Source organism: Salvelinus fontinalis, chromosome 3 (genome assembly GCF_029448725.1).
Source record: "Salvelinus fontinalis isolate EN_2023a chromosome 3, ASM2944872v1, whole genome shotgun sequence".
Classification (NCBI taxonomy): Eukaryota; Metazoa; Chordata; class Actinopteri; order Salmoniformes; family Salmonidae; genus Salvelinus; species Salvelinus fontinalis.
Window position 1 is genome coordinate 40,938,788 of NC_074667.1, and position 72,089 is coordinate 41,010,876.

Sequence of the window (72,089 nt, forward strand, 5' to 3'; positions counted from 1 at the left end):
TCGAGCGTCAGAGCCGGCATAGTAGGATTCTATCTTAATCCTGTATAGGTGCTTTGCCTGCTTGATGGCTCGTCGTAGCGGGATTTCTTATAAGCATCTGGATTAGTGCCCCGCTTCTTGAAAGCAGCAGCTCAGTGCGGATGTTGCCTGTAATCCATGGCTTCTGGTTTGGGTATGTACGGTCACTGTGGGGACGATGTCGTTAATGCACTTATTAATGAAGCCGGTGACTGATGTGGTAAACTTCTCAATGTTATTGGATGAATCCCGGAACATATTCCAATCTGTGCTAGCAAAACAGTCCTGTAGCGTAGCATCTGGTACAGTACATCGGACCACCTCCATATTGGTCACGTCACTGGTACTTCCTGTTTGAGTTTAAGGGAGGGCGAGGGAGGGTCTTATATGCGTTTCTGTGTGTGGATTAAAGTAATGTAGAGTTTTGTCGCCTCAAGTTGTACAGGTAACATGCTGGTAAAAATGAGGTAAAATGGATTTCAGTTTCCCTCCATTAAAATCACAGGCCACGAGAAAAGACGTCTCTGGATGTACATTTATTGTTTGCTTATAGCCCTTTACTTCTCTTTGAGTGTGTTCTTAGTCCCAGAATTGGTTTGTGGTGGTAAATAGACAGCTATGATATTTTTGTGATAAAAACTCTCTTGGTAAATAGTGTGGTCTGCAGCTTATGACGAGGTATTCTAACTCAGGCGAGCATAGCCTCTAGACTTCCTTAACATTAGACATTGCGCACCAGCTGATGTTAACAAAGAGACACACCCCTCCTCCAATCGTCTGACCCGAGTCTGCCATCTGGTCTTGATGATACATAGAAAACCAGCAAGACATATATTATCCATGTCCTCGTTCAGCCGCGAAACATAGAATATTGCAGTTTTTCAGGTCCTGTTGACAGGATGCATAAATGAACAGAAAATATATAAAAGATCAATAAAATATACTAGAAACATAAATTTCACGGTGTGCCAAAGATAGACACACAGCTGTTTGGTGAACCGGGCCTTGCCAAAGACTGTCATCTCTCTGACCTTTCTGCTCCTATTCTCCATCTCTGTCAGTCAAAGGCATACCCCTCATTAGCACTGGGATAGGTGTATGAGATGAGTGTGTGCGTGCTTGCATGCGTGTTCAGTGTGTGGGTGCTTGTGTGTGGGGGCAATCATTACTGTTGTGTGTATGCTCCATACAATATAGTGTTTATATGTGGCAGCGTGAGTAATTGAAAGTTGACATTTCTGTCTGTCTTGAGTGTATAGGTGTGTGCATGTGACCAGACAGAATGTATTTATTCCTGTTTGTGTTGCTGGTTTGTTTGTGGGCCTTCCCTAGACTGTGTGTGTGTGTGTGTGTGTGTGTGTGTGTGTGTGTGTGTGTGTGTGTGGGGGGGGGGGGGGGGGGAGAAAAGAGAGTGAAACCTATTGATTATTTTAATCCTCCTATTTGTGAGTCTGTGATCCTCTCGGCTCAAGCTTCCACGGGGGGATTGCTAATGGGCACGAACGCTTCCCTCCTCAGCCCTTTCTCCCTGTCCAATTAACTTTACACTGGAATCTGCCAGGAGAGAGTGTGAGGAGGAGGGGAGACTTCCAAGGTACACCCCACCCCTTCTTTTCTACACCACTATCCATCCCCCCAGTCTCCCATAGCCACCAAATTCAGCTAAAACATTTAAATCCAGAATACCATTACCGCTCACCTTTAATTAAAGATCTGTCTGCTTGTTTTCACTCTGACAAGATGAGACCTCCATTCAGCCAATCCTTCAAGACCTCAGACTGGTTCACTGAGGGTGGGAGCAGAACAATGGTCTATTCTGTAATTGTAGAGTTTTGCTTGTGGTTTCAGTGGTTAAGTGACAGGATGCTGTCATTTTATATGAGTAAGGAATCACCTAACTCTGGTAATAGTGAGATTAAAAAATAAATAAATAAAGCCAACATTTCGGTTATTAGGTTTTTCCATTAAATTGTTGGGAGCATATATAGAGTGAGCGACAGTCTTTACCTATTTTTATACAGTTTACTCTTGGTTAGCCAGCCCCTCTACAAACATTTTTAGGTGAGCATCAGCTCATGATAATTTACTAAAATAATAGTGAAATGTGAGATAACAGTAGCTATTTCAGTGGCAGCTGAGAGTTTAAGTTGTGAATGCAATGTACATCCATAAATGCAATATTCGTCCTTAAGTCTGTAACATTCATTGGTTTTCAACTCACCACATAAACAAAGGAAAATAAATTACTGCAGTAACAAATTGACAACGTTTTTGGATTGTAAATAATGACAGCATTAGTGTAAGTCAGAGAGTGACTCAGAGGCGTCTTCACATTGGTTTATTGTAGGTCTTATATATAGTCTTAGGAATGAGTTTTTAGTATTATACATAAAATATACACACACAGCTCAGCTTGCAAGGTACAGTGACAACAATCAATTGATACTGTTCAAAAACAAAAATCAGGTCTCTTTTTCAACAGTAAGTTATTTAACATTGTTTACTGCCAGGGAACACAGCAGAATGCAGCCTGACACAGAGAGAGGTCATGTACACTCACACACAAACTAATCTGTACATTACGTTGGTGTAAATGAGATGGTAGATCATTGTTGCAATACTGTCCGTTAAGGTATAATACAGGAATAATGTTTTCATCTGACTGATGCAGTTTGATAATAACCAGTGTTCTGTCTCTAGATCAAGCCCAAAGCTCTGTCCTGTAGTTGGACCTGAGACTCGACACACACCGGTATACTGTGTTGTAACATTAATGCACACACATGGAGTAGCAGTATCATCCCTGCTGCAGCAGTGGTTTATTCTGTGGTTTTCCTAATACAACTACTTGTTACAATAGAGCCCTCCTCTGAAGTCCTGTAACATATACAACTACTTACATTAGGTACATGTATGATGCTATAACTACAGATGCGTGTCACGAGGATCTGTTTTTCATGGTATTGTCTAGGCAGGGCATTTACATTGATGTAAAGATAGTTGTATTTTGTTATGGTATGACAAGATAATAATGTCGCCACACTGAAAATGCCATGAAATCCATTCTGATCGATAACACAAGTGAAACATTATAGATTCTCGTTGCCACTTTGTCAAGTGTTTGCATAACATCTTTGACCGACAGCATCAACCTGAACCTGCATATTTGGATTGCATTTACAATTAGTAATGTATGGTACATTCAATAAAACACACAAAGATGCACATTTCCATTGAAGACACTCTACGGTAGCATATATTTGAAAATGTGAAACTAGTTCTGTACAGAGTACAAGATGAATCCTCAATGTCCATATCCACCCTGTAAACAAACCGTCTGCTTTACCTTTGAAGAAAAGAAGACTCATCTATATACAAATAACCAGTATGATCTTAAGCTCCATCTCTGTGTATGCATTTGACACCCATTTTAAATTGCTATGTTATCAATTGAATGTAAAGTGAATATAGGAATAGTAATCCTATAGTAGTCCCGCCAACAGTTGAGGGTTTATACACAGGATGTCTGGGATCATTAGTGGAACATGATGATGCTCTATCATCCGCCATAAGGTCTGGAAAAATACTGTTTCTGTCTGCCATAAGCCTCATCATTGATATCCTATGTGTTAGGGACCCCCCCATAGCTGTAGCCAGGGGCCATGTGGGTAAAACTAACAACAACATGATCCTTATCTTTACACACACACACACACACCATACTGGATGATGTTCGTGATGTTGCGTGTATTATCAGCTCCGATCAATATATTCATGACTTTTCTCGTTTTGTGTCTTCAGCCGTATTGGAAATCCATCTCGGAGCGAAGAAGGGAGGCGGGAGGCCTCGCAGCCAAGCTCGAAGTGTTCGATTTACAGTCTGCATTCTGAGACTATTTTACTCAATTCCACACTGGTGGTCGAAATGGTCAGCTCCTGTCAATGCAACACTAGATAGGGGAAGTCAATTAATCACTGTGTGTGTGTGCATTTCTGTGTGTGTGTGTGTGTGTGCATGTAACGCATGCGAGTCATATATGCTTCCACATACCTGATCATATACACAGATGTGTGTGCATCAGAAGTGAATATACACACTCCACTCCATACGTATGTATTTGGACAGTGAAGCTGCATTTTTTTGATTTGTCTCTATTTTTCTATTATTTGTCTCAGCATTTTGGATTTGAGAACACATGTTTCATATGAGGCAACAGTACAGAATGTCATCTTTTATTTGAGGGTATTTTCAAGCATAGGCTATCTCTTTTACTGTTAATAAATTAAAGCACTTTTTGTATCTAGTCCCTATTGGGCAATTTTTTTCTCTCCAAAACACACACAAAAACGGCAAATGCATACAACAAGTTTTTAGAGTCACAAGCTTGATGTAGTCATTGTGTGCAAGGATTATGGGACCAAATACTTTTAACATTTGACTACTTTAATACACAATAAGTGAATTTGTACAAATACTTATGACTTATTCAAATGGATAAATAAAGTGCTTTGATACATAAAGTGCTTTGATTTCTAAACGGTAAAACGGATATGTATGAAAATAACCCTAAAATTAAAGGTGACATTCTGCACTGTCGCCTTACATGAAACATTCTATCTCAAATCTAAAATGCTGGATTTAAAAAAAAAATCCTTCACTGTCCACATACACATGGAGGGGAGTGTATGTAACTTTAAGAATATACACAATATCAAGATGATATATTTTTTTGTCTTGACATAATTCTTGTTTATCACCACATACTTACATGCTAGTTTAATTTAAATATCTGTGATTCAGGGATATCATGAGAATTACACAACACAGTAATATTAATTTAAAATAAATTAAATGTAAAATATATACTTTCTTTAGACCTGCAGGCGGACCGGACCCCCTGCAGTACCTCCGCGGACCCATAGCCGTGGGGAGTAAGGGTGCTGCAGCACGACAAACGAATGGACATGTGGGTGTGTATATTAAATTAACATTTCTATATACACACTTGCACATTAGATGCCTTCTAACTGCACTTGGTTTGGAATGTTATGGTTTGGCCACTATCCAAACTTTTAAAGACATAAAAAACACAGAGCAAATATACATTTTCCTTTTCCCACTGCATCTGTTCCTTTAAATAATGTGTGTTTTAGCAATAGAGAGAGAGAGAGAGAGAGAGAGAGAGAGAGAGAGAGAGAGAGAGAGAGAGAGAGAGAGAGAGAGAGAGAGAGAGAGAGAGAGAGAGAGAGAGAGAGAGAGAGAGAGAGAGAGAGAGAGAGAATCAGGTTGGATGAGAATCCTGAAGAAGGTGCTGTATATGTTTGCCTGGGAGATTGTTTGTTTGTGTGGTTGTATGTTTGTGTGTGTGGATGTGTAACGCGTGAATGCCATCAGTCAGGGTAGATGAGGAAGCCAGAGAAGGTGCTGTATTTGTTGGTGTTTCCTCCGTGGACTTTACCCCCATCGAGCTGCACACACACTTCGTCCCCCACGTCCAGGTGCAGGATGACACTGTTGGAGGCATAGTCATAGTTCAGATCAGCATCCTGGGCTATGGCACTGGCCCTCACCTGAGAGAGAGAGGAACAAAGAGAGAAAGAGAGATGGAGAGACAGAGAGGGACAAAGAGAGAGAAAGAGACAGAGAAGGGGGGGGGGAGGTAGGTTGGAGAAAGTGACTAAGTAGACAAGTGGATAAATAAGACAGACATGGAAAGCACATAATCTAATTGCATGTATTTAATCCAGAGACAAGACCTAATTAATTTGGCTGTGATGTGTTTATACATGTACAGTACTATATAATGTAGTATCTCAGCCTATGTCTGTTATGTTAGTTGTTGGAATGAGACCAAGGTGCAGCGTGGTAAGCGTACATCGTACTTTATTAGATGCACACCAAAAAAAAAAAAAATTGCCGGAGGAACCGGACCGTGGATCATCGCCGGGGACTCCGGACCGTAGATCGTCACCGGAGGAACCAGACCGTGGATCGTTGCCGGAGGAACCGGACCGTGGATCGTCGCCGGAGGAACCAGACCGTGGATCGTCGCGGACTCCGGACCGTAGATCGTTGTCGCGGACTCCGGACTGGGAACCGTCTCTGGAAGCTCCGGACTGGGGACCGTCGCTGGAGGCTCCGGACTGGGCACCGTCGCTGGAGGCTCCGGACTGGGGACCGTCGCTGGAGGCTCTGGACTGGGAACCCTCGCAGGCGGCTCTGGACTGGGAATCCCCGCTGGAGGCTCTAGACTGCAAACCGTCGCTGTAGACTCTGTACCGCAGACCGTCGCTGGTGGCTCTGGACCGCAGACCATCGCTGGAGGCTCTGGACCGCAGACCGCCACTGGAGGCTCCGGACCGCGGACCGTCGCTGGAGGTTCCGGACCGTGGACTGTCTCAGGCGGTTCCGGACTGTAGACCGTCTCAGGAGGTTCCGGACCGTGGACCGTCTCCGGAGGTTCCATCACTGGAGGCTTCGTACCATGGATCATCACTGGAGGCTTCGGGCCATGGATCATCACTGGAGGCTTCGTGCCATGGATCATCACTGGAGGCTTCGGGCCATGGATCATCACTGGAGGCTTCGGGCCATGGATCATCACTTAGTGCGTGGAGTAGGCACAGGACGTACCTGTGGGATCTTCTGTTACGTTCGTTGTTGGAATGAGACCAAGGTGCAGCGTGGTAAGTGTGCATTGTACTTTATTAGATGAACACCAAAAAAACAACAAAATATAAACTAACGTAAAGTTCTGCAGGTCTAGACAGCAACTATGCAAAAACAAGATCCAACAAACTAAGGTGGGGAAAAAGGCTGCCTAAGTATGATCCCCAATCAGAGACAACGATAGACAGCTGCCTCTGATTGGGAACCATACCCGGCCAACAAAGAAATAGACAAACTAGAATGCCCACCCAAATCACACCCTGACCTAACCAAATAGAGAATTAAAAAGGCTCTCTAAGGTCAGGGAATGACAATGTCGGCCTTCAGTCAATGGATTACCCCAGAGAACACTGCTTCTCCAGCTGCTCTCTCCTCATCTGACTATGTGTTCTCTCATAGTCCTAGAGCATCTGGTGTTGGCATAGGGCTACTCATTTTTCCTAAAAGGAGATTTGATCTTTTCCCCCTCTCTCACCTGTCCATTTCCTCACTTGAATTCCATGCTGTCACTGTCACTTGTCCACTCAAGCTTAACATTGTTGTCATCTATCGCCCACCAGGTGCCCTTGGAGAGTTCTTCAATGAGCTTGACACTTTGATAAGCTAATTTTCCGATGATGGCTCACCACTCATTGTACTGGGAAACTTCAAACTCCCGACTCCTGACTTCATCTAATTTCTTTCCACCTCTTTCTTTCCCCTCCTTGCCTCTTTTGACATCACACTTTCTCAGTCCCCTCCGACTCGCAAGGCAGGCAATACGCTTGACCTCATCTTTAGTAGAGGCTGTTTGCCTACTGATCTCACTGCAACCACCCCCCCCCCTTCAGATCTCTGATCACTACTTTGTTTCTTTTTCTCTCCTCCAACCTTACCCGCTCAGCTCCTACCCAGATGGTCATGTGCCATCACAATATTCTCTCTCTCTCTCCCACTATTCTCTTCTTTTCTATCCTATCATCTCTTCCTGCTAAATCCTTCTCCCTCCTTTCTCCTAACTTTGCCTCGACGAGCCTACTCTCCCTCCTTTGACTCTAACTGATCCCTTTTCTGCCGGCCGGCTCGACCCTCCCGTCCTGCTCTGTGGCTGAGTGACTCACTGCATGCCCACAGAACAAGGCTGCGGCTGCTGGACAAAAATGGAGGACAACTAAACACTGGCGGACCTATCATCCTTCCACTTCCTTCTCTCTACCTTATTTTCTTCTGTATCCACTGCTAAAGCCACTTTCTATCACTCTAAATTTCAAGCCTCTGCTTCCAACCCTGGGAAACTCTTTTCCACCTTCTCCTCCTTCCTTAATCCTCCACCTCCTCCCCCTCCCTACTCCCTCTCTGACGACTTTGTCAACCACTTTGAAAAAAGGTTGACGACATTCGCTCCTCATTCACTCAGCCTACTGAGTCCACTGGTCCTCCTCACACAGAACTACCATATGCCTTGACCTCTTTCTCCACTCATTCTCCAGTTGAAATCCTGTGACTATTGATGTCCAGTCACCCGACAACCTGCCCTCTCAACCCCATCCTCTCTTCCCTTCTTTAGACTATCTATGGAGACTTCCCATTCCTCACTTCCCTAATCAACTCATCCCTGACCACTGGTTCCGTCCCCTCTGACTTCAAGATGACCAGAGTTGCTCTCCTCCTCAAGAAACCAACATTCGACCACTCTGATGTCAAAACTACATACCGTCTCTGACCAACTCTCTCGTTATCTCTCTCAGAATGATCTTCTTGACCCTAACCAGTCAGGCTTCAAGACGGGTCACTCAACTGAGACTGCTCTCTTTTGTGTCACGAAGGCTCTCCGCTCTGCCAAAGTTGACTCGCTCTCCTCTCTTCTCATCCTCCTAGATCTATCCACTACCTTTGACATCGTGAACAATCAGATCCTCTTCTCCACCCTGTCAGGGCTGGGCATCTCAGGTTCTGCACACTCCTGGATGGCATCCTACCTGGCAGGATGCTCTGCTGGTGTCCCCCAGGGCTCGGTTCTAGGCCCTTTCTTCTTTTCCCTATGCACCGTCACTCAGGTCCGGCATATCCTCTGATGGTCTTTCCTATCATTCCTATGTAGATGACACTCAACTACTTTTCTCATTCTCCCTTCTGACACACCGGTGGCGACATGCATCTCTGTGTGTCTGGCAGATATCTTAGCTTGAATGTCAGCCCACCACTCCAAGCTCAACCTCGACAAGACAGAGCTGCTCTTCCTCTCGGGGAAGTCCTGCCCGCTCCAAGACCTCTCCATCACGGTCAACAACTCCATGGTGTCACCCTCCCAGAGTACAAAGAACCTTGGCATGACCTTGGACAACACCATGTCATTCTCTGCAAACTTCAAAGCAGTGACTCACTCCTGCAGGTTTATGCTCTGCAATATCCGTTGAGTACATTCCGCCCACAGGAAGTCGCGCAGGTCCTAATCCAGATATTTGTCATCTACCATCTGGACTATTGCAACTCTCTGTTGTCTGGGCTCCCCACTTGTGCCATCAAACCCCTGCAACTTATCCAGAATGTATCAGCCCGTCTGGTGTTCAACCATCCCAAGTTCTCTCATGTCACCCCGCTCCTCCGTACACTCCACTGGCTTCCAGTTGAAGCTCGTATCCACTACCAGACCATGGTGCTTGCCTACTGAGCAGCAAGGGGAACTGCCCATCCCCACCTTCAGGCTATGCTCAAACCCTACATCCCAACCCAAGCACCCCGTTGTGATATTTCTGGTCTCTTGGCTGTCCCATCCCTACAGGAGGTCAGCTCCTGCTCAGTCCAGTCAAAGCTCTTCTCTGTCCTGGCACCCCAATGGTGGAACCATAGAGATCCTATTAAATAACTAGAGGGGCTATGTCATCCCACATGAAAAAATATTATTGTGTATACTATGGTAGGAATACTGTAGTGTTTTTGCATACTTTACTGTAGTATTTACAGTTTACTATAGTATAAATACTGTAGTAAAAAAAGAGTAGTACATACTACAGTAACTACTGTAGTGTTTTTGCAGACTAGTATTTACTGAAGTGTTTTGCGGACTGTAGTATGGTATACTGTAGAATTTACTGTCGAATTTGTGCAAACTGTAGTATACTGTAGTATTTACTGTAGTGTTTTGGGGGGGACACTACTGTAGTATTTACTAAAGTGTTTGTGTATTATTATCTTTGACAATGAAGTGGGGGGCTTTCTCCTTGAGGAAACCTACTGGAGAAATACTAAAATATCACATTTTCTATAACCTGTAGGTAGGTAGGACAAAGAGTTCAGAGCTTCTACTCTTTTCTATAACCTGTAGGGAACAAAATATATTGTCTATACTTGGGTTTAGGTTTCTCACTTACGGGCGGCACCAATTGGGATATGCAGGAGGGGAACGCACAGTGGACATGCAAATTAAATAGTGTAGTATTTACTATAGTTTAAATGTTTTTGGGGTTTTGTGGACTGTAGTGTTCTTGTGTACATTTCTGTAGTATTTACTACAGTGTTTTTTTGTGTTGCTAATACTGTAGTGTTTAGTATAGTATACTACAAAATTCTATACAAAGTACTACACACGATTGAGGTTTACTACAGTGTGTAGTATAGTATTCTACAGTATACTACAGTTTACTAAATAATTATATAGTAAGTACTGTGGTATTCTATAGTAAACTCAAATCAAATTAAATCACATTTGTCACATGCGCCGAATACAGCAGATGTAGACCTTACAGTGAAATGCTTACTTACAAGCCCTTAACCAACAATGCCGTTTAAAGAAAATACTAGTGGTGCAACGGATCACAAAACGGTTTTGAGTCACGGATTGGATAATTTTTCGGATCAGCAAAAAAAAAGAAGGGAGACAAATTTAACTTTGCTTTCCATTTATTACTTAAAGAACACTTAAAGCAAGGAACTTTTCAATGTTTAAATAACATTTTTAAATAAAATATTCAATACTCAATTGTTAAATTAAAGTGCAATATGAGGCATGATACCTTCTTCCTTTGAACAATAGTGAATGTAAAAATAGCTTGTGTCTTCATCATCAATACAAAGTAAAAAAAGAAAGCAGCAAAGCAGACCTGAGCTTATAACTTCACATTGCTTTTTCAAAAAGATGATGTCTACATTGTCTGGGGAGAGGGAAGACCTTTTTACAGTCACTATGTCCCCTGCCGTGGAGAACACCCTCTCACTAGGAACTGAAGTGCCAGGCACAGCCAGGTAGCATCTTGCCATCATGGCAATGTGAGGGTATTTACACTCATTGCGTTCCACCATGCCACTGGATCACCATCCACTGGAATGCCGCTTGCTGCCTTGTAGGATGCCACCTCCTCTTTGATGGTGTTGACAAACATCTTGCCTGTGTCCTTGCTCACAAAAGTCTCCCCGAAAAGCTCCTTCATGGCCAAATTATTTTGTGGACGAGATGCCTCTGAGTCTGCTCCGGTCGGCTCTGTGGCTTGACCTTGCAGAAAAAATGACTTGATCTATGAAACAAACAAATTATTTATTTTCATATTTCATAGAACTACACTGCTCAAAAAAATAAAGGGAACACTTAAACAACACAATGTAGCTCCAAGTCAATCACACTTCTGTGAAATCAAACTGTCCACTTAGGAAGCAACACTGATTGACAATAAATTTCACATGCTGTTGTGCAAATGGAATAGACAAAAGGTGGAAATTATAGGCAATTAGTAAGACACCCCCAAACAGACTCCATGAGGGTGGTATGAGGGCCCAACGTCCACAGGTGGGGGTTGTGCTTACAGCCCAACACCGTGCAGGACGTTTGGCATTTGCCAGAGAACACCAAGATTGGCAAATTCGCCACTGGCGCCCTGTGCTCTTCACAGATGAAAGCAGGTTCACACTGAGCACATGAGCACATGTGACAGACGTGACAGAGTCTGGAGACGCCGTGGAGAACGTTCTGCTGCCTGCAACATGACACATGCACATTTGTGGCCTGCTGGAGGTCATTTTGCAGGGCTCTGGCAGTGCACCTCCTTGCACAAAGGCAGAGGTAGCGGTCCTGCTGCTGGGTTGTTGCCCTCTTTCGGCCTCCTCCACGTCTCCTGATGTACTGGCCTATCTCCTGGTAGCGCCTCCATGCTCTGGACACTACGCTGACAGACACAGCAAACCTTTTTACCACAGCTCGCATTGTGGTCACCACCTGCAGAACCATTCCTTTATTGGGGGTGTCTTACTAATTGCCTCTAATTTCCACCTTTTGTCTATTCCATTTGCACAACAGCATGTGAAATTTATTGTCAATCAGTGTTGCTTCCTAAGTGGACAGTTTGATTTCACAGAAGTGTGATTGACTTGGAGTTACATTGTGTTGTTTAAGTGTTCCCTTTATTTTTTTGAGCAGTGTATAATTGTGGCAATAACATTTTATAAAAGCCATTATTATCCAATCAAAAATTACGATTCTTATCGCAATAGCATAGACTTAGATTAGACTGCAGTATATTTATTATTTAAGTAATTCACTTTTATTTATTTGTTTACCTCGTCAGTGGCCTCAATGTCAGTGGTGAGGTCACTGTATGTCCTCCGGTGTAGGGCAGGGTCTAGGTGAGACAGGGACTTGAACCTTGGATCCAGTGCAGTAGATCTATGAAGGTAGTGCTGTACATTAGAGGGGTATCTGGGGTTCAGGTCCTGTCTAAAGGCAGCCTTGACATCTCTAGTGATGGTGCTGTCTTCCTCACTTGGGGTCATGGATTGTAGAATCCTTGTTTTCAGAGGTAGGATCACAGACCAGACGGTGCCGTTTTAGTGCTCAATAGGGTTGTAACCGTTTTGAGGGGTTTGAGCACCTGGAGGACCTCCTCTGCCACTTTCACGTCATCATCAGACAAGGTGACGATGTCTTTATTTTTTTCCAGGGTCTTCTCTGTCAGTGCAGAGTATACAGCTGCCTGCTGCTCAAGATCGCTCTCCAACATGTCATAAGTGAAGTTCCATCTTGTTGTGACATCATGTATGAGCTTGTGGGTTGGTAGCTGTAGCATTTCTTGCTTGGTCTTAAAACTTCTTTGGGATAGGGGGCAGTATTTTCACGTCCGGATGAAAAGCATGCCCAGAGTAAACTGCCTGCTACTCAGGCCCAGAAGCTAGGATATGCATATTATTAGTAGATTTGGATAGAAAACACTCTGAAGTTTCTAGAACTGTTTGAATGATGTCTGTGAACTCATATGGCAGGCGAAAACCTGAGAAGAATCCAACCAGGAAGGGGGAAATCTGAGGTTTGTAGTTTTTCAAGTCTTTGTCTATCCAATATCCAGTGTAAATGGGGTCAGATTGCACTTCCTAAGGCTTCCAGTATATTTCAACAGTCTTTAAAAAGTTGTTTCAAGCTTCTATTGTGAAAGGGGAGCGAATAAGAGCTGTTTCAACAAGTGGTCAGCCTGAAAGCCATTAGTTGTGTCTTGCACGTGGCCTTGAGCGCGATGGTCGTTCTCTTTCCTTTCTATTGACAACGGAATTTTCCGGTTGGAATATTATTGAAGATTTATGATAAAAACATCCTAAAGATTGATTATATACATCGTTTGACATGTTTCTACAAACTTTAATGGAACTTTTTGACTTTTCGACTTTTCGTCTGTCAAATGCGCTTTGTGCATTTGGATTAGTGAACTAAACGCTAGAACAAAAAGGAGGTATTTGGACATAAAGATGGATTTTATCGAAGAAAACAAACATTTATTGTGGAACTGGGATTCCTGGGAGTGCATTCCGATGAAGATCATCAAAGGTAAGTGAATATTTATAACGCTATTTCTGACTTTTGTTGACTCCACAACTTGGCGGGTATCTGTATGGCTTCTTTTGGTGGCTGAGCGCTGTACTCAGATTATCGCATGGTGTGCTTTTGCCGTAAAGCTTTTTTGAAATCTGACACAGCGGTTGCATTAAGGAGAAGTTTATCTTTAATCCAATGTATAACACTTGTATCTTTCATCAACGTTTATGATGAGTATTTCTGTAAATTGATGTGGCTCTCTGCAAATTCACAGGATGTTTTGGAGGCAAAACATTACTGAACATAACGCGCCAATGTAAACTGAGATTTTTGGATATAAATATGAACTTTATCGAACAAAACATACATGTATTGTGTAACATGAAGTCCTATGAGTGCCATCTGATGAAGATCATCAAAGGTTAGTGATTAATTTTATCACATGGTATGCTTTCGCCGTAAAGCCTTTTTGAAATCAGACACTGTGGCTGGATTAACAAGAAGATTATCTGTAAAATGGTGTATAATTCTTGTACGTTTGAGGAATTTTAATTATGAGATTTATGTTGTTTGAATTTGGCGCCCTGCAATTTCACTGGCTGTTGTGCTTCGGTGGAAAAAGGAAACCACCTTCCTAATCCTCCCAAGGAGGCGGTCCATCTGGTTCACTGAGATTCCCCTTTGGGATGCTAAATTGATCACATGTGCAAAGCAAGCTATCTGTGGCCCCAGTCCAGCTTCTAACACTGCATTTACCTGGCATTATCTGTGGTGATTGGGATATTGCTATTGGGCCTCTCTAGCTTCTACTCTGCTACTGCTCCGAGCAGTACCTGCGCCAGATTTGTGCCTGTGTGACTCTCATAGAGGGGGCGTGTCTGTAGCACCGGACTTCCTATCTCCCCCTCCTCTGTGGTGTAGTGAGCAGTCACAGTCACGTAGCTTTCCGTTGCCCTGGAGGTCCACCCGTATGTGGTGAGGGAAACAGAGGATGCCTTGGATAATTCGGTGACAATTTTGATATTTTCCTGTTCATTAAGATCTGGCATGATCTTCATACTGAAGTGGGTGCGTGAGGGGATTTCGTAGCGTGGCTCAAGTACTTTCACCATATTTTTAAACCCTTTGCTTTCCACGACAGAGTACGGCCTCATGTCTGCAGTGATAAACATCCCAATAGATTTGGTGATGGCTTTAGTCCGGTCTGATTCTGCAGCAAAGGGCTTAAATGCCGCAGTGAGAAGTTGTTGTCTCTTGGCTGAGTTGGCTCCCGTCACTGACACACCAGGGTGATGACTATAAATATGTGGCTATGCTCCATGTATTTCCATGATCATATGGCTTTCTTGTGGCACAATGCCTACACACCATAATGGTGTTGTCCACCACCCTTCTTCCATCATCATATTTGACAGGGAAACCAACATGCTCCCATACATGAGACTTGAATGAAGCGAGAGGCTTTTCCAGTTCTTCAGCTCCTCCGCTAGCCATGGCTGTCACTGCTCTTTTTTCTTCTTTGCTTTTTGCAACGCGAGCATCGCGAGCAGTGATTCGTTGGGATTCAACATGCCTGGTTCACGTGAACAGTACACACAACTGCTTAAAATATAATCAAATCAACCTTCAGGCTTCAGAGTAAAACACAGCATCTGTCTTGTCTTTATCTTTTCACTGTAACTCTGCAACGAGATTTAGGGAATTATTACTTTAAAAAGTAACAGCGACAGTAAAACTGTATTTCACACTATGATGGTTAAACTTTGCAAATGATCTGCGGGTTCACATGCGTGCCGAACCGTGGGGGGTGATCCTCACGGATCAACTAAGGTCCGTCACACCACTAGAAAATAGCTAAAAAAAGTAAGAAATAATGAAAGAGCAGCAGTAAAATAACAATAGCGAGGCTATATACAGAGGGTACCGGTACAGAGTCAGTGTGCAAGGGCACTGTGGTATTTGTTATGTGGGATGAACCTTCAAAGTTGCATTTTACTTATGCAATAAAATAAAAGTAAGGCACGCGATATATCAGAGACTGTGTAATGGAATTATTGTCAACTGAAAATATTGTCATATAATTATAAATACATTTTATATTGGTTCCATACCAAGTTTCTGTGTAAATAGCCTCTAAAATATATACAAACAGAATGTATAAATAGTTTTTCTTGGAAAATGTCAGTACTTGTTGCATTTACAACTTGTCTAAGTCCTATCATCAACTGAATTCAGTCAGTGTATTGCTGTGGATTCACTGCATTGTTTGATTGGAATGCTGGCATATTGGTGGTTAATTTGAAATATCCTCTTAAACTGTCTGGTTAGTTAGCTAACAAATACACAGTGCAGATAAATACTTCACATTCATTATTACAGTACTGGCAAACCATGTTTGACCAATTCACCTATCAAAAGGGCTGACCTTTATCCCATTATAAGAAGGTTCATGTCTATTCTAGTATTCTAAATCCTTATTCTATGGGTGGAACCAGCTTCCCCGTGATGCTAGGACAGCTGAGTACCTGCCCCTCTTCCAAAACCATCTGAAACCCTACATCTTCAGAGTATCTTAAATAAGACATCTCAGTCTTATCCCATCCCACACCCATTTCCTTGCACTCATCTTCTCCTACGAGCACTGACTTTGCTGATAATTTCCTTATTGAGGAAAAATGTACTTACTACGACTGTGATATGTGGTTGTCTCACCTAGAGCGATGAATGCACGAACTGTAAGTCACTCTGGATAAGAGTGTCTGCTAAATGACTAAAATGTAAACATGTAGACTCTTGCACTCCCACGCCCCCTTGTAACCCTTCCTGCTGTTCCTGCTTCCTCATACACCACCCCACCACAGACAACCTTGCCCACTGGCCCGGACCCATCTTTTCCACTGAGCAACCACTCTAACTCTCCTCTCTGTGGTACATTAGCCTCATGTCTGTAATGTAATCATGGCCTGAGGTTGAGCCTTGGTCGTCATGGTCATCTAAATGTTCATTACTGGGATGAGAAGGACACGGGGGAATATGGGCCGATTATGGCTCATCCCTATGTGTTAATTTACAACTACCCTTCCAAGACTATCTCCCCAACACACATACTGTAAATCATAAATATTCACTACTAATGGCCCAAAAGAAGGAATATGGGTATTTCCCCACTGTCTCTATTTCTTATTTTTACCTCTCTCGTTTTCTCAGCTTCCCTCCTCCAATCTTCCCTCTATCCATCTTTTATCTCTCCATCCCTCTCTCTCCTCCCATTTCCCATCTCATTCCCTTTTCTCTCTCTGAGCCGTGTAATATTATTTCCTCCTTCACTCTGGGGTCTTTGTATAATGTCATCGGTACAGAGGCCTTCCTGTCCAATGTATTGCTCTAAATAGAAGAGCTGTGTATTGACCTTTGACCCAAGACTTCATTGAGAACACAACCTCACACTATCGATTTATCGGGATGTCCAGCACCTGTTGCAGTGGAAGAATGATAGAGAGCGCCTCCTAGATGGTTTAGTTGGGGTCAGGGAAGACATGCTTCAACAGAGCATCAATCTTAATGTTCCTCAGTCATAATATAGAAATCAGCTTAACGTGATTAGAAAATGGTTTTAACTGATCTTTGCTTTCCTATTTAATAATTAGGTATTTTACCAACTCTCACCAGTCATGCATTTATATGTATGCCTCAAACAATTATAAAAGTATATTCCATTTATATTCATTATACATGCTAAAACATAGGAAAAGACACTGCTCATGGTATACACATTTTGTGTACACAAATGGCCTATAATGAGTTGCACTACATCTTAAGTTGTGCCATTTCTTAATTGTCTGTTTGTAGCCCTAATTACTAAAGCTGCTTATAATGAATAGTTACATCACCAGATAAATAGCCAACTGCTCAAGCATGGGATCCATTTAATCGTGGAAAAATTAAATACACTAGCGCATCTATATTAATTAATGCAAATCTGATACCCTCACTCAATCCTTGTCTCTCTCCCAGGGCCTAGGCCTGGCTGAGGATACGTTCCATCATCTCAACCTGTCACCAAGTCCCTGTCCCCTATGATCGGTTAGACATATCAAATGAAACTAACCATTTCTCCACAACCTGGTTGGCAATAACGTTTTTTTGCACATATCATCAATTTAACTGATTAGGCTACTCACTATAGTTTCCCATATTCCTAAAGGCCAGAATATCTCTTTCCATGTACAGCTTGTTGCATGGGCCTTTTTTCTTCTTCCCAAAGACTCACATGAATCGATCCGTTCCTTTGTTGTTTTTAATTCAACTCACATCACTCCATTAATTGTTCTGTCTCTCCCTCTCCGCCTAACACCCCCTCCATCATCCTCCCTCCGTCCGCACCCCCTCACTATCTCTTCATTCTGGACCCATCTATCCATCTTTTTTTGTCCTTTCCCCAGAATGAGATGCAGGTCACGCTTGCGGTTTCTTCCCCTGCCATGGCAGTGTTGGCGGGAGCGGCGGCTAAGCGTGTCCCTGTCCGGTCTAAATTGGATTGATTAACGGCGCGCTGTTGTGCCAGGTCTCCCGGGACCCCCTCCAACACCCCCCCCAAACTCCAGAGGCTACAGGGCTCGGTAATTGGTAGTGGAACAGCCATGGCAGCTCCCTCCTTAATGGCTCCCACTCCTCAATAACTCCATACAATCACAATAAATGGGGCCACAGAATAGGCTACTGCGGTCAGATGGTCTCCTGAAACAGTGGCGGGAGGTCAGAATAAAAATCTATGCTTGGCTAGACACTGTTGTCTATAAAAGCTGCTGGACTAGTAGTATTTTCTTTAGTCATCTATATTGTTTTTTTATGTATCTCAGGTAGACTGGAGACACATAAAGGAATTGCATCTTTTAAAGATCTTTTTCCATCTTCTATAGACTTCCTGTTCTCTGAGAGAAATGAATGACTCCCGTGAGGATGATCTGTGATGTGGTTTTGTGTAAACAAAATTGAGAACGGAGAGGCTGACTTGCTGTCAATCCCAACATCTGTCTACATGGTTGAGTGGCATTAATCCCTTGACATTCTCTGAGTTGTGTTTTGAGGGACGGGCAAGGAGGAGAACCTTTCCAGGAGAACCTTTTTCCATAGATGTATAGCTAGGCGGCTTATGTTAATCTACACTGGGTTGTTGTGGTTTAGGGTTAAGGTTAGTATTCTAGTTTGGTATGGGCCTTGCCACATCCTTTTAATTATTCATATGTCATTCTCTCTTGGTAGCACTTGGTCATTCCTGGTTCACAGGTGGGACATTTGTGTAGAAATGTGGTAGCAATACAACTACGAACCAAAGCTAGTCAGTAGGGATGTCATGATTGTTGGTCACATTGGTATCATACGATATATAGTCTAATAAGTATCAGGCGATATCATTAATAGTATCAGACGATATATCGCCATATCATTATCGGCCGATAATGGCAACAACAAAAAATAACAACATAAAAATGGTTCCTGAGAATCTTTTTCATAAGAAATATGAAATAGTAAAGCATCTTATTAGCCATCATGGTCAAGAAAATATTGGTTATTAGTATCAGCCCTGAATTTCCCAATGTCAAGCTTTCAGAGCAATTGGCCAGCTTTTACTTAACGTATGACACTGCCCAGTTTTGAATTCAAGGTCAAATGGCATGAGCGTTCTGTCTATTTGAATATCCCAAAGCTACCAATATGCTACCTTCAACCTCCTTCAAACTGCATGCAGAGACATCAAAATGGTATACATGAGTTCGTCTGGCTCCCAAGTCCAACATACCAAAGTATCCCTTTAAAGGGTCATAACAAGGGCTGTGACAGTGCTGGCGTGTACCCCTCCTCCCTGCAATGACCCTTTAAACATGGCATTCAGCTAATTATATTTGCTAGCGATAAGGAGGCCTGGTTATTTATGACTTCTGGCACAGAGCCATAGGGGACATTACTTCACCAAGGCTCAGACAGCAGAAAATATATTCAGTCGCTGACATTTAATGTGTAATGTTTATGATTAATGTATAGTTGCATTGTACTAATATAACCTAGTGTCTCAACAGCAATTCTGCCCAACAATGAAGCGTCATGGTGTAACATTTAAAAACCATGTTGGTGAAACCAATGTATGAAAATGAGAATACATGTACTGATGAAGTCAAATATATTTCAACTTTTCACTACAATGGAGCGGAATGTTCTGTTTTTTCCTTTCAAAACTGGTTAAAATGGCTACTTTTACCCTGTAGGCACCTGCAACTTACCACAGGTGAGATACACAACACATTAAATTAGAATTATTCCCTCCAACCAATTTAGAATTTTGAATAATTTAGTCCTGGCCATTTCTTTGAAGTAAAAAAATCTAAATTTCAGTTTAGATTTTATTTCTTGGTCCTGTGCAGTTCTAAATCAAACAAATACTCGTGTGAACACGAAAGTTTTTCAATTTCAACTTATTTTAGAAGAAATAGTGAATCATGCAAAGGTGCATTTTGTATGTAGGGTCTTATTTATGATCTTACACTCAACTCTAAAGTAAGTGCATGGTCAAACAGCAACGAGAAAATAGTAATTTGTATAAATAAATAGAGCATACAAATTACAGAGCATATTGTAAATACTACGACCATAACTGTTACCGTACCAGAATTTACACAAAGGGAACAGGCGGAGCAGTCTGATTAGAGAACCAGAGCAGTGAATCTCAGTTTGGGCTCTCACCCAGTAACTATCAAAATGAAACCTTGTTTTCTCTAAGAGGGGAGGAGGGGGAGCAGTGGGAGTGTGAAAGAGAGAAAGGCAAATCGGGATTATTGTCAACTGCAGTGGAGATTGATATCGACAAGGGAGTGAATTCCTGTCTGTTGGCCAAATGACGTGCCGACTTGAGCTGCTGCTGGGGAGAGCGAGGGCCCGCGGGACGACAGGGAGGATAACACTGCCTCCACTTTTCATTATTGGGGCACCATTAAATAGGAGAGGGAGAGAGATAGAGAGAGATGGACAAAGGGAAGGAGCTAAAGACACCGAGAGGAGGGAGGTGGAGACAGAGAGTCCGTGGAGAGCAGAAGGCAGAGAAGGAGAGCCGGGAGAGTACAGGGGAAAAGGGAATGGGGTAAAGAGAAACGAGAGGAGAGGGATGGTGAAAACGAGGGTAAGTGAGAAAGATTTAGAATGAGACCACAGGAGGGAGCAGCTGCGTGCCACTTTAACAGTCCAAGCACAAGATGGGTGAAGGGAGCCAAACTGGAGGGGGGCTGGAGTATGGGGAGGGAGGGAGCCCACTGGGTAACAAACTGATCAAGCGAGCCTATTTCAGGGGGGCAAGAATGAGACTGGGGAGGTGGGGGTCTGCGTAGTCTTTGTTATTTTGGTGTTTTTCAGTGGTGCCCTGCTCCTCTGGTAATAAAAGTGACAGGATTCATTCACCGTGATGTACAGACCTCTCAGAGCGGAGCGAGAAGATTGAGAGGGGTCTCTTAAACTCACCTGTGGGACCACTATGGGCAGAGAGGCAGGGGTCGAGGAGGGGGGAGAACTGATGGAAATATCCAGTTTATGCAATGCTATGGCGCTCTGTCTGTCTATCTCTCTCTCTCTCTCTGTCTGTCTCTCGCTCTGTCTGTCTGTCTGTCTGTCTGTCTGTCTGTCTGTCTCTCTCTCTCTCTCTCTCTCTCTCTCTGGTCAGCGTTAAGGTGTGCTCTGTTACCATTAGGGTGGTGGTTGTGGAAAACCTTTAGCAACCATGTGGGTCTGACCCCTATTTGGCATGCTAAATGACACTCTGGACCTAAGGTGAAGATGTTGATTAGAAAGTCCCTAATTGGCTCTGGGCTGGGACGTACCAATGGTGGAGACTGTTCAATTGGATATGAAGGAGTTTCAGCTACAGACGACTCTACCTGAAGCGCATCAACTATAAAGCAGCAATAGATTGAGCAATGACATTAAGTTAAGTGACAGTCAGTCACAGGTCATTTGCTACCCCCTATTGACAATTTGGAAATATTGGGATCCTTGCGATATTTACCAATACAAACACGTATGCTGGCAGGTAGATGCACAAGTATGCACACAGGCAGGCAGACACAAGCATGCATGCACACACACACATTTTCTTGGACCTTGCTAACCAGTGTTTTCTCCTCCATATCATCTGATTACAATGCTATCTATGTGTGTGTACATAGCCCATCTGTAAATAGCCTATCCAACTACCTCATCCCCCATACTGTTATTTATTTTGCTCCTTTGCACCCCAGTATCTCTACTTGCACACTCATCTTCTGCACATCTACCACTCCAGTGTGTAATTGCTTTATTGTAGTTATTTGGCCACTATGGCCTATTTATTGCCTCATTTACACACACTGTATATAGACTTTTTCTATTGTATTATTGACTCCATGTTTGATTATTCCATGTGTAACTCTGTGTTGTTGTTTGTGTTGCACTGCTTTGCTTTATCTTGTCCAGGTCGCAGTTGTAAATGAGAACTTGTTCTCAACTGGCCTACCTGGTTAAATAAAGGTGAAATAAAATAAAATAAATAAAAGTGTGGTTGGGTCTTGCAAACATTACGTGACTGATTAAACATTTACCTCACATGTTCAGCCAATCCAAAGACATCTCACACTGCTGCCATTTTCATAGTGGGGAGAAATTCTTCATTGGCTATCTTTAGTTCCCTCGTTATATAATACCATGAGTCATGGGTTAATGCCATACTTTTAGCCTTCACTGTCTATTCTGGCAAATGTTATACTTCCAATGTCATATACACGTTCATGATCTCTAAGGGCTAAATGCTCTATATCCTCCCGTACACAGAAAATGGTCTTTATCAAACCCATCCTGACATTTGAACACTCCTCAATGAGAAAACCCAACCTTTGGGATGAACTATTGAAGTGTGAGGCAAAATGAGAAGGAAAACAAAGACAAGACAAAAGACCGGAAAAGGAAGAGAAGGGATGCCTATTAGTCTGCACTGTATAAAGGCCAGTGATGATTAGAGAAATGTATGGACATATAGTGTGTGTGTGTGTGTGTGTGTGTGTGTGTGTGTGTGTGTGTGTGTGTGTGTGTGTGTGTGTGTGTGTGTGTGTGTGTGTCTGTGTCTGTGTGTGTCTGTGTCTGTGTGTGTCTGTGTGTGTGTGTGCGTGCGTGCGTGCTTGCGAGCATACAAGTGTGTGTGTGAGTGAGTGCGTGAGGGAGGGAGAAAGAAAGAAACACACAGCGAAACTGCATTTGTGGTGTACTGATTCATGAATGTCCTCCTGTGTGGCTCAGTTGGTAGAGCATGGTGCTTGCAACGTCAGGGTCGTGGGTTCAAATCCTAAGGGGGAAAAGTGCAAAAACAGATCTTTTTTTTCATAAGTCAAATGAATAACAAGAACCATTGCTTGGAAAATGTGCCCTAACATAAAACGCAGCAATGTCATTTCCAAGGAAGTGTTATGAATATACACTTATACCAAAGCTTTGCTGTTGCAGTTTCAAACCATGTGCATGTTCTACAAACTCCGGATGACAAGAAAGGGAACGTCAAAACAAATGTAGTCATTAAGTCCTGTGTAGCAGATCGTATCTGGAAGGCTGTACTAAGCTAACACCTCCACTGAAACCGATGGTAATTAGTAGCTGCTAATCCTGACAGCGGATACGTCAGGCCCACTAAATGAGATCTAGCGCTTCACACAGTTGTCCACAAATTAGCTACTAGCATCATTAATTAATGAGCTAATTAACTTGATGTTGGACCGGATCCCTTCTGAAGTGAACATGACTATGTTTTGGATCAAAATGGTATAACTACATTGATATGTATAGCCTAAAGTTCAACTGAATGGAAAAATACTCTCTCTAGCTCTCCAGTAGCCTATGTCCTCTGTGAGGTGTGCAAAGGGCTGAGCCGTGCGAAGCGGGAAGCGGGGCTGCGGTTCCAATGTTATGTTGGGCTTAATTAGTGCTCCGTCTGTCTCCAGGTCTCTTTCTCCAATAGGTCAAATCAACCCAAATGCCACAGTCCGTTAATGGGAACACGGTGTCACAGGAGGCACAATGCTACTAAGCAGACATGTTGGGTCTAAATGGTTTAGCAGCAGCTCTTTAAACACTGTACTGTACTCATCATAAACTATTATGTAGAAGAAATATGGGGCCAACATGGGACAGGCCAGGCCTAGACACTCCCAAAATGACCAATCCATGCATTCCATACCGGCTATAAATATGAATGATAATCCCACTCCCAGCTCATCATCGCAAAGGGCAAAATCTATATTGGTTGTAAATTATAGATCCATGGGAAAGGTCACTTACTTTAACAAAAATCTGCTGGTGGCTCAAGAAACATGGAGAGAGGAGATCTGACAGCTCACTAGGGTATGCAGGCTTGTCAGTTGTGAGCTGTGATCAGACATAATATAACTTCCTTCCATAGATGTCTAATAGGTACACTGGACACACTGGACACACTGGAAAATATGTCAAGGAGCACAAGTGAAGAATTCATCATCCATCTAGCAATATCAGATATTCAGAGATTTACAACTGTCAAGGTCTTAATTATTTGAATTTCTTCCACCTTTCTGTCTTTACATTGGCCTTCTCTTTCACGCCATCTCTCCTCCTCTGTTCATTCTATCCCTCCTCATCTGTCTTCTTTATGTTGATCTGATCCAGTGCTCTCATGTTGGCCTCGCTGTAGCAGTGTGTCTCTCATCCCGTATGTCCACTCTCCTTTGTTTATCCATCCATCTTTCTCTCCTCCCTTGATCTCTCTGTCTCCCCACTTGTCTGCAGCCTGCCTCCCGTTACCTACCCCCAGTTGTGTCTTAATCCCACCTCCCTTTGATTTACCGTGGATAAACCGTATCTCTGTGTCAACGCCACAGCTGGGGGTGGCGTTGACACCTAGATCTGCCCTTTGAATTATAGTCAATGTAAATCACACGTACATCCTTTTTTGCCCTGTACATGCTTCCCCTTAGTGACATCATAACATTCAGTTTCACTGCTCTGCAGATGACACACAGCTTTATTTACCAATCAGACCCAGTGACCAAGCTAGCGTGGCTATCCTCCACAAGTGTCTTGCTGGCATCAACTGTTGGATGACTGACAATCAGAGGTTGTTTTATTTGGCCCCCACCTTGCTAGAACCTAGATTGTAAATAACCTTGGTCATTTGTCCACCAAAGTAAAGTCTACGACCAGAAACCTTCTTTGACCCTGACTAAACCTCAACCTGCATGTAAAGAATGTTGTCCAGTCCTGCTTTTATCATCCAAGAAATAAAGCTAAAGTCAAGTATTTTATTTTAGTCACTGATCTGGAGAAAGTTATATATGCTTTTATTTCCTCACGCCTAGATTACTGTAACTCTTTGTATACGTCTCAGTCAGAAATCACTCCATCGTCTACAGGTAGTTTAAAACTCTGCAGCTGAGCTTTTAACAGGCACCAGGAAATGTAACCATATCACCTATTTTAGCTTCTGTACACTGGCTACCAGTCACTGTTAGAATAGATTCAGAACGTTTAAGGTTTGGCTTGGTTTAGCCCCATCGTATATCTCAGATATTTTATCTCCCTATGAGCCAGGACGCAGCCTGAGATCCTCTGGCAGGGCACTTTAACCATTCCAAAGTCTAGTTTGAAAACGAAAGACCAGGCATTTTTCCGATTAGGGCCCCTAGACTTTGGAATGGTCTGCCAGAAATGCTTTTAATGTATGATTTTAATTAGCTATCCTTTTTCATTCTCTTTCCTCTGGTCTGTTGCTTTGTTAGTACTTTTATTTTATTATTTTATGATATGAAGCACTTTTACTTGTATTGAAAAGCGCTATACAAATAAAGTTATCATTATTATTATTACATAATTTTTACATAAAACTACAGTTTGACTAGGAAACTCAGAAGGACAGGTACAACAACTTAAATGGAACATCACAATGGACACATCACAATTTTCCATTTCTGACACAATCCAAACAGTATGCCTACACATTGCAAATACCAAACATTGACATTGATATTGGTACTCCTTGCTGTAACTTTGATGTTCATCCGTTGGTCTCTAGCTTTGGCTATACGATGTTCTCCCAGGGTTGTGTTTTCTAATTGACCCCATCGGTTAGCTCCCTTACGAGAGCACTTGTCTATTCACTGCAAAGTGGGACCACAAAGTGGAGTGGGCCTCTGAAGGGGGGATGGGCACTAAATTAGGTTAAATAATTCAGTTGATGGAAAAAATAATTAATGGGCAAGCCAATAGACAAGCCAGAAGAGACCAGAGGGAGGGGGGGGGGGGCACTTGTGTGTGTGTGTGTGTGTGTGTGAGGTGTGTGTGTGAGAAGGGACGCACAGGTGGATGGGAGAGGTTCTAATCTAAAGGCCATGAATGATTTAACAGCGGGACAGGATAGGAATGACAATTTCAGTGACGGCACACGACAAACCAGGTCTGCCAATTATGCCTGGCATTTTCCTGTCTTCTTTACTGTGTACTTTATACACCCACTGTCAAATTGATGACTGGGGAGGCAGTGCGGAATCTACCTCTTAATAGACCTGGTCAGATAAATACCTCGTGTTACGGGTGTATTGGGGAAGCTGGGAGAAGTGCCAAGGTGGTACAGGATCCGAGGAGAAAAAATTATAGACAGTTTTATTTACTAAACTTGTGAAATGAATGGTAACTAATAAAATGTTTAAATACTGTATGTGCCTGACCTGAACTCATCCATTCCACCACCAATTGGGTAGGTAACATTTATACTGAACACAAATATAAATGCAACATGCAACAATTTCAAAGATTTTACTGAGATACAGTTCATATGAGGAAGTCAGTCAATTAAAACAAAAATAAATTAGGCCCTAATCTATGGATTTTACATAACTGGGCAAGGGCGCAGCCATGGGTGGACCTGGGAGGGCATAGGCCCACCCACTTGGTAGCCAGGTCAACCCACTGGGGAGTCAGGCCCAGCCAATAAGAATGAGTATTTCTCCACAAAAGGGCTTTATTACAGACAGAAATACTCCTCAGCACCCCCTCAGACAATCCCGCAGGTGAAGAAGCCGGATGTGGAGGTCCTGGGCTGGCGTGGTCACATGTGGTCTGCGGTTGTGAGTCAGGTTGGAGGTACTGCCAAATTCTCTAGAACTTGTATATATTCAACCCAGTGAAAACTGTCTAATGAAGACAGGTTAGATCCCTTACACTTAGATCTGGTTGTTTGTACTAGTTGACAAGGTGTAAGAAATCTTGAGACTAAAGGTAAGAAATCTTCAACTCTAGCGTTTCCACTGAAGACAGTTTTACAGAGATTTTATGATGGATAGTTCAAGTTGTCCATGCCTACCAATCTTTCATGAAAAAGCAGTAGCTATCAGGGTCGCGGTCGACTCAGTAACACACCGCTGCCTGACTATACAGCCTGTAAATTATGTGTAAAGAAACCAAACACCCGTGTTTCATCCAAACAGATTTGGCTGGTAACAATGAGTCTTATTCTATTCCTCTCTGGTAAATCCCTCTGTGTCGTTCTTCTGTTCCACACCACACATGTCAAAATCGAACCTCATCGAGTCAGGGTTTAATCCCTCAAGCTTGTCATGCATCTCCAGATGGGCAACTTTCAAGCCTTTTTTGGGGCTTTTTTTTGTGCTTGTTTATTTATTGATGTTAAAGCTGGAGACCCTCAGAGGACAGTAGCCAGCTGTTGCGTTTTGGCGGCACTCCACAGAGATGTGGAGGATCGTTATCCTCTTGATCGCTTAGCTGTCACTGCATTCTCTCTCTTTCTCTCTTGCTGCCCAAATCAGGAGGTGGAACCTGACAAAGCGTAAAACTTGTTTATCTTCTATTAAGTGAGGGCTTACTTGTTCTTATTCAAATGCTGAATGAGTTATTTTATTCTCATAATAATCTCTACTTCAACATTTCTTCTTTCCCATTTTTATGTTTAATCTTGATTGCTTTGCTAAGTCATCCTTCAAACATCTTACCAATAATAGAATACTCGACCCACCTCATTTGGACTAGCAATAGCTAAATAGTACGTGTTGAGGGTTTAGAACGTTTAGGCCTAGCATACTTTGAAGTTGATTGGGATATGTAAGAGTTCCACTGTTCTTACCTGTGCCTTCATGTTTGAACAATAATACTCTCTGAGTGTACCTGTGTCAAATTCAGGTCCTCTGGTTAAACTTCCTACCAGAATAGTTTTTTTTACAAGGTATTTGGATATTTAATTAGGAAAACAAGTTGATAAATTTCTAAATCTTGCCTATAATCAGACCTTTCCTTTAATAATAAAGACACTTTTATCCAAAGTGACTGACAGTCATGCGCAAATACATTTGACATATGGGTAGCCCCAGCGGGAATCGAACCCACGACTCTTGGCATTCGTTACAAGCACCATGCCTTACCGACAGAGACTGAAGACACATATGCATACAACTCTAACAATATACCCATTATAACCCTTTCTATTTTTCTGAGAGGCCTATGACAAGGAGAAACACACATTAGAGAATAATGGAAGAAGAAGTGATACAAGAAGGCATAGGCAGATCGGAGTTTCTCATACTATTATAGACCTGTTGAACTGTTTTAGTGTAAGAACAATTGAGTGCTCATCTGTCTAGAATTCTTTATTTTTTAATGGAAACTGTAGTGACATTTATTGAGGAACTGAGCAGCCAATTCCCCCAAATACACACGCACACACAACAATACACTCCTCTCTGACTCACCTGTCCATTCTTCTTCAGGTCGGCCCACATGCTGGTCCCGTCTCCGCCCCTCATCAGGACATGGTAGGTGAAGAAGTAGATGCCAGGTAGGGGGCAGGTGAACTTGCCAGTGCTGGGTTCATAGTAGTTCCCCACATTTGTCACCACGTCATCAAATCTCAACACTTCACTCCCTTCATGCTGTTTACGGAGGCCTGCATAAAAGGCAATCTTGGGGCTGTAGAAGGAGGGGACGTAGCCCCCTGGGCCCGGGCCGGCGGGCCCGGGGGGGCCTGGCTTGCCTGGTTCTCCAGGGGGACCTCTGGGGCCTGGGGGGCCAGGGGGTCCAGGGCTCCCACGAAACCCAGATTTGCCCCTTCTCCCTGTGAAGTCTGGGGGTTGGGGGGAGACAGCAGTCAGCTCGTGGCTTCCCTGTGGGGGGGTGAAAGAGTCACACACCATCTTGCAGCTGCCGAGCATCTCATAGTGGGTGCTCCCGCCCCCAGACGCGCCCCCTTTGGTGGTGTGAACCAATAAGGGGATGGCAACCAGCAGAACCAGCACCATGGCCACGCCCACTCCTGCCCCGATGACACGTTTCCTGCGGCTGAGCCGGGTGGCGGCCAGCGTAAGGAAGTCCTCCTCCCCCTTGGCCGGAATGGTGGTGCCGGCCAGAATGAACTCTGGGATAACCGGGACTAAGGGGAAAGATGGTGAGAGAGAGGCGCTGAGGGGGATAGGGGAGGAGGCAGAGAGGTTCTACACCGCGAGTAGGAGGTGAGGTAGTTAGGTAAAATAAAGGGAAAGAAGTGGTAAATGAGGGAGAGTGAAAGGGTAAGAGGGTTATGAGGAGAGACTGGAAATACAGGAGATTTCAATGTGAAGAAAGGAATGAGATGTTATAGGACACTGAAGGAATAACAAAGCTCAGGAGTTGTTGAAGTCAAATGTCAGGAGGAGAAACATGTTTTTCCATTCCATAAATAAAAATTTAAAAAATGACTATGTTTATCTTTGGATTTCTCAACACCTTTTTCTTCACATCTATTTTTGAAGATTGGACTTTTCGTCAGCAAAGCAATATTTATTCACTTTTTTCATCCATATTTTCAGTAAAGATCTCACTGATATCAAAAGTAGTATGTTATTATCTTTGGAGGACTAGAGGTGAAACCAGCCAGTTGAGTGTGGACACCTTCTCCGCGTTACATACATGGGTTGAAACTGACTAAGTCACACATCCAGTTCTTTGGAAGGATAAATACAAGGGTTTTCCCTGGGATAGAATATAGTAGATTGTAGATGGTTCTAGAGGGTTCTTTAAAAATATAAATATTTTTCAGACAGAATGGCAGCAGAATCTCCTGGTGAAATGTTCTTATATTTCTCAGTTGGAGAGCTGTCAGGTGGGGTCTGCTGCTCCAGTATTCCCACTGGAGTCCATCTCACCCAAGGCATTCACTTGTCTGGTCCAAGGATCAGTGGAAGTGAATGGAAAAAATGCTTAAATCTCTGGTCTTTTTTTCCTTCCTCTTTCCTTGTGCTTCTCTTTCTCTATGTATTTTTAATTTGCTTAATCCTGGGTGTGTTTTCCTCATGGGTAGACTAACACATTCCCCTCTCAGATATATATTTTTTTAAGTCAGTATTTATCAAAACACAGTGTTGAGAAAATGTTCTGTTCCTCATGAAAACGTGTTCCTCTGTTTTTTTGTGGCGCGCTGAGTCGTAGCAGAGAATATCTCAGGTTCCACTGTTTGCTTCCGAATCAGACATCTTGTGCCAGGAGCATTCTATTGGGGGAAGGAAATATATTTTGAGATTGACCTGACTAAATTAATACAGTATTTTTTCACTATGGGCTATGGTTATGCCATAGTTATCTATGATCAGATACAATGAAGGGTAGATAATATCTAACCATTATCACAAATCAACTCACTAACACAATTACTGCAAAGCAGTAAAGTGTTTAAATTATCCTATTGGGACTGAGCTACATTTGATGTAAAAAAATGCAACAAGTGTAAAGTAACATGATTTAAAACTATATTCCTAAATGGTTACATTTGTGCAAGATTGAACATTTACTTTGTGGATAAATGTGAGACTATTTCTTCTTTGGAATAATAATAATAGTAGTAATAATCAAATAAATAATAATAGCCAGGCCTAATAATAATTTTAAACCAAAAAGGTGCTTTGCATAATAAACTGGATTAGTAAATTCTTTGGACATAGGATAGTCAATGAATTATCAGTAGTAAGATAACTTTATTCAAGCATTCAAACACATTTCGATATTTCATGTGACCATTTACATTTATTATGTTCCTAAAAATTAAAAGATCTATGAGCGATAGAGAGACTAATTTAAAACAAATCTGTAAAACGTTTGTAAAAATATATACATAAATCGTTGCTCACCTTTTCCCCCTCGATGCTCAAAAGAAGTGTCGATAATCTGCGATACGACGTGGTATGGTGATTTTCTCAGCCAAATGCAGTCAGACTTTCAACGTGGTCGAGAAATCTGCGAGGACAGCTCATCCTCACCTTCGCCTTGGTGAGATGCCGAGTAGTCCGACGAACTCGAAAACTAACAGCAAGTCCACTTTCCGTTTTTTTCTAATTTGACCAAAATTGTTGTCGTAAACCTCAAACTATTCACTCTGATTAAAGGCTAGCCTGCTACAATGAGCTGTCGTGCGCCGAGCGTTATTTTTTTCAGTCAGTGCGTAACAGATCACCCGGTCATCAACACCCTAGGCAAATAGACAGTGACTTAACTAATTAACTTTTCACGTCCTTTTTATGGTCTAAAATATTCTAACGATACATTTTGTAGATTTGAATCTTGAAATCTACTGGTTAACATCTTTACCGAAATGCAACAGTTCTCTCACTTGTTAGATTTTCTCTTCTCTGACAGTCTCGCGCTCCTCTCCCCCGCCCCCTCGAACAATGATTCTGCACGGTCCCATTGGCACACGGTCCCATTCTCACACGGTCCCATTATTTGTTGACCTTTAGGCTATGTAGGTGCCACTATGCTCTTATTAGCGCCTTGATAACGTATTTTCTTACCTCTATATGTGTGTGTCTGGTGTGTGTGTGTGTGTGTGTGGGGGGGGGGGGGGGGGGGGGGGGGCTTGAACAGAACTCTCACATTCTAGTGACATGACTGTTTAGGCTACCATGCGTCACACTAATGTAGAGCCTATTGTCATCAACACAATAGAGACATTTCGTTTGTGTCTTACCCTGGGCTAGACCTAGTTTACATGCAAAAAAAAAGAATGTGTGTGTTGGACTAATAGTGTGTGTAGCCTACTGTGAATACAAAAGTATTATATTCTGATTATGATAGCAACAGGATGTAATGACTGAGGACTACATTTAGCAAGGTCTATTTTCAGCCAACATCTATGTCTGTGTTAAAGTGTTTTTTTGTGCCCTGTACATTTTCAAAGCTTGTAACCGATATGAGCAGACAATTAGCAGGATATTTGTATAATATAGGCATAGGTGTAATTTTTTAAGTATGTTTTTGGGGGGGGGGAGTTTAAAAAAACAGACTAGCGTGGATAGGAGATGTACTGATTATGTGAGACTGACACGGTGTGAAGAATGACAAAATGTGTGTGTGTGTGTGAGAGAGACAGAGAGAGAGAGGAGAGTGGTATTCTCATGGCTGGTGTCAGTGCCTCTGTTTCTCTAGCTTTCAGACCTCATTAGTGGTGAAAGACATTGATACTGACAACTTTTTTTCTGTCTTTCATTCGTTCCTCCACTCTTCCTGGGTTTCTAAACATGCTATACCTTTAGCCCCTTCACTGTTAATGTCAACAGGCTCATCCTCTTTGTTCCGTGTCATTTATGCCATATCACCCTGCTTCACACTATATGTGACCTTTTGTTGAGATTTCTAAATTCTCTACCAAAAAGCATATTAATTTAAAACTGTATATGTTCTCTAAACTAAAATCTATTAAAACATGTTTGCCAATGAAATTGATTGAAAATAATTTAGTCTGAGTAAATTTGTTTGTGGGGGAGATCTAACAAGATTGGCCTCAGTGGTGGACTTACCAATAGGCAGAAGAGGCCTTAGGCCTCATATCATCAAGGGGCCTCGTGAGCCAGGCATAATATTTTTTTATTTTAAATACTAGTTATCCTTTAAAAAAATGTTTTATCTTAATGAGGCCACATTGTTGACAAAAAAGGCCTTCAAAAAGTCAATTAATCCATACAGCTGATTAATAATTCATAATAGATCAATAATATATTTCCATACATATACATATATTTCATATCAATGTTAATATAATCCAAGTTTTTCTCAAAATAGTAGAAACAAGTGTCATTAATCACCCACGGACCAGTCCATAGTAATGGACTATTTCACCTTGACAGAGTTACCATGCATTGTTTCACGCAGTATGATTGCAAACGTAACTTTCATTGAAATTCATCTGCAATAATGAGGCCCTTTCAGAGCGGGGCAGAGAAAATAAAAAGAAAGGAAGTTTTAATTTTAACAGAAAAATCTAACTGTCTTCTGCCTGGGGCCTCCAAATCACTAAGTCTGCCCCTGATTCGCCTAAGTCAGCCTTTTGTGGCCTAAGTGTGGGATGTACTGTCAGTTCTACACTTTATTTATTCATTGGCCAACTTTAGTGAGGGGGAAAGTGTAGCACATATTGAATATGGATCAATAGATCACTCCCCGGGATGCATACTGTCAGCTGCCTAAGCCGCTGGGCACCAGAAAAGCCTCTGGTTACATTAGCATATGCAGGAAGAAAAAACTAGAGCCAGACTGTTTAGTTTTTTTGGGTCCGATACCGATTATGCTTTTTGGGCGACAAAACTTACTGTCACCGACATATCTGCCGATATACTGTTTTACAGCAGGGAATGGAAAAAGTTGAATTCTCCTAAATTGCTATCCAAAAGAGTAATTGTCCAAGTGATATATGCTTTAAATGTTGATTTCTTACACTATGAAAATGTGTTCAGATAAGCATGAGATTCCTTTTTTTCATTCTATTTATTAAATATCGGTTATTGGTGAAATTAACGCTACCTGCCCAAATGCATAGTGACAACTGTAAAGTTTGGTGGAGGAGGAATAATGGTCTGGGACTGTTTTTTATGGTTCGGGCTAGGCCCTTTAGTTCAAGTGAAAGGAAATCTTAACGTTACAGCATACAATGACATTCTAGACGATTCTGTGCTTCCAACTTTGTGGCAACAGTTTGAGGAAGGCCCTTTCCTGTTTCAGCATGACAATGCCCCTGTGCACAAATTGAGGTCCATACAGAAAGGGTTTGTTGATATCGGTGTGGAAGAACTTGACTGGCCTGCACAGAGCCCTGACCTCAACCCCATCCAACATCTTTGGGATGATATGGAACGCAAAATGCGAGCCAGGTCTAATGCCCCAATATCAGTACCCGACCTCACTAATGCTCTCATTTGGCCGCAAGCAAGCAATGTTCCAACATCTAGTGGAAAGCTTTCCCAGAAGAGTGGAGGCTGTTATAGCAGCAAAGGGGGAACTAACTCCATGTTAATGCTCAGGATTTTGGAATGAGATGTGCAATGAGCAGGTGTCCACATACTTCTGGACATTCAGTGTACCTAGCACTACAAAACAATACACACAAAATCCCAAACGTAAAAATATATAAATTAGGAAATGTCGTTACGAATCCGATTAACTTACCAAGTAGCACTGTAACAGTAATCCAAATATATATGTACCTACAACAGATGAATTTACACAAGATATAGGCTACTATGAATTATATGTACAGCAGTAGATATATTACAGTGAGCTATGTCAAGAATCCAGTATATAAATAAATATGTGGTGTGTGTAAACAGTGTACAGGAATGCAACGTACAGGAGTAGAAATATTAGAATGAGCTATTTTGAGAATACAGTAAATAAATGCAGAGTACAAAACCCCATAGCAAAATGGATAGAATTGCAGGAAATTAGCTTCCGGACCTGAGTCCGGAATATAAATAATGTACTGTATATGTACGTGAACGGTGTGTATAGCAGTAGTTATATAGGATGAGCCATGAATAGAATACAGTATATACATATAAAGTGACTCTTATGTTCATAAGGCAGCGGTCTCTAAGGTACAGGGTAGAGTACCAGGGGGTAGCCGGCTTGTGACAGTATCTGAGGATCAGGGCAGGGTACGGGGCGATCACAGAACGGCAATTGATCCAGACAGATAAACTCAGCTACTGATCTGTTCAATCGTTGGGCATCTTTTGAATTCAGTGTCATGGCATTTTAAACATTTTATGACAATTATTTCGAGACAGCCATGTACAGTATGCATTAATGAATCAATTATACAATGATACAATGAATTTGACTTTGTTTTTACCAATCTAACTACAAAAGAACAATGGTAATAATTTATTTGAAAGGTAAATCTCTATTAATAAATTGTGTAAGTCGATATGTAGCCTAGGTCTATTCATAATACAGGTGAATGCATATTATTCAATAGGAGTGTGTGCATGCGTTGAGTTATTGAGTTTGTTTTAGATGGTTTCATGGGGCTACAGATGACAAACAATCCTTTCCATTTAGGACTTATTTCATTGGCTACTGCTAAGAGAACATATAGTTTTATTGCACTGATCAACAACATTTGAATATAATCTCTTATTTTATAAAAATGCGTGCGGTCTCTATAAGAAAGTAAGGACATCATTTGCAGAGGCTGTGAATGTGTCTGTGGAATCTGATTTTGTGGCTATGGAATCTAGTGGAAACCAGACCTGAGGCAAGGGAGACGAAGAAGTGAATGAGTTTTTGGTGGTGAGGGAGACGGAGTGAATTAATGAAGGTTTTGGTGACAATCAGCTTTGAAATCAGTATATTTTGTGTTATGGTTTGCATATTATCACAAACAAAGCACTAGGGTAGTGAACTGAGGGTGCTTCAGCTGTAAACTAGCTAGGAAACCTACAATTAAAGTTGGAAGCTACCGTTATTGTCTTGCATTGTATAAGTGTTCTATCCTGTATGGACATTGTTTTGTGAACATTAATGAACAGTTTCAACCTTTCTACATGCCGTGTTGCAATATTCAGGTGTGTTAATTTCTGTGCAGCATGAGTGGGGAGCTAACGATGCAGCCCAGACAGCTCTAGCAATGAATCAGTAAGTAGAGCAGGCACTTTGCTCTATGCTCCATAAAGGGCTTGCGCTGATAGACAGACTTGATCCTCTCTATCACGTGAGACACATTTGACAGAGGTACCAAACGTAACAAAGATTCTAGTATACCGTTTCGGTATATGGTGCAACACAAGTGGCCACGCAGTCATGGGTGAATAAGGGGTATAGGAGGAGGCTGAGCATGCACCCCTGTGGGGCCCCCGTGTTGAGGATCAATGTGGCGGAGGTGTTGTTGCCAACTTTGGGTCGGCCCGTCAGGAAGTCCAGGATGAAGTTGCACAGGTAAGGGATTCAGACCCAGGGCACTAAGCTTAGTGATGAGCTTGGAGGGCACTATGATGTTGAAGGCTGAGCTGTAGGCTGAGCTGCTGTGGTTGAATGCGTTGGTTCGGGCTTTCAGTTTTGCACAAATGTTGCCCTTTATCAACAGTTTCTGGTTTGGATAAGTTCTAATCGTCACTTATCCTCTTCCTGATGAATCCAGTCACTGAACACTTCAATATTATTCTCAGAGGCAACCCGGAACATATCCCAGTCCGTGTGATCAAAACAATCTTAAAATATAGATTCCAACGGTTAACAGTCCTTACCACGGGTGCTTCTTGAGTTTAACAAGTTTTTAGCAAGTTATTGCTACAAAATGTATGTTGAGTAACTCTCAATAATTGTCATTAAGGGGAATAGGTAGTTCAGCTACTTAGATAGAGAGGGGGAGCGGGTGATAGACCACTAAGGTGTGTTCTTTGGAGCTCTTCTTAAAAACAATCAACAAACCAATCAGGTCTTGAGCAGGAAGCTAACATGTGATCCGGGAGGTTACCACCTTATTAACCAGGCAATGGAAAAGAAGAGAGAGTGTGTGTGTGTGTGTGTGTGTGTGTGTGTGTGTGTGTGTGTGTGTGTGTGTGTGTGTGTGTGTGTGTGTGTGTGTGTGTGTGTGTGTGTGTGTGTGTGTGTGTGTGTGTGTGTGTGTGTGTGTGTGTGACAGCACCCAGGCCAAATGATCTGCTTCGTAAAGGGCCTGACCTGACCCAAAAGCTCACAGGACCGAGAGACAGAACGAGATTGAGAGGGAGGGCAATACTGAAATACAGTGCAGGCATGGTGCCATGTTGTCTATGACAAGGCTTAGACACATTTTTAGATTTACCAAGCATTTCTTTGTAAATCTTACCCTTAGTGTGTGTGCATCTGTGCATGCCTGAGAGCGTGCAAGCATGCACATACACACACACACACACACACACAAAAACACACACACACACGCACACGCGCACGCACACGCACACGCACACGCACACGCACACACACACACACACACACACACACACACACACACACACACACACACACACACACACACACACACACACACACACACACACACACACGTGAAGGCATATGTACCTCTGCCTTTGTGTATATCTGATTATGGTCCCTGATTGCGAGTGACAGTGTGCAGATTGAGTTGCACAGCCTCTCTAATTCTCTCTATTAATGAGCAACGCTCCACACTGCTGCCCCGGACCCCATCTATTAATCACAATTTGTCATCTGCCTCATGCTCTCTCCCTCCCTCCCTCCCACTCCCTCCTGCCTTCTCTCTCACTCTCTCCATCCCTTGCTCTCCACATCTTGTCCCCACCTTGCCTCCTCTCTCCAACCAAATATGTCTGCTTTTCTTCTCAACATCTATTCTCTGTCCCTCAGTCTCAGTCTCTTTCTCTGTGTTCATTCATCTCAGACTCAGTCTTTGTCTCTGTGTTCATTCATCTCAGTCTCAGTCTTTGTCTCTGTGTTCATTCATCTCAGTCTCAGTCTTAGTCTCTGTGTTCATTCATCTCAGTCTCAATCTTAGTCTCTGTGTTCATTCATCTCAGCCTCAGTCTTAGCCTCTGTGTTCATTCATCCCATTCTATCCTATACCATCTCATCTCTCCTCTTCTTCCAGTTTGTCCATTCTTTCCTTCTCTCCCTCCATTTTTCTCTCCTCTTTCACACATCTCTTTTTCCCTCTCTGTCTGCCCATCCCTTGCTCTTACTTCTTCCTCAGCTGGGGAATATGGTCAAGCATACTGAGAGGGTTTCTCACTGAAATTTCACATGTTAATTCTGCTGACACTCTCATGGTTAAGCAAACTGTTTCACACCAGCAAAAAGTGATTTATCGGCCCAATTCATGCCTGTATCGATACTCTGTAATTACATATTTTGTCATATGTAGTTGTTGTTTGGCAAAATGAAAATATTGAACAGTATGGAAGGGGCGACTGGTATTGGGTGTATTGCGCCCTTCTTTTATGTTGTTGCTGATGAGCGTCCTGTGTCATACAGTCATTATTGTTGAATGGACATATCACAATAAAAAGTGTGTAATGCAAGGGTAAGGTAGAGTATTTGAATTTACCGAGCTCTGGGTAAACCAGAGTGCATGTGTTTGGTTTTACAAGGAGATTAAAACCAGGAAAATTCGGGTAATAAAACAAGGAAAAAGTGGGGACATTTCACCGGTCTCCACAAGGAAAATACTTCTTTAGGCTCAGGGGTTAGGTTTAGGGTTAGAGTTAGGGTTAGAATTATGGTTAGGGTAAGAATTAGTGTTAGGAGTTAAGGTTAGGGTTAAGGTTAGGTTAAGGGTTAGGTTTAGAGTTAGAGTTAGGGAAAATAGGATTTTGAATGAGAATCAATTGTTTGGTCCCCACAAGGATAGTAAAACAAACATGTGTGTGTGTGTGTGTGTGTGTGTGTGTGTGTGTGTGTGTGTGTGTGTGTGTGTGTGTGTGTGTGTGTGTGTGTGTGTGTGTGTGTGTGTGTGTGTGTGTGTGTGTGTGTGTGTGTGTGTAGTAGTGTGGACAGGTGGAGCCTTGTAATTTACTGGTATAACCCGCAGTATTTACATCAGTACCCAAGCTGTGCATGCCCCAAACATTGCTCATCAATTTTACAAATACAATGTTAGCTAGATACAGTATGCAGCTTTCAATACATGCATGAGGGCTTATAAAATACTATATAAGATTTGTCAGTGTGTGTGACTGTGTGTGTATGAAAGAGAGTGGAAAACAGTGGGAGAGAGTGCCCTGTACAGTTCATTACCAATTGATCAAAGGTATCTACTGAATCCCTCCAAAACAATTTGTATCAGACATTTTCAACTTCCACCCCCCCATAGTGAAGTATTAATTAAAACTCTTGTCTCGACAACCCTCCCCCTCCCTCCCTACTCATACCCCCAAAATATATGTCTGCTATATGGATAGACACGAGAGGCGAGGCAGAGGGGACACATAGAGAGGGATATGAAGAGAAAAAGACATTGCAGAGTGAGAAGAAATGGAATGGATAAAGAAATGGAGAGAAAGCTGAAACTCTTAATGCAATTCCTTTATTCTAATCACAGTATTTATTTGTTACCTGAAATGGTCAGGTATTGATTTGAACCTATTTCTTCCCCTTATTAAATTCTGTCATTATTTTGTGTATTGTACTGCTTTGGCAACATTGGATCATGCCTTTCATGCCAATAAAGCCTATTTGAATGTCAAAGCGGTAGGGTGATTGAGAAGAGAGGGAAAAGGGCCAGTTTGTATTTTCAATAGACTATTCATGCTGCGGCCATGATTGTTCTAACTCCAGGCCAGGAGTCAGGAAGCGGAAGTGCTCCGTTGAAGTATGTAGAACAGCTCAACCTTTCCTCAAGTTCAACCTTTAAACTACAGTAACAGATAACTAATAAACCAACCAAGGGAAGTAACATGTCATCTATATGCAAACCCTAGCCAACGGCTGATTTAATGATCAATACATTGATTTAGCATAAATATAGCTGCACAAGATGTATAGCAGCATTCAGATCCTCCCTGTGAATGCGGTCTATGACACAGTTTTACAGTGCTGTTATAGGTGTGTACGATTTCCTCATTTACAGTACTGAGCTGGCCTCCGACTGTAACCCTTTCTTGACCTTTAGTGACAGCCACGAGGCTGCACTAATGGCTGATCAAATGTACTTTTTTAGTGTGTGTGAACATGGGAGAGAGAGAGAGACAATGTCGTCTTTAAAGGCTGATGTCAGTGACATGTATATTGAGTCACTGGGACGATAAACAGAAAATTATCGACACCGACCATACCGATCACTTATCATAGGCATTTTGCTGATATCGTTCATTACAATAAGTAGCCTATACTAGAGAAATGTGAAATTTTGAAATTAAATAAGTTTTCTAATATGGGTGTTAATGGGACAATTGATGGCTGTAGTAGTAGTTTAAAGGATAATACAAAAAACTGTGGCGCACATTATTGTTATAAACGTATCATTCTATTCATTGTTATCGCCTCAAATATGGATTTTAGTCCATATTGCCAAGCTGTACTACTTAACTTGGGTCTCAGCCCACTCACACTCCTAAAGCAACACACCACTTCAGCCCACACAGAGGTTTAGGGATGTGTGTGAAACAGCACTGGTGTTTGGGGGTTTAAACAAAAAAAAAATGTACTGATTTTCATGTGCAAATGTCAGTCATGAGCAATCAGAGATCTACCATTCTGGAGGAGGCGGACACACACACACACGCACGCACGCACGCACACACACACACACACACACACACACACACACACACACACACACACACACACACACACACAAATGTACAGCCCGAAGGGAGAAGTGTGTGCTGAATAATTGAAAAGAGCCACTCCTCTCGCTGTTCACAGGTCACAACCTTTCTAAAACGATGACAGGAGATGTATCCCCTGACCCCCTCCAAGTCTCTCTCAGTACGTCTTATTCACTGGAACTAATACCACCCACTCAGGGAGTAGCCTGAACTGGAACCCTCTTTTAATTGACATTATGTATGCGCCCTAAATACCAGCCTTATGCACATGCATGAGCTTTACATACACTTTACAGGTTGATATTGGTGTTGTTGCCAAGAGAGAGGAATGTGAATAAAATACCATTTTGAAAGAGTTCAAAGATAAGAATCTTAAGGTTGGACATAACAAACAGAGAGAAGAAAGCAGAGAAGGAACACCAACCCGTGACGAAGGACAGAAAGACAGCAGGGGAGAGAGTGTTGGATCATCCACCAGGGATGACAAGGGCAGCAGAGAGAAGAGAGGAGAGAGGGAGAGTAGAGCGAGACATCCGTGACCCTTTTTTTTTAGCTCTTAAACCATGCTGTCCATGCCAATGCATCACTGCCAGACAACACCTCCTCCTATCCCACTACAGACGACAAGAACATGACAGCCTGTCTCATATACTGGACAGTACTCACCAACACACACACACGCAGACACGCACACACACACAGACACACACGCAGACACGCACACACACACAGACACACACGCAGACACGCACACACACACAGACACACATGCAGACACGCACACACACGCAGACACACACACACGCAGACACGCACACACACGCACGCACACATACACGCAGACACGCACACACACATGCAGATGCAGACACACACACATACAGACACAGAGGGATCGTTCCCATAAACTAAAGGGGCATGTGACACAGTAGTGGTGCGTGAGTGAAATCACTGGGGAAGCCACTGGGGAAGCCACTGGGGAAGCCAAGCCAGTAAAAAAGCCCTATTACCACCTACGTTGTGATAATTGCGGCTTTTGCTCTAAAACCCATTCATTCATTCACCACCGTGATATACTGTAGGCCTACAATAAGTCTGTGACAACAAAAAGACAACAGTCACACAGTGTCGGAATAAATTCAACCACACATACGTTTGTTTAATCACAAAACCGGAGCGCAATAAAGCAAATATTGCACGTAACAAACATTTATATGACATGCATCATGGTCACACAAGTTCATGTTTTGGACAGTTTACTAAATGACTACTGATTTAGAACCACAGAGTTACCGCAAGTCAGCACAAAGACAACAGGAGCACTGCCTCCGCTATTCCAGCACCATTTCAACATAAACATTTAAACATCATCAAATCAACAAGGCTATATATGCTTATTTTAATAAATCAAATCAAATGTATTTTTATAGCCCTTCGTACATCAGCTGATATCTCAAAGTGCTGTACAGAAACCCAGCCTAAAACCCCAAACAGCAAGCAATACATGTGTAGAAGCACGGTGGCTAGGAAAAACTCCCTAGAAAGGCCAAAACCTAGGAAGAAACCTAGAGAGGAACCAGGCTATGAGGGGTGGCCAGTCCTCTTCTGGCTGTGCCGGGTGGAGATTATAACAGACCGTGGCCAAGATGTTCAAATGTTCATAAATGACCAGTAATACACTGAAAACAAACTTAAAGACACCAAAAACAATTTAGTCCAAACAATGTTACTAATTATCATGTGGCTGTCCATGGTACCGATTTCTTTGTGTGCGTGTGTGTGCGTGTGTGCGCAAGTTAAAAAACAATTGTGAATCTTTCATGTTGGCAAAACAGTCTATGGCTCTGTATGCTCTTAGTTTTTGTTTTCATGGACTACCTAGCCTAAATGCTTGTTAGCCTAACTTCCTAACTTCTCTGCAGCACTCCACCAATCAGGCCTTTATGGTAGAGTGGCCAGACGGAAGCCACTGCTCAGTTAAAAGCACATGACAGCCTGCTTGGAGTTTGCCAAAAGGGATTAAAGGACTCTCAGACCAGGAGAAACAAGATTCTCTGGTCTGATGAAACTAAGATTGAACTCTTTGGCCTGAATGCCAAGCGTCACATCTGGAGGAAACCTGGCACCATCCCTACGGTGAAGCATGGTGGTGGCAGCGTCATGCTGTGGGGATGTTTTTCAGTGGCAGGGACTGGGAGTCAGGATCGAGGGAAAGATGAACGGAGCAAAGTACAGAGAGATCCTTGATGAAAATCTGCTCCAGAGCGTTCAGGATCTCAGAATGGGGCGAAGGTTCACCTTCCAACAGGACAAAGGCCCTAAGCACACAGCCAAGACAACACAGGAATGGCTTTGGGACACGTCTCTGAATGTCCTTCAGTGGCCCAGTCAGAGCCCGGACTTGAACCCGATTGAACATCTCTGGAGAGACCTGAAAATAGCTGTGCAGCGACGCTCCCCATCCAACCTGACAGAGCTTGAGAGGATCTGCAGAGAAAAATTTAAGAAACTCCCCAAATACAGGTGTGCCAAGCTTGTTGCGTTATACCCAAGAAGACTTGAGGCTGTAATCGCTGCCAAAGGTGCTTCAACAAAGTACTGAGTAAAGGTTCTGAATACTTATGCAAATGTGATATTTCAGTTTTTTATTTGTAATACATTTTCAAAAGAATCTAAAAAACAGTTTTTGCTTTGTCATTTTGGGGTATTGTGTGTATATTTAATCCATTTTAGAATAAGGCTGTAATGTAACAAAATGTGGAAAAAGTCAAGGGGTCTGAATACTTTCCCGAATGCACTGTATCTTTAGGAAGTCCTTTAATTCAAATGGATGTCCTCTCCCTGAGACCCCCCTCACCACCACCCTGTGATTCCCATTCGGAAAGCCCTATATTGTCTTGTCAACACAAGCAAGGCTGTAACACACACACACTGTGCCCAAACACACTCTGTGGGCCACTCTAGATAAATATCCATATTATCTTCTCCATGTACTGAGGCTAACTGGCCATCCATCTTCCTTTATTAGGCTTAAATGTGCAATATCAGTGTGTGAAAAGCCATCCATCTCAGTATCTGTCAGTTTCTCACAGTGATCCTTCCATTCTGGCTCTACCCTGCTGTCTGTCTGCCTGTCTGTCTGTCTGTCTGTCGGTCGGTCGGTTGGTCAATCGGTCGGTCGGTCGGTTCTTCCCAGACTACTAGCTTTGGTAAACAAGAAGCGCTCAGCACAATTACAGTAACAAATATTTCTCTCTCCTACAATTTTTATTTCTCTCCCACACTATCCCCCGCATCCCCTGTCTTTCACTTTCCTCTGGCTTGCTCTTTCTCTCTCTCTCTCTCTCTCTCTCTCTCTCTCTCTCTCTCTCTCTCTCTCTCTCTCTCTCTCTCTCTCTCTCTCTCTTTCTCTCTCTCTCTCTCACTCTCACTCTCTCACTCTCACTCTCTCTCTCTCACTCTCTCTCACTCTCACTCTCACTCTCACTCTCACTCTCTCTCTCTCACTCTCTCTCTCTCTCTCTCTCTCTCTCTCTCTCTCTCTCTCTCTCTCTCTCTCTCTCTCTCTCTCTCTCTCTCTCTCTCTCTCCACATAGCGAGTAGTGAGGTGGCCTCGTTTGTTTTTATCTTGCGGCTAACAAGCTCTCATTTAGCCTCTGCTGGGCAGGAATAGCTTGGTAGACCTATCAATTTTCAGAGCAGTGTTTGTGTGTGTGTATTATGCTGTACTCAGACATCACCAATTGTACACCAGCAGAGAAAGATCAGGGTCAATAGAATAAATAGCATCATTACAACACCATACATTGTGGAAGACTAATGAGATTGCCTTTGCCCTATAGAAAACAATGAGAGAGAGAGAGATTGGCAGACTGACAGATGGAGAGGCAGAGAGAAAATAAATAGTGATTTAAGTTTAATTTTAATGCAAAATTGCACTAGTCCTTCACTCCCTACTATATAGCCGTGTTTAAATTCTTCCACCCACATCCTAAAGCTTCTGGTAATGGGAGAGAAGCACAGTCCCCGTTAATGGTTAATTGTAGAATGTACAGTGCTTTTGGAAAGCATTCAGACATCTTGACTTTTTCCACATTTTGTTCTTACGTTACCACCTTATTCTGAAATTGATTAAATTGTTTTTTCCCTCATCAATCTACACACAATCTACACACAATACCCCATAATGACAAAGCAATGTATAATTTTTTTGGGGAAATATCACATTTCCATAAGTATTCAGACCATTTGCTATGCGACTCGAAATTGAGCTCAGGCGCATCCTGTTTCCATTGATCATCCTTTAGATATTTCTACAACTTGATTGGAGTCCACCTGTGATAAATTCAATTGATTAGAAATTATTTGGAAAGGCACACACCTGTCTATATAGAAAAGATTGTGTTGGATTGTGTTGAGGCACAGATCTGGAGAAGGGTACTAAAAATGTCTGCAGCATTGTAGGTCCCCAAGAACACAGTGGCCTGCATCATTCTTAAATGGAAGAAGTTTAGAACCACCAAGACTCTTCCTAGAGCCGGACGACTGGACAAAATTAGCATCGGGGGAGAAGGGCCTTGGAACTCGATGGTCACTCTGACAGAGCTCCTGAGTTCCTTTGTGGAGATGGGAGAACCTTCCAGAAGGACAACCATGTCTGCAGCACTCCACCAATCAGGCCTTTATGGTAGAGTGGCTACATGGAAGCCACTCCTCAGTAAAAGGCACATAACAGCCCACTTGGAGTTTGCCAAAAGGCACCTATTTTTTATTTAACTAGGAAAGTCAGTTAAGAACACATTCTTATTTACAATGATGGCCTACTGGGGAACAATGGGTTAACTGCCTTGTTCAGGGGAAGAACAACAGATTTTTACCTTGTCAGCTCTGGGATTCAATCCAGCAACCTTTCAGTTACTGGCCCAACGCTCTACCCACTAGGCTACCTGCCGCTACCTAAATGACTCTCAGACCATGAGAAACAATATTCTTTGTTCTAATGAAACTAAGATTGAACTCTTGGCCTGAATGCCAAGCGTCACGTCTGGAGGAAAACTGACACCATCCCTACGGTGAAGCATGGTGGTGGCAGCATCATGCTGTGGGGATGTTTTTCAGTGGCAGGGACTGGGAGACTAGTCAGAATCGAGGGAAAGATGAAATGAGCAAAGTACAGAGCGATCCTTGATGAAAACCTGCTCCAGAGCGCTCAAGACCTCAGACTGGGGGCGAAGATTCACCTTCCAACAGGACAACAACCCTAAACACACAGCCAAGACAACACAGGAGTGTTTTTGGGACAAGTCTCTGAATGTCCTTGAGTGGCCCAGTCAGAGCCTGGACTTGAACCCTATTGAACATCTCTGGAGAGACCTGAAAATAGCTGTGCAGCAACGCTCCCCATCCAACCTGACAGAGCTTGAGAGGATCTGCAGAGAAGAATGGGAGAAACTCCCCAAATACAGGTGTGCCAAGCTTGTTGTGTCATACCCAATAAGACTTGAGGTTGTAATCAATGCCAGAGGTGCTTAAACAAAGTACTGAGTAAGGGTCTGAATACTTAATGTAAATATGATATTTCAGTGTTTTGTTTTTAATACATTTGCAAACATTTCTAAAAACCTGTTTTTGCTTGACTTTTAGATTGATGAGGGGGAAAAAACTATTTAATACATTAATACAAGGCTGTAATGTAACAAAATGTGGAAAAAGTCAAAGGGTCTGAATACTTTCTGAAGGCATTGTACAGTATTTCCCAAGTTAATATTCCTTTCAGTCACGTAACTGCTTTTGACTTTCAGATACACCCCTTTAAATGGCGTGGCATACCACTGATACTCCTTTCACAGTCTAGCACTAGTCCAACATTTTTATTTTGTGTTTTTACATGTTGACTTTCGTAACTAGTTATTGATCTAGTGCAGGGGTATTCAACAGTGAAAATATTGAGAAAAAAAAGGTGTTCAAAATAATGTTTTTATTAATATCGCTAGCAACAACAGAATAAACAAATGTTGCTGTCACGACTTCTGCCGATGTCGATGCCTCTCCTTGTTCGGGTGGTGCTCGGCGGTCGACATCACCGGTCTTCCTACACACCTGGTTTCAATCCCATTCCTTACCTGTTGTGTATTTAACCCTCTGTTTCCCATCATGTCTTTGTCAGAGATTGTTTTATGTTCAGTGTCGTGTTGTTTGTATTTGGTGCGCGACGGGTCCTCGCACCCAATTTGTTTCATTTGTATTTATGGTTTTGTAGTTATGTTTTTTTAATTAAATTACTCTATTTTACCAAGTTTAATTCTCCTGCGCCTGACTTCCCTGCCACCTATACACACGAATTGTGACAGTTGCATTCCATACCTACAGTAGAAAATACGAGAATATCTTATTTCTAATTATGTCAACTTTATTTCTTGAATAAAGTTAAGCAAATTACACTCCTTGGAGCCAATTACACAGCTGCTCTTAGCGAAAATGTGTTTGGAGTTACCTTTCTAGCTAATTGGCTATGTCAGAGTTTACACTTCCTCTTCCAATTATAATGTGGGGAGGTCAAAATAATGAAAAACTATCTACCAAATCTATTCCTTTTAAAATGTTGATTACTTTTTCATTCACCTGATGGTAAGACAATACGTGAAATGTATTTTTTTTTGCAAATGTAGGATGGGGGTCCCTGGGTCGCCCGTTTTCCAGGGGATCTATGGAAAAGAAAAGGTTGAAGACCCCTGATCTAGAGGGTTGATCACTTTGAGACACTTTTTTGTTGTCGCATTAAGCAAGGATCAAAGACTCCATTAATGGTTTAAATGTCCCCAACTGCTACTGATTTGTAATTATTACTTAACGAGAGCAAATTACCATTTTGTGCCATTTTGCGAGTGTCGTTGACTGAACCGTGACACATTTAGGCCTATTTGTCACTTATTAGTTTGTGTGTGTGCATGCGTTCATGTGGCGTCTAAGTGTATTTTCAGCATGGTGTGTGTATTTGAAATGGTAACTTGTGACAGAAAGATCTCATCTTCTCCCCCTCTTCTAATTTCCCCCCTTTTCATCAGATTCTCACTATTTCTCCTCTCCCTGGTATGTCATTCCTGTAAAGCCATGTTTTAATATTTAAATGCACTATTTCCTTCATTGAGTTGAAGCTTAGTGTATCTAAGGAGGGTTTGAATGATGGCTATAAACTGCAAAGAAGAGACACATGATTTAATAAATATATCGAAAGCGCTTAGCGGGTGACTTATCTTCCCTGCATTCACAGGCATAACAGTAAATCGCAAACGACCCAAGTTTCTCCCTCTCTCTTTCTTTCTCTTCATCTATCTTTCCAGTGACACCATTTCTCCATTCCTCCTAGTCTGCAGTGTAACTCTTTTAGCAGAATAATGAGTTTGGTGTCTGTAACTTCATTTTAGGATACAGCCGATGTCATCAACTGTTGACGTATTTATCTATTTGCATATGCATGTGATCTAGTCTTCATATCAGATCTTTCTGATGTTGCATTCCCCTTTCATCATGTCAAACAACACACATACAACATATAGCAGCATTTTCCCCCTGGTTTCTGAGTTTTCCTAGTTTTTTTAAGGTTTCACTGTCACGATCGTCTTCGGGAGAAAGAGGGGAGGACCAAGGCGCAGCGTGAAATGAATACATTCTTCTATTTATTAAAGAAGAAATGAAGAACACTTGACAAACTTACAAAACAACAAACGAACGTGACGCTACATATAAACAGTGCAGACACAAACAATTAACATATAGACAATAACCCACAACCCACAATACAAAACAGGCTACCTAAATATGGTTCCCAATCAGAGACAACGCAAAACACCTGTCTCTGATTGAGAACCATATCAGGCAAAAACACATAGAAATAGACAAACCAGACATACAACATAGAATGCCCACTCAAATCACACCCTGACCAAACAAAACATAAAACATACAAAGCAAACTATGGTCAGGGCGTGACATTCACTCTCAAAATCATACTTTATTTAAATAGACAAACTACAAAAATGTAATGTTCTAAGTCTACAACAATCCTTAAACCACATCAGAAAACCACTTTTGAGGTCTGGGAACAATCAACAACAAAAAGTTGGTTAGTGTAGTTGCCCTTTAATTCAATTGTGTGCCTAGCAAGTTACCTTTGTGTTTTACTAGCAGTGTTTTTATATAAAGTGTAGACTACATGTAATAGCAGAGTTTTCAAATCACAGCTTACAAATAATCATGATGTCAACATTGCATTGTGAACTATTTTTTGGAAAGCCTTTAGAAATGTTCATTCAAACAGTGCATTATGACTGAATTGCACATCGTAAAGACTCAACCAAGACTTCGGACCTGCATACCCATTGCTGTTTGAATAAATCTTGATAATAAAAATAAAAGCAAATTGTGAACAAAAAACTAACGTAAACAGCAAAACATTTTATTGGCACCCTAGTGACCAATAAGAAATCGGTGTCACATTGCCAAGTCAAAGAGTCGCAAACGTTTTGGTCGCAGTTTTGAGCCATGATTTGTCACAAGCATAAAGTGCATTCGGACAGTATTCAGACCCCTTGACCTTTTACCTTACAACCTCACTCTAAAATGGATTAATAAAATAACAACTGGTTGTATAGGGCTTTCCGAATGGGAATCACAGGGTGGTGGTGAGCGGGGTCTCAGGGAGAGGACATCCATTAGAATTAAAGGACTTCCTGAAGATACAGTGCTTTCGGGTAAGTATTCAGACCCCTTGAATTTTTCCACATTTTGTTACATTACAGCCTTATTCTAAAATTGATTAAATCTACACACAATACCCCATAATGACAAAACAAAAACTGTTTTTTATATTTTTTGCAAATGTAATACAAATGAAAAACTGAAATATCACATTGACATAAGTATTCAGAACCTTTACTCAGTACTTTGTTGAAGCACCTTTGGCAGCGATTACAGTGTGTTCCTGGGTATGAAGCTACAAGCTTGGCACACTTGTATTTGGGGAGTTTCTCCCATTCTTCTCTGCAGATCCTCTCAAGCTCTGTCGGGTTGGATGGGCAGCATCGCTGCACAGCTATTTTCAGGTCTCTCCAGAGATGTTCAATAGAGTTCAAGTCCAGGCTCTGACTGGGCCACTCAAGGACATTCAGAGACTTGTCCCAAAGCCACTGCTGCGTTGTCTTGGCTGTGTGCTTAGGGTCATTGTCCTGTTGGAAGGTGAACCTTCGCCCCAGCCTGAGGTCTTGAGCGCTCTGGAGCAGGTTTTCATCATGATTCTCTCTGTACTTTGCTCATTTCATCTTTCCCTGACTAGTCTCCTAGTCCCTGCCACTGAAAAACATCGCCACAGCATGATGCTGCCACCACCATGCTTCACTGTAGGGATGGTGCCAGGTTACCTCCAGATTTGACGCCTTGCATTCAGGCCAAAGAGTTCAATTTTGGTGTCATCAGACCAGAAAATCTTGTTTCTCCTGGTCTGGGAGTCCTATAGGTGCCTTTCGGTAAATTCCAAGCAGGCAGTCATGTGCCTTTTACTGGCTTCCGTCTGGCCACTCTACCATAAAGGACTAATTGGTGGAGTGATGCAGAGCTGGTTGTCCTTCTGGAAGGTTCTCCCATCTCCACAGAGGAACTCTGGAGCTCTGTCAGAGTGACCATCTGGTTCTTGGTCACCTCCCTGACCAATGCCCTTCTCCCCCAATTGCTCAGTTTGGCTGGGCGGCCAGCTTTAGGAAGATTCTTGGTGGTTCCATTTAAGATTGATGGAGGCCACTGTGTTCTGGGGACATTTAATGTTGCAGAAATCTTTTGGTACCCTTCCCCAGATCTGTGCCTCGACACCATCCTGTCTCGGAGCTCTACGGACAATTATTTTCACCTCATGGCTTGGTTTTGGCTCTTACATGTACTGTCAACTGTGGGACCTTATATAGGCAGGTGTGTGCCTTTCCAAATTATGTCCAGTCAATTAAATTTACTACAGGTGGAGTCCAATCAAGTTGTAGAAACATCTCAAGGATGATCAATGGAAACAGGAATCACCTGAGCTTAATTCCGAGTCTGATAGCAAAGGGTGAGAATAGTTATGTAAAGAAGGTATTTCTGTGTTGTATTTTTAATACATTTTCTAAAATTTCTAAAAACCTTCTTTCGATTTCTTATGAGGTATTGTGTGTAGATTGACGAGGGAAAAATAATAATTGAATCAATTTTCGAATAAGGCTGTAGTGTAACAAAATTTGGAAAAATTCAAGGGGTCTGAATACTTTCTGAATGCACTGTACTTTTTCTACATGTGCCAATGTCACGACTTCCGTCGAAGTTGGTGCCTCTCCTTGTTTGGGCGGCGTTTGGCGGTTGTCGTCACCGGCTTTCTAGCTGCCACGATTTACGTTTCTTTTTCTTTGTTGTTTTGTGTTGATTGTACACACCTGGTTCCCATTACGTTAATATTATTTTCCCTATTTAACCCTCTGGTTCCCAATATGTTTTGTGCGTGTGTGATCCTTGTTGAGTGTTAGAATGCTGTGTTATGGTGAGTTTTTCCCTGCGTGGAATTTATGGTTGTTTCTTTTCGAGTAAAGTACGTTATTTTACTCAGTTCTGTGTCCTGCGCCTGACTCCGTCCTTACCGTTGCACACTGACACTTGACAGCCAATAACTGGGTAATTCCACGAAATGCGTTCCTTCTGAGTCCCTTTGATATTTTAACCTCTTGGCGCACGGATCACTTTAACGGAATCATTTTCGTAAACAACCGCTGAATTGCAGAGCGCCAAATTCAAAAGAAATGTGTGAAATATGCCAAAACACAGCTTAGCTTGTTGTTAATCCACCTATCGTGTCAGATTTTGAAAATATGCTTTACAGCGAAAGCAATCCAAGCGTTTGTGAGTTTATCGATCACTAGACAAAACATTACGAACAGCTAGCAGCAATGTAGATTGGTCACGAAAGCCAGAAAAGCAATCAAATTAATCGCTTACCTTTGATGATCTTCGGATGTTTGCACTCACGAGACTCCCAGTTACACAATAAATGTTCCTTTTGTTCGATAAATCTTATTTTTATATCCAAAAACCTCCATTTGGTTGGTGCGTTATGTTCAGAAATCAACAGGCTCGAGCAGTCATGAAGGGCAGACGAAAATTCCAAATAGTATCCGTAAAGTTCGTAGTAACATATCAAACATTTTTTATAATCAATCCTCAGGTTGTTTTTAACATAAATTATCGATAATATTTCAACCGGACGGTAAACTATTCAATAACAAATGTCGAGCTACAACTTTCGCGCACATGAACTAATGGAAGGACATCCATCTATCCACTGACGCGTTTTGATAAATCTCGCTCATTTTTCAGAATAAAAGCTTGAAACTATGTCTAAAGACTGTTCACACCCTGTGGAAGCGATTGAAAAAGGAATCTGGTTGATATCCCTTTAAATGGAGGAAAGGCAGGCAATGGAACAGGGATTTTTCAAAATAAGAGACACTTCCGGGTTGGATTTCCTCAGGTTTTCACCTGTAAAATCAGTTCTGTTATACTCACCGACAATATTTTGACAGTTTTGGAAACTTTAGAGTGTTTTCTATCCTAATATGTCAATGATATGCATATTCTAGCATCTGGGCCTGAGAAATAGGCAGCATACTTTGGGAACGTTATTTTTTCCAAACATAAAGATTCTGCCCCCTAGCTTCAAGAGGTTTTAAGTAGAAATTGTGCACAAATATTGAATTTTAAAAGCCTGTTATATATTAAATTAAGTGCCCTTTAATATAGGCCATATGGAGAATTCAATAACTCTGATTTTCAATATGAATAAAGATTCAGCATTTTGACACATCCCGCAAGGAAAATTTTAACGGACTTAACCCCAAACTTTCTCCATCATTGTAAAGCCCTGGCTTTTTTGTTGCTTTGACAGTAATTTCTGAAGAGTATTATTTATTTCATTATTGATTAGTGACTCATTTACGTTTCCCACTCATTTTACGGTCAACCCTGTTATGTGAACTGAACTCTCTTTTTAATTTTGTGAACCTATTCCTTTTCAAATATTTTTTTTCTAAAGAAACATTGGGCATCTAATAGTGAAATCATGGTGTAAAAGCAGGTGACCTGGTTCTACTATTTTTTGCAATTTTCTAGTCTTTTGTGGTGTAAAACTGAGCGGTAAAGTATAACCCATCAACATTTTTACCCATAGATAGACAGGCTAGAAAGTTTTAACAATTACATTTATTTTTGTGAAGAATGCATTAAATGGCCCCTCCCTGTTAAACACAACAAGCTTCCATTCACCCTGTCACAAGGAGATTTAAGGCTGATTTAAGATGAAATCATCAACCCTGTTACGGTTAACCCTGTTACGAAAAACCTGTTACTATATTTTGCACTTAATAGGCACGTACTATAATTTTTTTACCTCAGGAAAACTTGTTTTTATTAAGTTGAACATGTTCCTTTAATGACAGAATGTTAAAATTAGGTGAAATCAAAAAGTTGGTGAAACAAATCCAACTGTGAATATCCCATTTACTGTATAGTGTAAAAAGAGTGAATGAATAATGCATGCCTAGCGTAGCTGTCCATATTCATGGCTGGCTTTATGACTGGCTTTAGACTCAGAGGCTATGAATCATTAATTGACGTTGATTAAAGTTTGCCGTTAATTAACCCTCACCCTCTCACAGTAATGAGGGTCACTGACTGCCCCCCATCTCATCACACCCTCATGTCTCTATTCTTGTCCCTGTAATTATATTTTGATAACTCATTGATACACCTGTGTGTGTGTGTGTGTGTGTGTGTGTGTGTGTGTGTGTGTGTGTGTGTGTGTGTGTGTGTGTGTGTGTGTGTGTGTGTGTGTGTGTGTGTGTGTGTGTGTGTGTGTGTGTGTGTGTGTGTGTGTGTAGTCAAACTGGGTGACAAACATCTATGGAAAACAGCAGGTTATGTGTAACATGTACACTGAGTGTACAAAACATTAGGAACACCTGCTCTTTCCATGACATAGACTGACCAGGTGAATCCAGGTCATCCCGTATTGATGTCATCTGTTAAATCCAGTTCAATCAGTGTAGATGAAGGGGAGGACACAGGTCAAATAATGATTTTTAAGCCTTGAAACAATTGAGACATGGATTGTGTATGTGTGCCATTCAGAGGGTGAATGGGCAAGAGAAAATATTTATGTCCCTTTGAAGGGGGCATGGTAGTATGTGTGTAACGCTCTGGGTGTCGGGGGGTGTGAAGTCAGGCGCAGGAACAACAGAGAGTTCAATACAGTGCTTTTAATGCACAACCGGCAAACAATGTCCACACGGAAATACTGGGTGTAACAAACAAATGTCCCATACACGGAGGACAAAAACCCAGTCCAAAATACAATCGATGAATGAAACAAACAATACGTTCATCTACTCCCGAATCCAAAATTACAACTGAACACTTACAAATACAAAAAAACAACGAACGTGACAAAACCAAAAACAGTCCCGTGTGGCACGAACACTGAAACGAGATACAAACACCCACAAAACACACGTGAAACCCTGGCTGCCTTAGTATGATTCTCAATCAGGGACAACGATTGACAGCTGCTTCTGATTGAGAATCATACCAGGCCGAACACAAAATCCCAACATAGAAAATCACACATAGACAAACCCACCCAACTCACGCCCTGACCAACTAAATAAATACAAGACAAAAGAAAAGAGGTCAGGAACGTGACAATGTGCCAGATGCATCGGTTTGAGTATGTCAAGAATTGCAACGCTGCTGTGTTTTTCACTCTCAACAGTTTCCTGTGTGAATCAAGAATGGTCCACCATTCAAAGGACATCCAGCCAACATGACAACTGTGGAAGCATGGTAGTCAACATTGGCCGGCATCCCTGTGGAATGCTTTCGACACCTTGTAGAGTCCATGCCCTGACGAATTGAGGCTCTTCTGAGGGCAAAAGGGGGTGGAACTCAATATTAGGAAGATGTTCCTAATATTTTGCGCACTCAGTGTATACACACACGCAACACTGCTCTGAATACTACATCACCTAAAAACTCAGTTTTTACATTTTCATTCTAGTTCTCTAATCTCTTCAGAATTCTCACCACATGTATGTGACTATACAGTACAATTGCATCTATTTGAAAAGTGTGTGTGTGTGTAATTGCCGTGACGAGACAAGATGTTGAGAGCTCACTATGCGTGGAATCGGAGCGCTTGAACGCTCCACAGATGGCCCGGAGAGAGGAGGAACTAGGGAGAGACAGAAGGAGGGAGAGATGAGAGAGAAGGATAACTGAAAAAAATAAAAAATAAATGAATGAAAAACAATAGGAAAGATATCCCTAGCGAAGATGTGTTTGGAGTGATGTGTGGTGTTGATCTGTCAATATTGATCTGGTGTCTGTCTGGGTTTGGGAGTGCATCGGGTCAGATCGGTACAGAGATCCCAGGGTGGGAGTCAGTGTGTGTGTTTACAGCATGTGTTTTGACTGTGATTGGTAGAATGATAATATGTGCAGACAGTGTTTGTGTGTGTGTACGAGTGAATATACAGTATGTGCATGCCTGTGCGTGTATGTTTGTATTTACACTATTGTATATGCACGCGTGTGCGTGTGTGTGTACATTGTTGTGAGAGTCTGTAAAATGGGCATGGGCCTCTAGTGTGTTTGTCTCATTCATTACCCAGTTAATATTATCACAGTGAGCCCATGCTCTCATTGATTTTTGCTCTTTAAGTGCTCTGCCCCCACTCAATTTATACACACTTTATATGGCCTAATTGGACTGAGCCAGAGAAAGGGGGGGGGGGGGGGGGGTAGAGAGAACAGGCAATAGGAATTGGAGAAATAGGCTTACAATAATCATTTTGTTTGGCTGAAGATACAGTGGAAAGAAATGGATATGAATTTTTATTTTTTTTAGGAACTATTGATGCAAATAGTGTGGGGAGGGAAAGATGGAGAGAAATATGGAAGAGGTGAGAGAAGTGGAAAGGAAGAGGAAAGAGAGGGGGAGTGTTTTTTATTACATGTGTCCATGCCAGTAAGAGCAAGACACCAATCCTCTGCAGTGATGGACACACTCACACACATACGTACGCACCCACACCCACATTCTAGCATGACAACCTGATCCACAGACCTAGGCCCTGACTTGACCTGTATTCCTCTGACACTCCACCTTCTGTAACACAGACCTAGGCCCTGACTTGACCTGTATTCCTCTGACACTCCACCTTCTGTAACACAGACCTAGGCCCTGACTTGACCTGTATTCCTCTGACACTCCACTTTCTGTAACACAGACCTAGGCCCTGACTTGACCTGTATTCCTCTGACACTCCACCTTCTGTAACACAGACCTAGGCCCTGACTTGACCTGTATTCCTCTGACACTCCACCTTCTGTAACACAGACCTAGGCCCTGACTTGACCTGTATTCCTCTGACACTCCACCTTCTGTAACACAGACCTAGGCCCTGACTTGACCTGTATTCCTCTGACACTCCACCTTCTGTAACACAGACCATTAACCACGATCCATTTCCACCTAGAACACACAGCTATCACTTCAAACCCATTCTTCTCTCTCACTCTATTTCTCTCTTTTCTCTCCCAACATCCTTTCCAGTCACTCTTCTCTTCTAACCTTCAAAGCTCAGTGGAGAAAAAGGAAGAAGAGGAAGCAAAGGAGGCGAGAGGAGGATAAGGAGGTAGGCAGGGCACTATAGGGGCACACACAGTGGTTATTTGATTCTAAGGCCAGGGGTATGAGACGGGCTGACAGAGGCCAGGGCTGGGGCTGGGGGGGGGGGGGGTCGGAGGGAGGGGGGGGGGGTGACAGGCAGTGACGGTGGGTACACAGCGTAACCTTTAGACTGGAGCCACAGGAGCATGACGGCCAGACTCCAAGGTAACAGAGAGAGAGAGAAGGAAAGAGGGTGGGAGAGAGAGATGGAGAGAAAAAGAGATGGGGGTTCTGTGTGGGTGAGCCTCCACGTGCTTGTGTCAGCTGTCTGTCTGTGTCCCTAGTGTGTTAACTAGCCAGCAAGTACAATGTGGAGAGGAGAGTAATAGACTGTTTTCTGTCGGCCTCTAAATAGGAGCATTTATCTACAGAGCTGACATATTTGTGTATGTTTGTTGTGTGTGTGATCAGTACATCTGTGTAGTATATTGCTGCAGTATCAGTATATGTGTGTGTGTCTCGAATGTCCTCATGGCTTAATTAATTAGATAGTCTTTTTTATTTTGTATTCAAAAATATATATCATTTAGGGGGTAGATCATCTATAATATTTAATATTGTAGCTTCCATCAATGTAATTGTCTGCATCACTTCCAATCCCCCATATATTTTTTTGCAAATATATATATATACATATACACACATACATACACATGCATACATAAATACATACATACTGTATACACATACATACATACATATAAATACATACATATATGTTTGTATATATTTCCATTATTACCCTCCAACCCTACCACCCCTCCCACAATTGGAGCAAACTAGTGAACAACTCTTAGGCCTGTATTTCCAGCTTATACATACTATATATATTTTATGGACACAGTTCTATTTTGTTTGTTTTTACTCCTGTCTTTCCTCTACCCTCAACCTCTCCCATCTATTTCTGATGTCCATCTGGTTTGATTTCTATTTGCCATAGCTTTCAAACTGTGCTCTTTCAAAAAAGTTCTCAACCTATGTACGTTTACGGGCACAGTATGTTTTACGTTAGTTATCTTGTTGTTATTAGTCCCAACTTTCAGCTCCATTCAACCCCTCCCAGCTATCTCCTAACACCATCCATATTGGATTTCTATTTGCCATATATTTTTCAACTGTGCTGTGATGTTTCACAAAAGTTCTGAACCTTTCTGCTCTCATTGTTTCTACAGATAGTAAATTGAAAATATATATTTTTTGCAAAAAGTATTATTATATTATTGATCGATTGACTATGACTTTTCAGATCGCCCAGTAGTGTTATCAGCAGGGTTAGCTACAGGTAAATATAAAAAAAATTCCGCCATTCTTGGACCTGTGACCAAAAACAAGCTACATATGGACAGTACCAAAACAAATTATCTAATGATTCTGCTTCTCCGCAGCAAAATCTGCAGAGCTGGGAAGGTTGTATCCCCCACATAAATAACATTCTATTGGTTGCTAGAATTTTGTATAAGAATTTCAATTGAAAAATTCTACGTTTTGAATCCGGCGTTGTTTTGCGTATCAGTTCATAAAACATGTCCAATGGAATCAGTATGTCAAAAATCTCTTCTCAACTATTTTGCAATCTATATGGCACGGCTGTCAATTTTTTGGTCTTTAAATGAAACTGGTATATATTTTTATTTATCACAATTTTCTTTAACCAATTATGGTCTTTAAGGCAGGGCCAACAGACAAGTTCCTTACTTTTTCCCCCTTACACTTTCCTCTTCCATTTTTGCTGTAATGCTTCAATTAGTTGGTTGTAATTTTGGGTAGAGAAGGCATTTCCATATGTTTTTGCTAGCTGCATGTATGACATAACTCCACCAGTCCTATTTATGATATCATTTACTAAGATTATACCTTTTTAAAATATAAAAAAATATATTCATTATAGAAATAGGCCCGTTTAGTTTTGTCTGGCTTGCCATTCCAAATAAAATTGAATATATTTTCTCATATAATTTTAAAAAGTTTGCTAGGTGTAGGCAAGACCGGAAGCAAATAGGTAAACTGGGATATGACTAAAGTTAATCAGGGTGATTTTTCCACCAATAGAAAGGTATTTGCCTTTCCATGGTAGCAAGATCTTATCTATTTTTGCAAACTTTCTATAAAAATGAGTGAGATCATTTATTTATTTCGGGATATGTATACCAAGTATGTCCACATCACCTTTAGACCATTTTATTGGTAAAAGTTGTCTTTTTTATGATCCAATACGGTACATAATATAGTACACTTATTATAGTTTGGTTGTAATCCAGAAAGGTTAGAATAATTATCTAGATCCTCTATGAGTCTGTGGAGGGATCCAAATTGTGGATTTAAAAGAAAACATGAATCATCAGCGTACAATGACACCTTCGTTTTTAAGCCCTGTATTTCTAATTACTTGATATTATTGTTGGATCTGATTTTAATAGATTAGACTACTGCAATGCTCTACTTTCTGGCTACCCGGATAAAGCTCAAAATAATCTTCAATTAGTGCTAAACACGGCTGCTAGAGTATTGACTAGAACCGAAAATTTTATTCATATTACTCCAGTGTATAACGAAGTACGCTGAGAGTTGGGAAGCAAGTTCAGGGAGTGAATACATTTAATAAAGAAATGAACAAAACAAGAAACACAAACAGCGCACCGACACAGGAACAGAAACAATGATGCCTGGGGAAGGAACCAAAGGGAGTGCCATATATAGGGCAGGTAATCAAGGAAGTGATGGAGTCCAGGTGATTCTGAAGACACGCAAGTGCGCGTAACGATGGTGACAGGTGACTCAGACTAAAATGACGATCCCGGGGAACAGGAGCGGACCGATCACCTCTGCAGAGGCGCAGGAAACCCCTCAATCTGGCTGAGTCACAGGAGCATGGCAACCTAGAGCACCGGAGCAAGAGAGAGCATAACTGACGGTACCCCCTCCCCGGCGTGTTCGGCTCCAGCCACAGGACGCCAACCCAAGGGACAATCCCGGGGATCAGGAGCAGACCGGTCACCCCCGCTGATGCGCAGGAACCTGTCGCCGGCTGGGACACGGGAACCTGACCGACCGGCTGAGGCAGTGGAGCCTAACGAGTCAGTGGAAGCAGGGGAGCCAGGCGATCTGGCTGAGGCATGAGAGCCTGACGAGCCGGCTGAGGCAGGGGAGCCTGTCGATCCGGCTGAGGCATGAGAGCCTGACGAGCCGGCGGAGGAAGGGAAGCCTGGCATTTAATTAATAAATGAACAAAACAAGAAACACAAACAGCGCACCGACATGAAACAGGAACAGAAACAATGATGCCTGGGGAAGGAACCAAAGGGAGTGACATATATAGGGCAGGTAATCAAGGAAGTGATGGAGTCCAAGTGAATCTGACGACGCGCAGGTGCGCATAACGATGGTGACAGGTGTGCGCCATAACGAGCAGCCTGGTGACCTAGAGGCTGGAGAGGGAGCACACATGACACACTGATAGCCTCTCTACAATACTTATTTCTTCAGTAGGTCCTATGATTGAGTGTAGTCTGGCCCAGGGGTGTGAAGGTGAATGGAAAGGCACTGGAGCGACGAACCACCCTTGCTGTCTCTGCCTGGCCGGTTCCCCTCTCTCCACTGTGATTCTCTGCCTCTAACCCTATTACGGGGGCTGAGTCACTGGCTTACTGGTGCTCTTCCATGCCTTCCATAGGAGGGGTGCGTCACTTGAGTGGGTTGAGTCTCTGACGTGATCTTCCTGTCCTGGTTGGCGCCCCCCTCGGGTTCGTGCCGTGGGGGAGATCTTCATGGGCTATACTCGGCTTTGTCTCTGGGTAGTAAGTTGGTTGAAGATATCCCTCTAGTGGTGTGGGCTGTGCTTTGGAAAAGTGGGTGGGGTTATATCCTGCCTGGTTTGCCCCGTCCGGGGGTATAGTCGGACAGGGCCACAGTGTCTCCCGACCCTTCCTGTCTCAGCCTCCAGTAATTATGCTGCAATAGTTTGTGTCGGGGGGCTAGGGTCAGTCTGTTATATCTGGAGTATTTCCCCTGTCTTATCCGGTGTCCTGTGTGAATTTAAGTATGCTTCCTCTAATTCTCTCTCTCCCGCTTTCTCTTTCTCTTTTTCTCTCTCTCTTTCTTTCTCGTTCTCTTTCTCTTCTCTCGGAGGACCTGAGCCCTAAGACCATGCCTCAGGACTACCTGGCCTGATGACTCCTTGCTGTCACCAGTCCACCTGGTCGTGCTGCTGCTCCAGTTTCAACTGTTCCTGCCTTTCTAGGGAGTATTTCCTAGCCACCGTGCTTCTACATCTGCATTGCTTGCTGTCTTGGGTTTTAAGCTAGGTTTCTGTACAGCCCTTTGTGACACTGACTGATGTAAGAAGGGCTTTATAAATAAATTTGATTGATAATAGCTAACATTTCGATGGCCATAAGAAATAGATATGCCGATAGTGAACAACCTTGTTTTACTCCACTTGACAGTTTAAACTTTGAGAAGTAGCCATTATTTGCTATTTTACACCTGGGGTTACTATAAATGATTTTAACCCATTTTACAAGAGATTCTCCAAAATTGAAATGTTACAGGCATTTATATATTAACTCCAGTCGTACTTTATCAAAAGCCTTTTCATAGTCAGCTATGAATAGCAGGCCTGGTTTCCCAGATTTTTCAAAGTGTTCTATTGTTTCCAGTACTTGCCTTATATTATATGTAATGTATCATCCATGTAAAAAAACATGTCTGATTAAAATGAATAACGCCAGACAATACCTCTTTAATTCTATACTCCAGTGGTTCCCAAACTTTTTATAGTCCATAGGGCCAGCGCACTCTCAAATGTTTTTTTTTCCATCATTGTAAGCCTGCCACACATACACTATACGATACATTTATTAAACATAAGAATGAGTATGAGTTTGTCACAACCCGGCTCATGGGAAGTGACAAAGAGCTCTTATAGGACCAGGGCACAAATAATAATATTATAATAATCAATAATTTTGCTATTTATTTAACCATCTTACATATAAAACCTTATTTGTTCATCGAAAATTGTGAATAACTCACCACAGGTTAATGAGAAGGGTGTGCTTGAAAAGATGCACATAACTCTGCAATGTTGGGTTGTGTCGGAGAGAGGCTCAGTCTTAAAACCTCTACAGAGTACCTAACCCGGATCCGGGAGCACCCCCCACACCCCCCACACTGATTAGCATCGCTAGCATAGCGTCACAATTAAATAGTAGCATCTAAATATCATTAAATCACAAGTCCAAGACACCCAATGAAAGACACAGATCTTGTGAATAAAACCACCATTTCAGATTTTTTAAATGTTTTACAGGGAAGACACAATATGTAAATCTATTAGCTAAACACGTTAGCAAAATGACACCATTTTCTTACTCCAACAGTTTCTTACTCCATCAGGTGCTATCACCAATTCGGCTAAACTAAGATATTGATAGCCACTAACCAACAAACAAATTCTTAAGATGACAGTCTGATAACATATTTATGGTATAGCATAGTTTTTTTTTTTTAAATGTGCATTTTTCAGGTATAAATCACAGTTCTACATTGCAGCTGCAATCTGATATAGTGCTGATGCAGCTAGAACAATTACAGAGACCAACGTTATATAACTAATTACTTGTCTTAAAACATTTCAGAAAAAATACACAGCGTACAGACATTGAAAGCCCAACATCTGGTGAATCCAAACAATATTTCAGATTTTTTAAATGTTTTATAGCGAAAACAAAATGTATCGCTAAATTAGCATAACCAGGCCAGCCAGAACCAGCTGGACGCGCGCGACCAGTTCACATGCACGACAGATATATGAAATAACATCGTAAATTGGGTCTTACTATTGCTGGTCTTTCATCAGAATGTTGATCAAGGTGTCCTTAGTCCTGATGAGTCGTTCAATCCATTCACAATGGCAACTTCCCCTCTTCATTTAGCCTGGGTACTGGTCGACTGGCACGGCCCCTGTCCAAAGTTAAAAAACTCAAAGAACGGAACACGGCAAAACTCCCGAAAAAATTCTAATAATCTGATTAAACTATATTGAAAAAACATACATTACGGTGATATGGTCACATGTATCAAACAAACTTCGACACGGAGATAGTTTTCATCCGTAACGTCAGCATAACAAAAGTCAATGGCTTCTCTAAAACGCGCATCTCAGGAAACCGGAAGTTGTCGGTCACGCTAAAGAAATAGGTCTTATTTCACGTCAGTACAAGATAAACAAAAAATTTCTCCTCTGACGTCTTCCAGACACCCAGAGGAAGAAGAAGGAAGTGTGTTTCGGGTCATAGGTCGCGTGACCATATATAGGCAGAGCTTTGAAGCGAGCATACACATCTTGCAATCTTCTTCTGGCTCAGGGAAAGTGCTGTGAAATGACCTGTGTTTGACTCAGAGACAAAATTGGAACGGTTTTAGAAACCATAGCTTGTTTTCTATCCAATGGCATATGGTTATATGCATATAGTAACAGCAATAATTGAATAAGAGGCAGTTTAATCTGTAGAGGCAATTATGCTAATGCGAAACAGCACCCCCTGTATTCTCAAGAAGTTAAATCATTTTCCACACACAGTCTGTGCCTGTATATAGTTTATGCTAGTGAGGGCCGAGAATCCACTCTCACATTGGTACGTGGTTGCAAATGACATCAGTGGTTTAACAGCGAGATTGGCCAAGGCAAGATAATCTGAGTGCAGCCCAATCCAGATATCTGGCCGTGGCTTCTGATTAAATGAGTTGCTACGTGGGGCGGAGCAGGTGAACCCAAGTGCAGACTCAAACGAGGAGACAGGGATAAGGTAACTAAGGTATTTATTGAAAAGCAGGGTCAGATGGGGTGCAGGCCAGGGGAAGATCGGGGGGATAGCAAGGAGCGGGAGCCAGGAACTGAGGCTGATGCTGGGGCAAGGGGAGTAGGGGCAGGGTAAGCAGGTCGGGAGCGGAATCCAAGGAAGCAGTAGAGTTCGGGTCCGGGGCTGGGAAGCAGGACTGACGAGACAAGGGACTGGAGACAGGGACCAGTCAGAGAGGACGGAACTGTAGCGAAGAGAAAAGCAGCGTCAGGCTTGGGAAAACAGAGACACAGGATCAGAAGTAGAGGGCGTGGTAGGAGCAGATGTAACAAGAGTAACAGTTAACGTGATTGGATGTTAATTATTTGACATGGCTCCCTGTATTTGGCATTGTGTTGTTATTCGCTGAACACTAGATGGTTTAATCTTATTTTGGCAGTGAAACGAGGCTACTCAGGCGAGGAAAAAAACTCACCCAAATGTATAGGACCATTGGAAAATCTAAATGGACTGTTTGAAAATGTGAAGAACATACATTTAAAAAATATATATACAGTATATATATATAAATATATATATTTCAAATGTGAATCACATTTTTATTTGGCGTACCCCCGACGGTATTGCGCGTACCCCTGAGGGAGTTCTCCCGGAATTAAAGGCTTTAATTGCATCAAGAAGTTCCGCTGTAATTTCATCTTCACATGAGTCTTTCTGTATGGCTGATAATTTTACATTATGAATTGAAAAAAATCCATACAATTAGCTTCGGTTAGAGGAGATGGAGGAGACTGAAACGAAAACATATGCTTAAAGTACTTTACTTCCTCTTTCAAAATATAATATGGTGAATCCTGGGTGACTCCGTCATTTTTAACAAGTTTCAGTAAATTATTTTTGGTAGCATTTCTATGTTGAAGACTAAAAAATAATTTTGTGTATTTTTCCCCATATTCCATCCAGTTTGCATTATTATTATAATATATTAGACTTGATCTTTGTTGAATAAGTTCCTCCATTTCTTTGAGTTTTTCCTCTAACCTATTCTGAGCCTCTATGGTACAATTTGTATTGCTATCTATCTGTTCTGTTAGACCTCCTATTTCCTTTGTTAGTATGGACTCCTTGTAACGGCGATCCTCCTCCTCTCCATCTTCGGAAAAGGAGGAGTATTGAGGGAACCAAGGCGCAGCGAAGTTTGAACACATATTTATTAAACAAGACGAAAAACGAACACGAACTACACTTGAAATGATACAAAATAACAAACGACGTAGACTGACCTAAACATGAGAACTTACATAGACACGAAGAACGCACGAATAGGAAACAGACTACATAAACCGAACAAACCGTATACAGTTCCGTATGGTGCAAACATAACACAAACACGGAAGACAATCACCCACAAACAAACAGTGAGAACACCCTACCTAAATATGACTCTTAATTAGAGGAGAACGCAAAACACCTGCCTCTAATTAAGAGCCATACCAGGCAACCAAAACCAACATAGAAACAGATAACATAGACTGCCCACCCAAAACACATGCCCTGACCTAAAACACATACAAAAACAACATAAAACAGGTCAGGACCGTTACAGAACCCCCCCCTCAAGGTGCGAACGCCGGGCGCACCAGCACAAAGTTCAGGGGAGGGTCTGGGTGGGCAGTTGACCACGGTGGTGGCTCCGGCTCTGGACGCTGTCCCCACACCACCATAGTCACCCAACGCTTCTGTCTACCCCTCCCAATGACCACCCTAAAACTCACATCCCCTAAATAAACGGCCAGCACCAGGAGAAGGGGCAGCACCGGGACAAGGGGCAGCACCGGGACAAGGGGCAGCACCGGGACAAGGGGCAGCACCGGGACAAGGGGCAGCACCGGGACAAGGGGCAGCACCGGGACAAGGGGCAGCACCGGGATAAGGGGCAGCACCGGGATAAGGGGCAGCACCGGGACAAGGGGCAGCACCGGGATAAGGGGCAGCACCGGGATAAAGACCAGCACCGGGACAAGGGGCAGCACCGGGACAAGGGGCAGCACCGGGACAAGGGGCAGCACCGGGACAAGGGGCAGCACCGGGACAAGGGGCAACACCGGGACAAGGGGGGCAGGTCCCGGCTGATATACTCTGGCAGATCCTGGCTGAGGGACTCTGGCAGGTCTATGCAGGCTGACGGCTCTCGACGCTCATGGCAGGCTGACGGCTCTCGACGCTCATGGCAGGCTGACGGCTCTCGACGCTCATGGCAGGCTGACGGCTCTCGACGCTCATGGCGGGCTGACGGCTCTCGACGCTCATGGCGGGCTGACGGCTCTCGACGCTCATGGCGGGCTGACGGCTCTCGACGCTCATGGCGGGCTGATGGCTCTCGACGCTCATGGCGGGCTGACGGCTCTCGACGCTCATGGCGGGCTGACGGCTCTCGACGCTCATGGCGGGCTGACGGCTCTCGACGCTCATGGCGGGCTGACGGCTCTCGACGCTCATGGCGGGCTGACGGCTCTCGACGCTCATGGCTCTCTGACGGCTCTCGACGCTCATGGCTCTCTGACGGCTCTCGACGCTCATGGCTCTCTGACGGCTCTCGACGCTCATGGCTCTCTGACGGCTCTCGACGCTCATGGCTCTCTGACGGCTCTCGACGCTCATGGCTCTCTGACGGCTCTCGACGCTCATGGCTCGCTGGCGGCTCTGGCAGCTCATGGCTCGCTGGCGGTTCTGGCAGATCCTGTCTGGTTGGCGGCTCTGGCAGATCCTGTCTGGTTGGCGGCTCTGGCAGATCCTGTCTGGTTGGCGGCTCTGGCAGATCCTGTCTGGTTGGCGGCTCTGGCAGATCCTGTCTGGTTGGCGGCTCTGGCAGATCCTGTCTGGCGGGCGGCTCTAGCGGCTCCTGTCTGGCGGACGGCTCTAGCGGCTCCTGTCTGGCGGACGGCTCTGTAGGCTCATGGCTCTCGACGCTCATGGCGGGCTGACGGCTCTCGACGCTCATGGCGGGCTGACGGCTCTCGACGCTCATGGCTCTCTGACGGCTCTCGACGCTCATGGCTCTCTGACGGCTCTCGACGCTCATGGCTCTCTGACGGCTCTCGACGCTCATGGCTCTCTGACGGCTCTCGACGCTCATGGCTCTCTGACGGCTCTCGACGCTCATGGCTCTCTGACGGCTCTCGACGCTCATGGCTCGCTGGCGGCTCTGGCAGCTCATGGCTCGCTGGCGGCTCTGGCAGATCCTGTCTGGTTGGCGGCTCTGGCAGATCCTGTCTGGTTGGCGGCTCTGGCAGATCCTGTCTGGTTGGCGGCTCTGGCAGATCCTGTCTGGTTGGCGGCTCTGGCAGATCCTGTCTGGTTGGCGGCTCTGGCAGATCCTGTCTGGCGGGCGGCTCTAGCGGCTCCTGTCTGGCGGACGGCTCTAGCGGCTCCTGTCTGGCGGACGGCTCTGTAGGCTCATGGCAGACGGGCGGCTTTGCAGGCTCATGACAGACGGGCGGCTTTGCAGGTTCATGGCAGACGGATGGCTCAGACGGCGCTGGGGAGACGGATGGCTCAGATGGCGCTGGGGAGACGGATGGCTCAGATGGCGCTGGGGAGACGGATGGCTCAGATGGCGCTGGGGAGACGGATGGCTCAGATGGCGCTGGGGAGACGGATGGCTCAGATGGCGCTGGGGAGACGGATGGCTCTGGCCAGATACGGCGCACTGTAGACCTGGTGCGTGGTGATAAGAGCGTCTGCTAAATGACTTAAATGTAAATGTAAATGTGGTGCCGGAACTGGAGGCACCGGGCTAAGGATAAGCACCTTCCTACTAGTGCGGGGAGCAGGGACAGGGCACACTGTATTCTCAAAGCCCACTCTATACCTGATGCGAGGTACCGGCACTGGTGACACCGGGCTGAGGACAAGCACATCAGGATTAGTAGGGGGAGAATATACAGTGTGTTCAGGGCTCTGGAGACGCACAGGAGGCTTTGTGCGTGGTGCCGGAACTGGAGGCACCGAACTGGATACACGCACTACAGAGAGAGTGCGTGGAGGAGGAACTGGTGCTCAGGAGACGCACTGATAGCCTAGTGCGTAGTGTAGGCACTGTAGGTACTAGGCTGGGGCGGGGAGGTGGCGCCGGAAATACCGGACCGTGGAGGCGTACTGGCACTCTTGAGCATTGAGCCTGCCCAACCTTACCTGGTTGAATACTCCCGGTTGCCCGACCAGTGCGGGGAGGTGGAATAACCCGCACCGGGCTATGTAGGCGAACCGGGGAAACCATGCGTAAGGCAGGTGCCATGTATGCCGGCCCGAGGAGACGCACTGGAGACCAGACGCGTTGAGCCGGCCTCATGACACCTGGCTCAATACCCAATCTAGCCCTACCAGTGCGGGGAGGTGGAATAACCCGCACTGGGCTATGCACTCGTACAGGAGACACCGTGCGCTCTACTGCGTAACACGGCGCCTGCCCGTACTCCCGCTCTCCACGGTAAGCCTGGGAAGTGGGCGCAGGTCTCCTACCTGCCCTTGGCCCACTACCTCCTAGCCCCCCCCCAAGAAATTTTTGGGAATTACTTACGGGCTTTTTGGGCTTCCGTGCCAGACTCGTTCCCTCATAGCTCCGGTTCCTCTCTCCGGTAGCCTCTGCTCTCCTCAGTGCCTCCAGCTGTTCCCATGGGAGGCGATCCCTACCAGCCAGGATCTCCTCCCAAGTGTAGCAACCCTTTCCGTCCAATACATCGTCCCATGTCCATTGCTCCTTCTTTTCCTGTCCCTTACTCCATTTACTCCGCTGCTTGGCTCTGGAATGTTGGGTGATTCTGTAACGGCGATCCTCCTCCTCTCCATTTCGGAAAAGGAGGAGTATTGAGGGAACCAAGGCGCAGCGAAGTTTGAACACATATTTATTAAACAAGACGAAAAACGAACACGAACTACACTTGAAATGATACAAAATAACAAACGACGTAGACTGACCTAAACATGAGAACTTACATAGACACGAAGAACGCACGAATAGGAAACAGACTACATAAACCGAACAAACCGTATACAGTTCCGTATGGTGCAAACATAACACAAACACGGAAGACAATCACCCACAAACAAACAGTGAGAACACCCTACCTAAATATGACTCTTAATTAGAGGAGAACGCAAAACACCTGCCTCTAATTAAGAGCCATACCAGGCAACCAAAACCAACATAGAAACAGATAACATAGACTGCCCACCCAAAACACATGCCCTGACCTAAAACACATACAAAAACAACATAAAACAGGTCAGGACCGTTACACTCCTTCGATCTAAATTGCTTTGTTTTAGAGATGAGCATGGAATTGCATGGCCTCCAAAGGCACATCTAAAAGTGTCCCATACAATAAGCGGATTTGCTGTACCTATGTTATGTTGGATTTTTTTAAATAAATTCCTCTGGCCTAGTTAAAAACAAGCTTTCATCCAATAGGCTTTGACTACATTTCCAATAACCTCAGTAAGGGTAATACTTACTTACAAGCCCTTAACCAACAACGCAGTTTTAAGAAAAATAAGTGTTAAGTAAAAAATAGATAATTAAAAATAAAACAAATAAAAATAATAATAATTAAAGAGCAGCAGTAAAATAACAGTAACGAGGATATATATACAGGGGGTACAGAGTCAATGTGCAGGGACACAGGTTAGTCGAGGTAATTGAGGTAATATGTACGTGTAGGTAGAGTTAAAGTGACTATGCATAGATGATAAACAGAGGGTAGGAGCAGTGTAAAAGGGGGGGGGGGGGGCAATGCAAATATTCTGGGTAGTCATTTGATTAGCTGTTCAGGAGTCTTATGGCTTGGGGGTAGAAGCTGTTAAGAAGCCTCTTGAACCTAGATTTGATGCCCCGATACTGCTTGCTGTGTGGTAGCAGAGAGAACAGACTATGACTAGGGTGGTTGGAGTCTTTGACAATTTTTAGGGCCTTCCTCTGACACCGCCTGGTATAGAGGTCCTGGATGGCAGGAAGCTTGGCCCCAGTGATGTACTGGGCCGTACACACTACCCTCTGTAGTGCCTTGCGGTCGGAGGCCAGGCAGTTGCCATACCAGGCAGTGATGCAACCCGTCAGGATGCTCTCAATGGTGCTGCTTTATAATTTTTTGAGGATCTGAGGACTATTGCCAAATCTTTTCAGTCTGCTGAGGGGGAATAGGTTTTGTCGTGCCCTCTTCACAACTGTCTTGGTGTGTTTGGACCATATCCATGACATTCATGATTTCCTTAAGAGCATGAGGGTGATAGTTTGTAGTGTGATTTCCTTTACGGTCCATTGAGGTATTTAAAACAGTATTATAATCTCCCGCCATAATAATAGTCTTGTATTGCTTGCAGGGTTGATCATTTATTATATATATTTTCAAAGAAGCGTGGATCATCATTATTTGGTCCATAAAGGTTAATGAGCCATATCTGTTTATGGTCCAATAACATATTTAAAATCATCCATCTATCTTGCCGGATCTGTTTGGACAATTTGCACATTTGGATCAAATTTACTGTTAATTAATACCATCACCCCTTTTGAGTTTCTTTTCCCATGGGAGAATATATATTTCACCTCCCCAGTCCATTTTACACACAGCTTCCTCTAAAATAGTTGAATGAGTTTCCTGTAAACAATAGATATGATATCCTTCTCTTTGAGCCAGGTAAACATTGTTCTTCTGTTCTTATTATCTGCTAAGCCATTACAATTATAACTGGCTGTACTTATTTTCCCATTTACCATAATGAGATACAAGTTTCAAATCTATTTATCATAATATATGTTTGTAAATTTACCATTAAAAGGTACCATTGCGATTGAGTGTCCGTCCATATAACTGTACCATGATATTTGCATTGCTACTAAGTAACCCTCCAATTGTTCTCCGCTATTCCACCCGCTAAAGTCCAAGTTGGGTTGTCATCCCAGTGACCGGCAGACCACCCCCATCCCCCCAGATCCCTAGGCCCTCCGAGAGGCCTGGACCCATCCCTCGAAAAGAGCTCACAGTGCCACCCACAGAACAGAAGCAGATCAACAGCTAAAAGTATTTCCAAAGCGCTCACCTCAATTTGATTTATATATAGCTATTAAAAATATATATACATTCAAATATCTTGCGTATCTTCATTCCCATCATTAACAATTCATATGCATAATGTCTGCAGTTTGTGCAAAGGATTGTTACCTATAACCAGGATTGCCATTGCATTACATTACATTTTTGTCAAGCAATTATTATTAGAGCAAACAATTATTGTGATTCCTCCTATATTGTCCCTAACATCCTTACCCCCTTGCAACAGATGTGGAATACACACACACACACACACACACACACACACACACACACACACACACACACACACACACACACACACTCAACCCCTTTCCCCCACAATCAACCATCAGCTCAGATGCTCAACGGTTGTTACACCCTAGAGCCCAACTCAAGAAAGGACCTGATTTATGAATGCATATACAGTTACGGCTGTTTGAGAAAGCATGCAAGAATTGGCAAAAAGTTGAGATTTGATTAACCCATGTCAAGTCCTTGGTGATGGAGATCAGATCCACGCCGTTCCCCTGAAACACACACACGCTGGTGCCCCGTTGTGATCATTTCCCCAAGCATCTCTGTGCAGTCAGACCTTTGATTATTTTGTGCCACAATAATATGCTCCCTCTCTAATTGTCCGAGTGTGACGCCCTGGGTTACTACAGACAGTGTTGCCAGCGCTGCCACTACCTGGGTGGGGGTACCCCACCGGAATCCACAACGGCTAGGTACAAGGTCATCAAGGTTCTCATTAGCAGCTTTGAGAATATCCTTGTATATTATGCTCTCCCATCAGAGGCTCTGTCTTTGTAGGACCAACCCTGCCATGCAGCCTCAGAATCTTGAGGGGGTGATGCCGCTCTTATAAGGGCACAAGGCGAAACCCAAATGCAGACACAGGAGGCAGATGATTGAGCTCCGATATTTATTACACCAAAAGGGGTCGGCAAAACGCAGGTCGGGGACAGGCGAGAGTTCATAAACCAGGTTAGAGTTCAAACAGTACCAGGGGATAGGCAGGCTCAAGGTCAGGACAGGCAGAATGGTCAGGCAGGCGGATTCTGCATCAGGACAGACAAGGGTCTAAACGAGGAGGACTAGGAAAAAAGACTGGGAACAAAAACTGGGAAAAATAGCAGCTAGGAGAAATGCTGGTTGACTTGGCAAAACAAGACGAACTGGCAGGGAGAGACAGGAAACACAGGGATAAATACGCCGGGGACTAATGGGGAAAACAGGAGACACCTGGAGGTGGGTGGAGACAATCACCAAGATAGGTGAAACAGATCAGAGCGTGACAGCTCTAGTATGTCGCTGATTGCATTTATCTTTCTGTTTTGGATGCATATAGGCATCTTACAGCAGGCCCATAAAACAGATAGGGACTTCTCTTTAGTGTATGGGTCGTTCAGGTGGATGTCTAGGGTATAGGGTTGGGGACCGTTCCATCATGATAGGAAAATAAATAAATAAATTAGATGTATAATTTATTTTATAATGTATATCCCTCATCTGCTCAAAATTGAAAGCTCTCTTTCAGAACCCTTGCTCATAGATTAGGTTCTGGGATTAGGAAGATGGTGCCGGAGGGGAAGGCTGCTGTTTTATGGGCTCTTAACCAACCGTGCTATTTTGTTTGTTTTTTCACATTGTTTGTAACTTATTTTGTACATAATGTTGCTGCTACCGTCTCTTATGATCAAAAAGAGCTTCTGGACATCAGAACAGCGATTACGCACCTTGAACTGGACGAATAATTTTTCTTTAGTGAGTCGGATGAGAGGGATTTACTTCAGACACCCGAACAGGCCCTCATCCCCGTCATTCGCAGGAGAAGGAGATGGAGGTATCGTGGAAGGAGATCGGGGTTCCTTGTGAGGATCCGGCTATGAGTGGCTAATCTGTCTTTGCCATCGGTACTATTGGCCAACGTACAATCTCCAGAGCCCTGTAATAAAAAAGTGGTCAGATGAAGCAGATGCTAAGCTACAGGACTGTTTTGCTAGCACAGACTGGAATATGTTCCGGGATTATTTCAATGCAATTGAGAAGTACACCACATCTGTCACTGGCTTCCTCAATAAGTGCATTGATGTAACGGTTGTCCGTATCACAACGCGCAGCGCTGGATGACGGCGGATCCTGGCTGGCTGACGGATCTGGCGGATCCTGGCTGGCTGACGGCTCTGTCGGATCCTGGCTGGCTGACAGCTCTGGCGGATCCTGGCTGGCTGACGGCTCTGGCTGGTCATGGCTGGCTGACGGCTCTGGCTGGTCATGGCTGGCTGACGGTTCTGGCTGGTCATGGCTGGATGACGGCTCTGGCT

General features: G+C 43.1%; 1 protein-coding gene across 2 annotated transcripts; it reads right to left on the bottom strand.

Annotated features, from left to right (window-relative positions):
* Positions 1-2,341: 2,341 nt before the first annotated feature.
* Positions 2,342-31,322, bottom strand: LOC129848338 (complement C1q-like protein 4). Of its 2 annotated transcripts, XM_055915653.1 has the most exons (3): positions 30,656-30,738; positions 28,250-28,926; positions 2,342-5,589 (listed from the first exon to the last, which is right to left on the bottom strand). In XM_055915653.1, exons 2-3 carry the CDS (start codon positions 28,793-28,795, stop codon positions 5,410-5,412), a joined length of 726 nt encoding a protein of 241 aa, XP_055771628.1. In that variant the 5' UTR covers positions 28,796-28,926; positions 30,656-30,738; the 3' UTR covers positions 2,342-5,409. The 2 variants fall into 2 exon arrangements, 1 of the variants encoding a protein (XP_055771628.1); XR_008758501.1 differs by lacking the exon at positions 2,342-5,589 and having other exon boundaries at positions 28,898-30,021; positions 30,656-31,322.
* Positions 31,323-72,089: the final 40,767 nt, after the last annotated feature.

Bases quoted from the DNA above. Each gene is read 5' to 3' on its own strand.
- LOC129848338 (XM_055915653.1), bottom strand. From the start codon at position 28,795: ATGGTGCTGGTTCTGCTGGTTGCCATCCCCTTATTGGTTCACACCACC. The intron at 5,590-28,249 runs GTGAGTCAGAGA...TCTCTCTCTCAG, and splicing joins ACCTGAAGAAGAATGGACAG to GTGAGGGCCAGTGCCATAGC.